This window comes from Lolium perenne, chromosome 5 (genome assembly GCF_019359855.2).
Source record: "Lolium perenne isolate Kyuss_39 chromosome 5, Kyuss_2.0, whole genome shotgun sequence".
NCBI lineage: Eukaryota > Viridiplantae > Streptophyta > Magnoliopsida > Poales > Poaceae > Lolium > Lolium perenne.
Genome location: NC_067248.2, coordinates 65,132,953 through 65,205,041, shown reverse-complemented (window position 1 = coordinate 65,205,041; position 72,089 = coordinate 65,132,953). Strand labels below are relative to the sequence as shown.

Sequence of the window (72,089 nt, the reverse complement as noted above, 5' to 3'; positions counted from 1 at the left end):
TACATAGACATGTCTCGTACTAAATTTTGATAGAAATTACATTGTATTTTGAGATTAAATTTTTTTTTGTGGCTATATGTATAGGTTTGAAAACTCACATTTTTTTTCAGAAATTGGTAATTTTCGTATAGTTCAAAATATAATATATTTTTTTCTAAATTTTCCACCGTGCCCTTAGAAATGAGTATATTATGTACGTATTTAATTTTAGATTTCATTGAATCCTATATATATTTTTCTAGCTTTTTATTCTAAAAATCGAGAGCACTGTTGCTCATGTGCCCAAGGCACTTTGCGTGAAAGGCCAAGCGCAATAAACCATACAATTCGGATCATTAAATGCTCCTGCATGCTTTCAACACCATGGATGATAAATGGTTCACAACGGCATGGGCGCGCTGCGTGGCTTTCCATGTAGTACAATTTACTATACATAAATTACATCCTAATCATGAGAAACTAAGCACCCCTCCTCCCTTGGCTTCGGTATTCTCAGCTTCTTGCCGCATCATCAACCTCTCCATCCAGCGGGCACCGGTTGAGGAGGTGGGACGCCTCTTCTTCGCGGAGGAGCAGCGACAGCTCCTCGAGGATGTGGCGAAACGGCGTGCTCTCGTCACAGCGCTCCGGAGGGAGAGGTGGCACGTTCCACCGCGCCCTTAGAAATGAGTATATTATGTACGTATTTAATTTTAGATTTCTTTGAGTCCTAGATATATGTTTCTAACTTTTTATTCTAAAAACCGAGAGCACTATTACTCATGTGCCCAGGGAATTTTGCGTGAAAGGCCAAGCGCGAATTAACAATACAATTAGGACCATTAATTGCTCCTGCATGCTTTCAACACCATGGATGCTGTGTCCTGATAAACGGATCACCCTAGCATGGGCGCGCTGTGTGGCTTTTCATGTAGTACGATTTACTGTACATACATTACATCCTAATTATGACAAACTAAGCACCCCTCCCCCCTTGGCTTCGGTGTTCTCAGCTTCCTGCCGCGTCGTCGACCTCTCCATCTAGCGGGCACCGGTTGAGGAGGCGGGACGCCTCTTCTTCGCGGAGGAGCGGCGACAACTCCTCGAGGATGCGGCGGAACGGTGTGCTCTCATCATGGCGCTCTGGAGGGAGAGGCGGCAGCGTCGAAAGAGCAGCGGGGGAAGGGAGGCGACGACGGGGCGAAGCCGTCGAACGCACCGCCGGGCGCCCAGTAGCTAGGGTTTAGATGAACCTAGCCATTTTTCTTCAAACTTGTAAAACATAATCAAATTTGAATAAAAAAAATTCCATGCATTTCTATTATTTTGAGCCTCTAAATTGGAAGCGCGAGTTGGCAGAGACGCACCCCAAACGTGGCAGCACTAGAACGCGTCCCCCGAACGCTTGATCCGGCATTTTTTGGTGGCAACCATTGGAGATGCTCTAAGCCAACTGTTTGGCTAATGCTGATACTGCAACATCGTATTGCATATTTTACGAAATTATCCCTGGATCATTAATTGCTCCTGCATGCTTTCAACACCATGGATGCCATGTCCTGATAAACGGATCACTCCAGCATGGGCGCTGTCTGGCTTTTCATGTAGTACGATGTACGTACTGTACATACATTACATCATGATCATGACAAACTAACCACTCTTCCTCCCATGGCTTGGGTACGTATTCTCAGCTTCCTGCTACACAACCTCGGCACTGGCTTCATTTTTTATGGGGGCGCCAGAATGAGCCGAGCAAAGGAGGAAATTGCACAAACCACCACCATTTGCTGTCTTCGTTGCGCAAAACACCACATTTACATGTTTGTTGCAGAGAACACCACCTTTTGATGTAATGTGTTGCACAGAGGTTCAAATCTGATATTGGAGTCAGATTAAGCTAATTAACATGTACAATACAAAATCAATGTCATTAGATACGCCAGGAAATATATTTCTAGATTCTATCTGTATACATAATATTACAGTCATTGGTAGTTTTTCTTAAAAGTTTGGACCAGGTTTACTAAGCTCGACTTTTCAGAAAAATATGAGCCTTATTCATTGAAAAGAATAGAGAGTTGACATATGTTGCAAGAAATATATTGACCGTGACGAAGCACGGGCATTCAACTAGTTTTCATTACATACAAGACACTTTTTTTATTTTTTTTACCCAAGTCACAAAAAATGTTCTTTCATGCCAAAAATTTAGTGGGCCAACATAGAATATTCGAACATACACGTGAATATTTTCTCAATATTTTCTCATATATTTTTGAATTTTTTGAAATTTCATCAAACACTGATCGAATCTAAAAAAAAATTGACACAAATTTCAGACGGCATGTTAGATTCGTTTCAAACTTTCCTACAATTATTCTTTAATATTGTTTTAATTATTGGATTTTCTTTTTTAAAAAAGTTTCAAAACATACTAGATGATATAGTGGACGCCACATCATCTCTGTTTTATGGGGCCAGCTGTCAAATTTGAAGTTAATTAGCTTAATCTGACTTTCATATCAGATTTGGACCTCTGTGCAATACAAAAGGTGGTGATTTCTGCAACAAATATGTAAAGGTGGTGTTTTGCGCAACAAAGACAGCAAAAGGTGGTGATTTGTTCAATTTCCTCCGAGCAAAACCAATCAAACTCGCTCATCAGTTGCCATTTGTCCCTAGGCCAAGGCCTATCGGGCATCGTGGACCTTGGCAGTTGGCACGGCACGGCGTGGTGGGATTGGGAGTTGCCGTCGCTGGCCTGGAACGATGTCATCATTCATCAAGCTACGGACCATAACTACCAAGTGCATACAAAAAAGAAATAACATGTGTGTGAACACGGTGATTGGTAAATCCAAATTTGTGCAATTTTATAAAAGATGCCCCTCGCCACCACCAAACAAAAAAAACAAGCACAAGTTGATAGAATAAACGAGCTATATGCTTGTGATGCAACGACGCAGCAGACGTGTTATCACCCGCCGCTGCATTTGGCACGCCGACGCCATCGACCAGATGGCGGTGTCGAGTCGTCCGCTCAACCCTGGCCGGCGCCATCGTACGCCCAAATTTTTTTTCGATAAAGATCGTACGCCCAAATGCCGTTGCAGTTATGCTAGTTGTCTCGGCATAGCTGGGGTCGGGGGCTCTTAGGAGTCAGGACAAGCATTGGTTCCAACCTTGGTACGTCCAATCCGTGTCCAGCGGTTGCTCGCATTTGAATGTCAGGCATCGGTCGGCCCGAAGACGTGAAGAAGGGACATGCCGCTCCATAGCACACATTGCAAGATCTACATGATGGGAAGAAACGGGATAACAAAATTAGAAGAGGGAAAAAAATTACGAACGAGAGAAACAAATATTCTTGATGAAAACCCCCCGTCATCGATATAAACAACAATTGTTGAAAAGAGATTGTAGAAGGAACAACAATAAGGTGTATTATAAGCTTATGCCATGAGAAAACTTTTGGCGTCCGAATGGGCACCATGCGTGTATGTGAAATTGTAACACGCCTGTCTAACCACGACTGTGTTCAGAAAAGTCATCGTAAAAAAAGTATTAAAATTTTCCAATCGTCTCAGATGCTCCGGTCAAATCTTGGCGCACTGGAGGCTTCTTGCAGAACGGCTCAATTTCATTCATGCCTTGCATCGATGGGCAAGTCATTCTGCTAATCGTGATCATGCAACGTGGCTTGGGTTTCACGTGGTGGTCGGATTGTGACCGAATAGTGGAGATTGGAATGTTATCCCTGACGTCGGAGTTAAATGTCTTGAGACTAAAACTGGCCGCGTCTATGTTTCTATAGACGTTGTTTTTATGAAAATTTCTTCCCTTTTCCCTATGTTTATGCAAACGTTGGTGCCCGTCTTAACCAAGAAATATTACTTCTCCCTTCACATTTGTCTCCAACATCAACACACAATGGGGATGCACAAATTGATGACCATATGACTTTTCCTACAATACCTGTTGTTACTCCTCTTCATGATCATGCTGTGGAAAATAAAGCTAGTGTAGAAAATCCCGTTGAAAAGGGTGTTTAAATGGAGGAGAATGGAGCTGAAATGAGCACAAAAGAAGACCACACAGGCACCAAACCTGAGGATGATACACCTGATGACGCCTCTTACCCCGCTCCTTCAGATCCGGAGGCGGATCCTATCTCTGGCACCCATAACGTTAGGATCTGGTGCACCTAAGGGCATCTGCAGCGGGCCAATTCAAATCGGCAACACATGATGGATTCACTCATCGGGATTACCTCTCCTTGGGAAACAACTGGTCGAGAAGACTACAAACGACTCCGCCGTCGACGGCACATTACAAAACATCTATTGTTCAACCAAATGCAGTATTGACTTTCGAAAGGATGATAAGCAACTAAACGGTCACTGTGTTAACAATACTCATGATGAGCCGTATCGCCCGTGGGAGTGTGTGGCCCGCCATTGACACACTGGAGATCCCTTTTGGTTTTGGCATTCTCATCCGCCTTGCTTCGCATGCAGGTAGCAAGCATGTGAGAGTGTCCTTGGACGCAGTTTTCATGTTTCTATATATATATATACTAGCAATGATCGGCGCGGCGGCACGCCGCACCATCTGGTGGCCGGTTGACGGTAATATTTGGTGGTGGTAAATGTTTGTAAATGGAGATAGTAAAGGCAATACTGGGTCTCTTTGGCAATTGGTTTGAGTAAAAGGCAGGACTGACGGTCTGCATGGTTACTTATGCCTGCACAATTTTTTCCCATTTGAGCAATGTCTTTATTTTCCTAAAAAAAAAAGCAATGTCTCTATTTCTGCAGGTTGTTCGTTTTGTAACACGGTTAAAAGTACACCGGAGTATCTCAGTGAAACGATGAAAAGAAGAAAGAGGAAAGGGAGAACACCGGAGCTCTGATATCAGGGGCAGTCGCGGGAGCAGACGCGGAAGCGAGCAGAGTCGTCTCCCGGGGAGGTGGTCTGCGGTGGCTAATGTGGCTGGCCGGAGCCCTTTCCTGCACCGCGCCATGGCGGTAATTCAGCCGACATCAGTTGTGCTAACGGGAGCAGACGCAAGCGGAGTCCTCTCCTATGGCGGCGGTTGGCGGTGGCTGGTGTGGGCGGCGGAGCCGTCTCCTGCACCAGGGCGTCGTGTTGGTTCAAGGTGGAGTCCTTTCCTACGGCGGCGATTGGCGTTGGCTGATGCAGGCGGCTGGAGCCATCTCCTACGTCGGGGCGTGGTGCCGTGGTGGTGGTTCAGGTCCTGCCACTCGGCCCTTAGCACCGGCAGCGGCGGTGCGAACAGGCGTATTACGAAGGGGCAAGATGGAGGCGCCACCGAGAGAAGGAAGGAAACCGGTCGGTGAAAAGTACTTCCGGCGGACCTTGAGTACCCAGGAGCACATCAAATCCGATATGCAACTAATCGAGTAATTGGTACGTTCTTCTTTCTTGGGTCACTGAAAACGATTTTTCGTATGTGCTACTACTGCTATCAGTTAGTCTAGCTAGCTTCGATTTTGTCCTTTTCAATTAGAGAGAGAAAATCATTGCACTTTGAGTTCTGTCTTCAGTTGATTAAACACAGTTCCGTTCTCTCTCACAATAAGCTAAGGCCAATGTAGATTTAGAGCACAGACCTGGGAGTACAGCTTCCTTGAGGCTTGAGAAAGATGGTAGCTCCGAAAGCGACTGGCTGTTGATTTCTACAGAACAAAACTTGAGCTCAAACTTACGGCGTACTCCTTCAAACTTCAACGACAACACAGCATTTACATTCTCCGGCTTGATCCAGAGCCTAACACCACGCTGTAGAACGTTAGCACCTGAGGAACACTATTTCTGACACTGCAATGAAATGCCATCCCCTGGTCCATAAATCATATGATTAGGTCTGTCCATGAACAATAACAATCAAAGGAAAAAAAAAGTAGACGCGACAGGACATATAATCGATGTATTTTCATCACAAATGAGCATATCCATTGGGTGCAGCACCATACACACGTAGAATTGAATTGAAATACGATGATACATTGGTGATACTAAACATAGTACAGGCGCGTATAACTGAATTGAAATACAATGTTACATTGGTGATATTAAACATGGTACAGGCTGGAAGCAATCCAGATAAGTTGGTCAAGCGTGTGGTGTCCTAACAATAGATCTGCACGACCTAAATAATGAACCAGTATGAATAAATTGAAACTTCATTCTTTTGGCATGCCTGGCGATGGGAATCTGCTGCAAATCAAGATCTAGTTGATATGGTAAGTACTTTGTTCTCTCAAACGAAATGATGAAGACTAATATGTCTTTGGCTTGATGCGGGCACTGACAAAAATGGTAGCAAGCAAGATTTCAAGTCTGTGTGCAAAGTTTGAATTAAATGAACAGAACCTATACCTCAAAATTAAATCTCCTCCTCTATTCCGGCAACTTCCTTTGGGAGCTATTCCATGTCCCAGATGAAATCTAGCAGCCTGGATTTCACCACCAATATGTAGAAAGCTTCTCAAATTCCTAGAGAAGGAATAGCTAGGACTTGGGAATTGATTTATGTTATCATCATAACTGACTCCCACTTCTGATGAATAAAATACAAAAACAGATTCCCTTAATTCATTGCTATAGATACCTACATGATCATTCCTTTGAAAAATGCAGTATTGTATTTCTCTTTCCAATTCTTCCATAAGTAAACTTCAAACATCAGTACATAAGCACCAAGATAAATGCCGCACGGCTCATGAATCTCTCTGCTAGAAAATTCCTATAATTGCAGAACTTCACCCTATAAATTTGTCATGTGTCTGTAAACATGCAGAAAGATGTCTAGCAAACATTGTCGTTATCATGACAAAAAAAAATATGGTGGAAATTCAATCGAACTAATTCAATTTACACAAAAATAAGATCTCCAGGGAACCAAAAAAAAAACAACTACTTCTCTGTCCAAGGTGCTACGGCGTGAAAAACGCTGGCATGAACAAAAAAAACTATCCACATTAAATTTCACCTGAACATTAGAGTAGATAAGAAAATATTTAATCTCCACCAACTCCCCAAAGCCCCAAACAGCAGTTGCAAGTATTGTAAAAAAGAGAGCGCAAAGTCAATCATTGATGGGATCTTATTATCACTTTTGCAAACAACACAAAAGTGGAGCATGCGCTATAAAAGACCTAAACATTACATGTCCATTGTTTTGCTTCAAACCCTTCCTACCAATAATCAACCGAGAAGACCTTTTTTTTAGAGTTTGTGTCAAACTAAATGGAGAAAGATGGAAACAATAAGTATTTATAAATCTTTTTTAGGCTTCATAGACATATGATCGAACAGTTTTGCATGCACAAATTTATGTACATCAGGGAGAGAGGAGCTGCAACACCATCCATGTGTGTGAGAGAGGAACAAACAACAACACATATGCTAGAAGGAGGGAACACCATCTGCAGTTATATGCTGCAGTACATACACAAAAGAGAGAGTAGCTGCCACACAACGCGTGCAAGAAAAAGCAGCAGCACCGCGTGAAGATAGCAATGTAGGACCTTGTTGAAATAGTTTCATGTGTAGTGTCAAGTGGTTCAGCTGATCAGTGGGCTGAAAAAACTTCAGTTTCGTCTAATGAATATATATACTATTCATGTATTCTTGTTCATGTACAAAATGTCACCTTGAGGAGTGGCTCTCTTTCTATAGAGTATCTGGAGCAGGATTACAACCCAATGCTTCATCCAGCGTGTCGATCGTCGAGGTGGCTTTCCAGGAGCACAATCTGCATCCGAACATTATAATAATCTTGTTAGACCAAAGTGATGGACAATTTCAGCATCTAAAAATAAAAACTTGTGCCAGTTCTTTCAAGATTCAGGATCTGATACCTCTTGCATGTGAGCTAAGAACACACAAAATCGGTTCTTGCCTCTTTTCTCAGATTTATGTGCCTCGCTCTTGAGCTGGATTCCCTTATTGGCTTCACCATGTAGTTGAGAGTTTCAGTTTCTACCATTCTGGAACAGACCACATGAAAAAAACGCTCAATACTGAAAGCCAGTGGTATATAGTATAGAAGACAAACAATAAGAACTCACCAACTTCTGCCGATTCAGTGCTTTCTGTGAGAATGCATCCCTGGCATTTTTCTCCTCTAAATCACTTTCATTACACAAGGAATAAAATGGTTCCTAAATATCATTTGTTGGCATCAACATGAAAAGCCAACACAAAAGTTTGCAGGGGAAAGTATCATATTTCAAACCTTTTAGAGTACTTGTGCCTAGCTAGGATGCACAATATAAAACTACACAGATGAAGAAATCTAATGAACCAGAAACAACACCTCAGCGTCATCTTCTTTGCCAGCTGAAAGTGTGAAAGTGAAACAGGCTGAAAGTGGAACGGAGAAGATGACAGACAGAAAGAATAATAAGAAGCCAATTGGGATAGATGTAGATACTGCAAAAATCAGTTGTACTTGCAAATAGTAATTTCAGACCTGCACTACCAACCCTTCTAGAGATGTTGAAGTGCAATGCTAAAAGGAGCTAATTGTGTTGGTTTACTAAAAGCAAATGCATCTCGTACATACCAGCAGATGTGACATTGGTGCCTTCAATCGGCCACAACACCTAAAAAAATGCAGTGACATCATAAGCATGGTTTCAGTACACAAAACAGAGGATCACAGCAGCTGCAGATATAAAACTCGATCCAATCCTTTGTGAACTCTACCTTAAAGAGCAAACTAAAGGGAAAATACCTTGGATTCAGTTTGGAGGATTAGATTCTTGAGGGGATTGGGATTCCTGTGACTTCTCCATGGATATGAGTTGAAATAGAAAGGGGGCGGAAAGAAATTCCCACATGGAACACATGGAGGCGGCCAGGCTCCATCGGAGGTGCTCCTCACGGCGCACATTGACCTCCTCTTGGCTGTCCCCGATCTCCAGCGCCATGCAGAGGTTCTTGATGATGTACCGCACGGCACCTCTAACACGAAGTCGCGGCTGCGCGACCCCGCCACGCCCTTGGAGATCGTGCCTAGGAACTGCCGCACAGAGACTCGCCGAGGCCGACCACCGGGCCGGCGACGACCATCTGGTTGGCAATCTTGCTGCTCTGGCCGCTGCCGGGAGGGCCCATATAGGCCTGCCGAGATGCGAGAAGAGCGGCGCGAGGCAGGCCACCACGGCCTCGTCCCCGCCGGCGAGGATGGCGAGCGTGCCGTCGCGGGCGCCTATGTCCCCGCCGGAAAAACGGGTGCGCCGACGGCGTGACAGTTGGTGGAGGCTCCGCTGCGGCGACCTCGGGAAGGATGGGGAGGAGGAGAGATTTTTTTTAACGTGGAGGGGAGAAAATATTGGCTGAAAGCGGTGAGGCACGAACCGACCGACAAAAATTCTCCAGAAAGGCCCACCACCATCCAGCAAGGTCATAGCAACGATCACACTGGAGAAATACCAAGGCAGCCCACTACTGAAGTCTGGGAACGGCAGGCCAGCAGCACAGGTAATTAAAATTTCCCCAAAATGCTACACAACCCCAAACTGTACACAAGAAACCCATGCAGAAATCAAGCCATCCCACCACAGTAAATTTGAAAGAAGCTCAAAATTCTAAGAAAAAAGGAAGTTGTTCACCTTTAATATAGTAGTTATATGGAGAATGTACTTTTATTTAGGGGCATAATGGAGAATGTACTGTTTATACGTGACATGGCCCACATGGGATCTGGCCTATTTAAGTGACTGACTCTTTGCATCTGCTTCAGCACTTCAGTACTACGTGCGCAGCAGAGTAGATAGATGAATGCATAGCAAAATACGCCAGTCCACACACAAACCAAACAACACTTTGCTAGTTAGGCACGGTAGGCGTCAGTGATCAAGGGTTTATATCACGTTGCTGTAGCTGCATTCCAGGAGAACGTCTTGGTCCGCTTCAGCAATGCACGGGGGATCTTCGTCGATGCATTCCGCTTCACTGATAGCCGACTGGTGTGCATGATGTGTCATGTTACCTCTGCCGACTGAAACGATCAAGAGTTCAAGACCAAGAGAAGAACTGACGAGCGCCAGCGGATCAGGGAGGCCCATCTAGGGCTGAAGCCCAAAACCTAGGTCGGCCCACCTCCAGGAGTGACCAGTCTTGCTACTTAGGTGTAAGGCACGGAGGACACGGCGTCGTTGAACAATCTAGATTACTGTAGGGTTCATCCCTTGTATCTCTTCCTCCCTTTACAATCGCGCGCTTGTCAGCCAGCGAGACGTTGTGCGAATTGTGTCCAGATATTGAGAGATTGTTTTTGTGAATCTGGGAGTGGTGCCTCACATATGGTATTAGAGCCTTAGATCCACACGAAGTTTTTGTTCCCCTTCCAGTTCTGCGAGCTCTGGTGGCGAATCGGGGACAGACGGTTGGGATCTCTCGTCAAGTTCCGCGGTCCTCGTGCACTCTGCTTCGGCGGCGAACGGTGGCGGTAGACTGCTAGCGGTTGCTCGCGGGATTTCTGCGAGGCATCAAATCCCGGCTCGGACTCTGGATCAACTCGCTATCGGTGGCGCATCTCGGAGGCGACGGCTGGCTATTCCTCCTGGGGCGGATGTGTGGTCCAAGTGCGATGTCATCGTCATGGAGAAAGTAGGATGTCTCGAAGTTGCGGAAACATAGCGAGGAGACAATCAGCACCATCAAGTTGTTGAACGAGAACTCCAGGGTCTCACATCGCGTTTGGTTGGAGGTAATAAGGAGGAGGGAATGGGAATTAACTTTGTTAGAGCAGGTCTAACAGACCCCGTAAAAGGGGCAAACCCGTATAATAACCGCCGATTTGAGGGTTTCGCGTCTACCCGGCCGTCTAGCACGCCCCGTAAAAACGGCCCCCGCATCGATTTTTGCTGTTTTGGACTACGGGGCGGGTCGTCGCCCCCTACTTGTGCGGGGTGGGAGCGGGGATAGTGGGTGATACCAGCATCGCCCACTCCACAGCGCGCGAAGCATTTCGCTGAAGCCAACCGCCGCCGCCGCCGACCGATCTCCTCCCCCGCGCCCTTCCCGGCCGGATCCCGCTTCCATGGACCGTGCGCAAGAGCCGCCTGCCGCCGGCGATGCATCTCCTCCGCCCGCGGTGGTCGATGTCGCCGTCGGAGTTGCGCCGAACGCCGGGGCGGTGTCGGCCATGATCTCCGCCACCATCCCGTCGAAGAGGAAGAGGATTCCCAAGGTATTCTTCGAATCACCTGCGCCGGCGGCCGCAGCAGCGCCGGCCGCAGCTTCTCCGGCCCAAGCCCCGCCGGCTGCCAAGAAGGGGGCCAGGCTGAAGACCAAGGCGGCCGGGCCGAGGGGCGTCGCGCCGGCCAAGGTGCGGACAAAGGCCATCAACCGCATCGGCCTCGCGCCTCCACCGTCCTCCAAGGCCACGCCCTCTCCTCCCTCCGTTCCGTCCAGTGCGCCGCTCGCGCCGCCGCCATCCACCATTGACGTAGACAAGGTGTTCGATGTTGAGTCCACAACATCCTACATGGACATGCTCAACGAATCCGCGGTGAATTTGGACGCCGGTATGGATGCATTCGATGCCGAGTGCAACGTCGAAGAGATTGATGAGGAGGAGGAGGATGAGGGTGACGAGGAGGAGGTGGTTGAGGTTGATCCGGCTGCCGCCGGTTCTTCGTCGACGCCGAAGCCACGCACGGCGAACTACAGCGAGATCGAAGACACCATCTTGGTCCGAGCTTGGAGCAAGGTGGGGATGGATGCGTGCACCGGAGTGGACCAAGGCGGCAAGCGCTACTGGCAGCGCATTGAGGATCTGTACCACCAGCTGAAGCCTCGCACGAAGAGCATGGCGGACAGATCCTACCACTCACTTGAAGGCCGATGGAACATCATCAAGCCGGCTTGTTCTCGTTGGAGTGCTGCCATGGATCAAGTGGCCGACAACCCCCCTAGTGGATGCGTGCCGGGGGACTATGTAAGTTTTCCTTGTGTTGATGATGCAAGCTATCCATATTATGTGTTCATGATGTGGAAACATATCCTCATACTATTGTTGAGCAGCCCACGTACGCTAAACAAAGGTACAAGGAAATGGCCGGCTCTAAGAACAAGGACTTTCAATTCCAACATTGCTTTGACATCCTTCAACATCTTCCTAAGTGGAAGTTGAGGGACAACGAGCCAAAGTGCAAGAAGGAGGCACTTCTCACCATGGATGATGAAGCGGAGGACATGAGTGGGAGAAACACCGGCAAGCCCGAGGGCAACAAGAAGGCCAAGGAGAGGGTCAAGGTAGAACAAGAAGCAGCTAGCTTCCGGGAGAAGTTGGATCAACTCATGAAGTCCAAGGAGGCATTGACAATGAAGACGTTGGAGACCAAGCTCCTCATCACCGACAAGAAGAGTGTGGTGAAGCTTGCCAAGGTGCAAGCAAGGAAGGAGCTTGACATAAAGATGATCGCAGCCAAAGAAGCCAAGGCCATGAAGGAGCTCTTGGCCGAGGAGAGGGAAATCATGATGATGCGCACCGACGGCATGGACGAGGATCAGCTGGCGTGGTGGAAGGAGACCAAGGCGGACATCATTGCGAGGAAGAAGGCTGCCCGTCAAGCTCGTGATCAAGGTGCGTCTCCGGCGAGCGGTGGCGCCGGTGGTGATGGATCCGTTGATGGTTGATCAGATTTGGGAATTCCGTGGCTTGAACATTGCCTATGATCGTGTTGTGATGTTAAAACTATGAATTATGCATCACATATTTTGGATGTGCTATGTTTGATCTGAAATTGTTGTGCAAATTGCTGTCTAAAACCCTGTTATGAGGGGCCAAAAACTCGGACGAGCTAGCAGAGCCCGTATCCCCACCCCGTAAAACAGAATATTCTGTTTTACGGGGTGGGGATACGGGCTCTGCTAGCTCGTCCGAGTTTTTGGCCGGCGAAAACTGGATACAGGGCCCTTTACTCGTGTTATACGGGGCGAAAATATACGGGGCCTGTTAGACTTGCTCTTAGGGACCTAAAATCCGTTGTATGGTTCGTGGACATGGGAATTAGAGCATCTCTAAAACGGAGTTCGGTCTTCCTAATTGGTTCATTTTGACGGTTTTAGTCGCAGCGCAGAATAGAAACCGAAAAACGGAAATCAAAAGTCGCGGGAAATCTTGCTGCGATGATCATTGCGAAATGAAAGGATTTCTGGCTCCGATCGAGCTACATTGCAACATAATTTACATTATAAACCAAAATACTTAACTAACCCTAATCCGCCACGCTAATTTGACCCTAAAAACTAGAAATTAGCCCGGGGATTGTCACGGGGCTTTGCTAGCGACGGAGGAGGGTTTTTCGGTCGCCGGCGGCGCCTAGGCGAGGACGAGCACGACCACTTTGACCAACGCCGCTTCCGACGAGGTCCCGCAGGTGAGCGGCGGCCCGTCTCCCTCGTTGTCGTCGTTGTTGTCGCCGCGCGGCGGAAGAGCCGGGAGCGGCGGAAGAGCCGGGAGCGGCGGGCTGCATGCATCGGCTGGTGGCGCCTCGGCTCCCCCCTAGCCCGTCTCCGACCGTGCACTCCGGCGCGCGGCCTGGCGCGGCCACTTGCGTGCCGTCCCCTTCCAAGCGGCGTCGTAGCGCGACCGTTGGCGCGGTCCGCCTCCGACCGGACACCCGGCGGACGCGGTGGCGACTTTCCGCCGCCGATTCGCCCCCCTCCCCTACCGACGCGTCTTAAGCGCCCCATTGCGGTGGGATGGGTGGTGGCGGCGGAGCGGAGAAGTCGACTCCGGCGAAGTAATTCCTCGCCGGAGGTGGAGAGTCGACGCGGCGGAGCGGCGGCGGGGGAGTAGGGTTTTGGAACCCAACTACCCTCTCCGGCATGTATTTATACAGGTCGACGCTCCAGTTTCTCGGACCCCGAACTTCTAATACGGGCCGGCCCACCGATTCAGGTTTTGTTCTGCGCATCTTTCGGCCGAACCCGTAAATCCAATGAAAAAATTCGGTTCCGGCGGAATTTACGGGCTCTGTTAGAGATGCTCTTAACTAGGTAAGGGAAAGGGGAATTGAGGGGGTCAAGTCTCAAGTCTCGCTATCTCTTCCCAGGGGGGACCTGGTAATTAGGCCAGGGAATGGGAATTAGGCCACCGATTTCTCTGCATTCTAGTATTGTTCGTGTGTGTGCTATTCTGGCACTAGTGGAAAACAGGGCTTTCGTTCAAGACTTTTGTCGCGGCCGCGTCTGGAGCCGCGACAAATGGCCTGGCCACGTCGCCTCGAAACCAGCTGGAGGGCTCTGGGCCTTTTCTCGCAGGTCATACCACGACCCGCGAGAAAAGGGGTCTGAGGCTTTATGCGGCCTGCTGGCACCCCTTTTGCCATGGGTCGTGGTACGGCCCGCGACAAAAGGTCCAGGCCTATATATACACAACCAGCCCCGCCCCCACCTCCCTACATTTTTTTCCTTGGTGGTGAAAGGTGGAGGTTTATGCTAGCTCTTTTTTTATTCATGTGCACAAGAGGTGTTTGATGAAATGCTTGTGAGGATGCCCCTTGATTTTATTTGATAAGATTTCTCCTCTTTTTGATCCTAAAAGGTTAGCAACTATTTTCTTGTATACATAGTCCGCACAATACTAATTTTAGCATGGTGATTGCATCTGATACATAATTTTACTTATGATGCAGATGAGTCATCCATGGATGTACGGTAATCGATGTGATCCCGCTTTCAGAGAGGGCGTGAAATCTTTCCTGCTTGTGGTCGAGGACAAAAAGTCGAACCAAGGTTTTATTTGTTGTCCATGTCTGAAATGTAAGAATGAGAAGGATTACTCTTGCTCAAGAGACATTAAGAGCCACCTACTTCAGTTCGGATTCATGTTCGGCTATAATGTTTGGACCAAGCACGGAGAAGAATGGGTTATGATGAAAGACAGCGATGAAGAAGAAGATAACGATGACCAGTACCGATCTATGTTCTCTGAATACGATGATACCGCAATGGAAGACAATGAAGAAGAAGGAGGTGAAGAACGGGCACCAGATGATCCTGGTGATGATGATCTTCGTCGGGCCATTTCTGATGCAAGGAGAGACTGTGGCACAGATAAGAAGAGGTTGTAGTTCGACAAGATGTTAGAGGACCACCAAAAATTGTTGTACCCAGGTTGTGAAGATAGGCAGAGAAAGTTGGGTAGCATATTGGAATTGCTGAAATGGAAGGCAGAGGCCGGTGTGACTGACTCGGGATTTGAAAAACTGCTGATAATATTAAAAAAGCTGCTTCTAAAAAAGAACGAATTGCCCGCCAGTACGTCTAAACCAAAGAAGCTTCTCTGCCCTCTAGGATTAGATGTGCAGAAGATACATGCATGCATTAATGACTGTATCCTCTACCGCGGTGAGAAGTACGAGAATTTGAATAAATGCCCGATATGCGGTGCATTGCGGTATAAGATCAGAAGAGATGACCCTGGTGATGTTGATGGCGAGCCATCCAGGAAGAGGGTTCCTGCGAAGGTGATGTGGTATGCTCCCATAATAGCACGGTTTAAATGTTTGTTCAGAAACAAAGAGCATGCCAAGTTGTTCCGATGGCACATGGAAGAACGTAAGAAAGACGCGATGTTGAGGCACCCCGCTGATGGTCGGCAGTGGAGAAATATCGGGAGAGAGTTCCAGATTTTACAGGTGAGGCAAGGAACTTATGTTTTGGTCTAAGTACAGATTGCATGAATCCTTTTTGGGAGTAGAGCTGCAGTCACAGCACCTCCACCTTGGTTGTGCATGAAGCGGAAGTTCATTATGATGCCAGTGCTTATCCAAGGCCCAAAGCAACACGGCAACGACATTGATGTGTACCTAAGATCATTAGTTGATGAACTTTTGGAGTTGTGCGCCGAACCAGGTGTACGTGTGTGGGATGAGCACACCGAGCAAGAATTTGACCTACGAGCGTTGATATTCGTAACCATCAATGATTGGTCTGCTCTTAGTAACATTTCAGGAGAGACGAACAAGGGATACAATGCATGCATACACTGTTTAGATGAGACTGAAAGTAAATATTTGGGAAAAAGTAGGAAAAATATGTACCCGTACATCGCCGTTTTCTTCCGCGCAGGAATGCCTTAAGGAGAAAAAAAGGAAAGCATTTCAATGGGGAGGCAGAAACCCGTCCGAAGCCTGTCCCCCGTAGTGGTGCTGATGTATTTGACATGGTTAAGGATTTATATGTTATCTTCGGAAAGGGTCCAGGCGGTCGACCTGTTCCGAAAGACGCTGAAGGACACACGCCCATGTGGAAGAAGAAATCTATTTTTGGGAGCTAGAATATTGGAAAGTCCTAGAAGTCCGCTCTGCAATCGACGTGATGCACCTAACCAAGAATCTTTGTATGAATATTCTAGGTTTCCTGGGCATGTATGGGAAGACAAAAGATACAACAGAAGCACGAGAGAACCAGCAACGTCATAAAGGACGAGACGACAATCATCCAGGGCAGTTTGAAGGGCCTGCCAGCTACGCTCTTACCAAACAAGAGAAGGAAAACTTTTTTGAAGCCCTATTCAGTATCAAGGTTCCGTCTGGTTTCTCGTCGAATATAAAGGGAATAGTAAATATGAAGGAGAAAAAATGCCAGAAACTAAAGTCTCATGACTGCCACGTGCTTATGACACAATTGCTTCCGGTTGCATTGAGGGGACTGTTGGAGATATGCCCAAGAGGCAATAATAAATGGTTATTATATATCTTTGTGTTTATGATAATGTTTATATACCATGCTATAATTGTATTAACCGAAACATTGATACATGTGTGATATGTAAACAACAAAGAGTCCCTAGTAAGCCTCTTAACTAGCTTGTTGATTAATAGATGATTAGTTTCATAATCATGAACATTGGATGTTATTAATAACAAGGTTATATCATTATATGAATGATGTAATGGACACACCCAATTAAGCGTAGCATAAGATCACGTCATTAAGTTATTTGCTATAAGCTTTCGATACATAGTTACCTAGTCCTTATGACCATGAGATCATGTAAATCACTTATACCGGAAAGGTACTTTGATTACACCAAACGCCACTGCGTAAATGGGTGGTTATAAAGGTGGGATTAAGTATCCGGAAAGTATGAGTTGAGGCATATGGATCAACAGTGGGATTTGTCCATCCCGATGACGGATAGATATACACACGCCCCTCTCGGTGGAATGTCGTCTAATGTCTTGCAAGCATATGAATAAATTCATAAGAGACCACATACCACGGTACGAGTAAAGAGTACTTGTCAGGAGACGAGGTTGAACAAGGTATAGAGTGATACCGATGATCAAACCTCGGACAAGTAAAATATCGCGTGACAAAGGGAATTGGTATCGTATGTGAATGGTTCATTCGATCACTAAAGTCATCGTTGAATATGTGGGAGCCATTATGGATCTCCAGATCCCGCTATTGGTTATTGGTCGGAGTAAGTACTCAACCATGTCCGCATAGTTCGCGAACCGTAGGGTGACACACTTAAAGTTGGATGTTGAAATGGTAGAACTTGAATATGGAATGGAGTTCGAATATTTGTTCGAAGTCCCGGATGAGATCCCGGACATCACGAGGAGTTCCGGAATGGTCCGAAGAATAAGATTCATATATAGGAAGTCATATTCCAAGTTTGGAAATGATCCGGTGCATTTATGGCAGGTTCTAGAAGGTTCTAGAAAAGTCCGGAAGAAATCACCATGGAAAGTAGAGTCCCGGAGGGACTCCACCTTGCATGGCCAGCCAACCCTAAAGGGGAGGAGTCCAAGGTGGACTCCTCTAGGGTGGCCGGCCAACCCACCTAAAGGAAAGGTGGGAGTCCCACCTTGAGTGGGACTCCCTCCTTGAGTAGGTTTCCCACATATGGGAGGTTTTAGTGTTGGGGTCTTATTCGAAGACTTGGACTAGAACTCTTGGGGCTTCCACCTATATAATGAGGGGCATAGGAGAGGGGGCTGGCCACTTCAAGCCTCAGCCTTGGCCGCACCCCTTAGAGGGCTGGCGCCCAACCCCCCTCTCTCCCCAAACCCTAGCGGTCTCTCTCCTCCACCACATCCCGCACGCTTAAGCGAAGCTCCGCCGGATTTCTCCACCACCATCGACACCACGCCGTCGTGCTGTCGGATTCAAGAGGAGCTACTACTTCCGCTGCCCGCTGGAACGGGGAGGTGGACGTCGTCTTCATCAACAACCGAACGTGTGACCGAGTACGGAGGTGCTGCCCGTTCGTGGCGCCGGAACCGATCGTGATCAAGATCTTCTACGCGCTTTTGCAAGCGGCAAGTGATCGTCTACCGCAGCAATAAGAGCCTACTCTTATATGCTTTGGAACCTCTTCAAGGGTTAGTCTTGATCATCCCCTCGTTGCTACCGTCTTCTAGATTGCATCTTGGCTTGGATTGCGTGTTCGCGATAGGAAAATTTTTGTTTTCTATGCTACGTTTTCCTACAGTGGTATCAGAGCCGTGTCTATGCATAGATGGTTGCAGGAGTAGAACACAATGGTTTTGTGGGCGTTGATGCTTATGTTGTCTTTAGTTTGAGTAATTTGTATCTTTGTGGCATAGTGGGATGAAGCGGCTCGGGCTAACTTTACATGACCGCGTTCATGAGACTTGCTCCACGTTCGACATGCAACTTGTATTGCATAAGTGGCTTTGCGGGTGTCTGTCTCTCCTACTATAGTGAAGATTCAATTTACTCTTCTATTGACAACACTAGTATCACCGTTGTGGTTCATGTTCGTAGGTAGATTAGATCTCACTCGAAAACCCTAAACCACGTAAAATATGCAAACCAAATTAGAGACGTCTAACTTGTTTTTGCAGGGTTTGGTGATGTGATATGGCCATGATGTGATGATGAATATGTATGAGATGATCATTATTGTATTGTGGCAACCGGCAGGAGCCTTATGGTTGTCTTTAAATTTCATGTTGAGTAGTATTTCAAAGTAGTTGTAATAGTTGCTACATGAGGTGAACAACCATGAAGACGGCACCATGGACCTTGACGCTACGCCGACGATGATGGAGATCATGCCCGTTGATGATGGAGATCATGTCCGTGCTTTGGAGATGATGATCGAAGGCGCAAAGACTAAAGGGCCATATCATATCACATATGAATTGCATGTGATGTTAATCCTTTATGCATCTTATTTTGCTTAGATCGCGACGGTAGCATTATAAGATGATCCCTCACATTAATATCAAGATAATAAAGTGTTCTCCCCTCGTATGCACCGTTGTACAGTTCGTCGTTTCGAAGCATCTCGTGATGATCGGATGTGATAGATTCAACGTTCACATACAACGGGTGTAAGCCATGTTGCACACGCGGAATACTTGGGTTTGCTTGACGAGCCTAGCATGTACAGACATGGCCTCGGGACAACGGAAACCGAAAGGTTGAACACGAGTCATATGGATGATATGATCAACATGTTGATGTTCACCATTGAAGCTACATCATCTCACGTGATGATCGGTTTTGATGTAGTGGATTTGGATCGTGTACCACTTAACAACTATGAGGGATGTTGTATTAAGTGGGAGTTCATTAGTAATTAGATTAAAAACATGAACTAATTATCATAAACATAGTCTGAGTAGTATTTTGAATTAATTTTGTAGTATTGGCATCCGTTTTCTACCATGCGCTAGTCTTGTTATTGAGATAGAAATACTGTTAAAATCTGACAAGAAACTTTACGGATTGGTACCGTATTTTTAAAGAATCAAGAATTGATTAAGTCCTATTGCAAACTTTTAGTAAACCTCACATTGTTGATTCAAAGAGCTATGGTTTAAATTAGTACCTACAATTATCTTGTCTCCGTAAAACTTGATGTTCAAATTCGTTTGAAAAGTAAGGAGCTGAAAAGTTTGTTTTCAGAAATAAGCGAGGTATGAGATATATGCGATATCTAAGACCTTACTGCAAGATGATAGAATATAATCTAGTGAGACTACATAAACTCATAAGTTTTATGGGAATGTACGAAGGTTGAAGACGCCCGGCGTCCCAATCCTCCAACTATTGGGGCACTAATGATATTCGCATATCCATGAAGTGATCGTCCTTAGTATGCACCGTTGCTAAGACTCATAGTTTCGAATACTAAGGTATAGATTCTATGTGTGCATACAACGGGTGCAAGCCAGATTTGCACACGCGAATACTGAGGTTAAACTTTACGAGCCTAGCATGTACAGACATGGTCTCGAAAAGTCGTCATGATATGATGGATAAAATTATGAGTGAAATTATTCATCATATTAAAAGGTTACTAATAGTGAAATCCGGAACACTTGTCATACGATGATCAACTTCAAAGAACCTCAAGGTTATTGGTATTTGATCAACAAACCTAGAAGTTATTGATGTTGAAGTGTTTTTCTGAATAATGAGGAAAGCTAAAATAGAAACTACAAAAGATTATTGGCAGAAAGAAAGAAAGAAAGAAAAGACTAGAAAGTCTAGCTCAGGTGTATATAAATGATATACATGTTATGAATGTATTCTTCGTTTGGTCACACAATAAAATTCTTGGGTATTTGTACCACATTGGTTGGTATGAAGTGTCATACAAAACAACGCAATACAAGAATACAATGGCCTAAGTGACTGACAAGGAATATGATAGGTATGCACGTCTGGAACAAAAATAAAGTGTTATTATGTTCATCATTGGCATTCTATCTAGCCCTTAGAATTTATAATAAAGAACTTAATAATTGTTATTTTGCTCTGGTCAAATGAAAACAATGAGTTGTTCAAATTATGACATTACTCCATGTATGATGGATAAGTTATTATAAATCTTAATGGTGAAACACACATACATAACACTGACGCTAAAATGCCATAAGGCAAATGATTTGAATTCCACTTATTTGTGGAACCGCCATTTAGGTCATGTTAGAAAGGAACGCATGAAGGAACTCCATGCAAATGGATTTTTGGAGTCATTTGATTTTTGAATCGTTTGGCATTTGCAAATCTTTTCTAAAGAGAATGACTAAAATACCGTTCATAGGCCAAGAGTTGAAACGGGCAACTAACTTAGTGGAAATATACATGATGATGTATGTAGTTCACTGGGCATAGTTGTGTGCGGGAGATTCTTCTACTTCATGAAAACTTCCAACAATGAATTGAGTATATATGTGGATATATTCAATAAGGAAGAAGTTTGAAACATTTGAATAGATTCAAATAAATTTCAGCATGAAGTGGAAATCATCAAATATCTATGATTGGATCATAGTGGAAATATTTGAATTACGAGTTTTAGCAAACATCTAAGAGAGTTATGAAGTTGTTCTACAACTCACGTTTCTTGGAGTATCATAGTGATGATGGAGTATCCGAGAGATGTATCCAAACCTTGTTGGATCAATGATGAGATAAAATATTGATGCCATTATATTTTGTGGATTATGCTTTAGTGACTACCGCTTTTACACTGAATAGAGCATCATCATGATCCGTTGAAATGACACCATACGAGTTATGGCATGGGTATGAACCCTAATAGTCTTTCTTTAAATTTTGGTCTAAGAGTTTACAACCAAAATCGGATGAATGTCTTTGTTGGTTATCCCAGAGATTGAATTGGGAATTCTTCCCACGAGACAAAGACAAAAGTGTTTGTCAATGTTTCTTATTTCCGAGAAATTGTTTCTAGTGAAGTATTTGAGTGGGAGGACAATATAATTTGATAAGGTTTATGAACCTGAGCATAATGATCAGAGTAGCGTAGCATCGGAATTTGTTTCGGAAGCGGCCACGACGATCATGGCTCCCATGTCTACAAAATGTTATAGTCATGGAGATCAAAGTACTTATTGAACCTTGTAGGTATGATTTACTTTGTGATCAAATAAATGATTTGTGAACAAAGGATTGTTTTTGAACAATGATAAACCAACTACAAACAAAGAAGTTATGATGGGCCCTGACTCTGTTAAAATGGCTATACGCCATGAAATCCAAGATAGATGAATACTTTTTGAAAGTAAATGGATCTATAAAATTGATGAACTTGGATGGAATATCCTTGAATAAGCTCGACTTGTCGAAAAGTTGTTTACGACAAAGTTCAAAGAGTTGACTACGATAAGATTAGATCTTCCGTAGTAATGCTTATAGTCTATGTGGATTATTCTAGTAATCGCTACATATTTCTTTCATGAGATATGATAGTAGGATGGCAAAATACATTACTTAACAGAAGTGTGTATTAAAGGTGTATACAAGATACAACCAATTGTTTTGCTAGTCCGTGGAATACTAGATAGGTATACGAACTTCAATTGGATGAAGTGAGTATCGCGGAGTTGGAATCTTCACCGGATGAAATAGTCAAAGAGTTTTGATTTCATCAGAAACGATGAAGGTGCTTGCATTTGCAAGAAATTAAGTGGGAGCGCTGAGACATATTTGTAATACTTTATGTAGCTGACATATCGTTGATTATAAATAGTGTAATTATATAATTGATTAAAAGGTTTCATTGAGAATTAGCTTCAATGAAAGGATATGGACAGAAACATATTTAGTGTCAAGATCTATGAAGATAGATTAAAACACATAATAAGTTTAAGTCAAAGTACATAAAATGGATATTGAAGTAGTTCAATATAGAAATATTAAGAAGGTGCTCTTTGCATACAAAGGTTTAACAAGACTTGAGTGTATTTGACACTCGATGAGTAAAAACACTTGAGTGATTTTGGATCACAAATAATATGTACAAAATCAGATGTCCTATGCTCTAAAAGGTTAGGAGCATATACCAGAATGATTCATGTGATAATCATTGGACAAACAGTAAGAATATCCCTGTGTGCTTCAGAAGAACCAAGGATATATATATAGTTTTATATGGAGTAATGACAAACAAATCGCTGTAAGGTGTTACACTGATATTTGTTTGGTCACATATAAGAATTAATTTCAAATCTCAATTAGGCTAAATGTTATTAAAAAGGTAGCACAATGCTAGATTTAGAAGAGTTCTAAATATTGTGACGGATTCTACAAATGAAGGCAGAGTATGTCATTGTTTTGACAATGATTAAGGATGTTAAGTCGAAAAGTTCTTTGAGAACTTGGTGTAGTTCCGATAGTGTCAGAACTTTGAAGCTATATTGTGTGTGACAATATTAGTGACATATTTCAGACCGCGGAATTAAGGTTCCACCAGAGGACTAAGCATATATGCCGACTCATTTGGAAAATGAGTGATGTGTTGAGACGCATATGAATTACAAAATACATACGTTTCTGAGCGTGTCAGAACCGTTGACTAAAACCTCTCCCGTGAGCAAAACATGATAAAGCACCAGAATGCCAAGGTGTTATATCTTTACAAATGTAAACTAGATTATTGACTCTAGTGCAAGTGGGAGACTGTTGGAGATATGCCCAAGAGGCAATAATAAATGGTTATTATATATCTTTGTGTTTATGATAATGTTTATATACCATGCTATAATTGTATTAACCGAAACATTGATACATGTGTGATATGTAAACAACAAAGAGTCCCTAGTAAGCCTCTTAACTAGCTTGTTGATTAATAGATGATTAGTTTCATAATCATGAACATTGGATGTTATTAATAACAAGGTTATATCATTATATGAATGATGTAATGGACACACCCAATTAAGCGTAGCATAAGATCACGTCATTAAGTTATTTGCTATAAGCTTTCGATACATAGTTACCTAGTCCTTATGACCATGAGATCATGTAAATCACTTATACCGGAAAGGTACTTTGATTACACCAAACGCCACTGCGTAAATGGGTGGTTATAAAGGTGGGATTAAGTATCCGGAAAGTATGAGTTGAGGCATATGGATCAACAGTGGGATTTGTCCATCCCGATGACGGATAGATATACTCTGGGCCCTCTCGGTGGAATGTCGTCTAATGTCTTGCAAGCATATGAATAAATTCATAAGAGACCACATACCACGGTACGAGTAAAGAGTACTTGTCAGGAGACGAGGTTGAACAAGGTATAGAGTGATACCGATGATCAAACCTCGGACAAGTAAAATATCGCGTGACAAAGGGAATTGGTATCGTATGTGAATGGTTCATTCGATCACTAAAGTCATCGTTGAATATGTGGGAGCCATTATGGATCTCCAGATCCCGCTATTGGTTATTGGTCGGAGTAAGTACTCAACCATGTCCGCATAGTTCGCGAACCGTAGGGTGACACACTTAAAGTTGGATGTTGAAATGGTAGAACTTGAATATGGAATGGAGTTCGAATATTTGTTCGAAGTCCCGGATGAGATCCCGGACATCACGAGGAGTTCCGGAATGGTCCGGAGAATAAGATTCATATATAGGAAGTCATATTCCAAGTTTGGAAATGATCCGGTGCATTTATGGCAGGTTCTAGAAGGTTCTAGAAAAGTCCGGAAGAAATCACCATGGAAAGTAGAGTCCCGGAGGGACTCCACCTTGCATGGCCAGCCAACCCTAAAGGGGAGGAGTCCAAGGTGGACTCCTCTAGGGTGGCCGGCCAACCCACCTCAAGGAAAGGTGGGAGTCCCACCTTGAGTGGGACTCCCTCCTTGAGTAGGTTTCCCACATATGGGAGGTTTTAGTGTTGGGGTCTTATTCGAAGACTTGGACTAGAACTCTTGGGGCTTCCACCTATATAATGAGGGGCATAGGAGAGGGGGCTGGCCACTTCAAGCCTCAGCCTTGGCCGCACCCCTTAGAGGGCTGGCGCCCAACCCCCCTCTCTCCCCAAACCCTAGCGGTCTCTCTCCTCCACCACATCCCGCACGCTTAAGCGAAGCTCCGCCGGATTTCTCCACCACCATCGACACCACGCCGTCGTGCTGTCGGATTCAAGAGGAGCTACTACTTCCGCTGCCCGCTGGAACGGGGAGGTGGACGTCGTCTTCATCAACAACCGAACGTGTGACCGAGTACGGAGGTGCTGCCCGTTCGTGGCGCCGGAACCGATCGTGATCAAGATCTTCTACGCGCTTTTGCAAGCGGCAAGTGATCGTCTACCGCAGCAATAAGAGCCTACTCTTATAGGCTTTGGAACCTCTTCAAGGGTTAGTCTTGATCATCCCCTCGTTGCTACCGTCTTCTAGATTGCATCTTGGCTTGGATTGCGTGTTCGCGATAGGAAAATTTTTGTTTTCTATGCTACGTTTTCCTACAGGGACTTCTACCAGAAAATGTTCGACTAGCCATTGTGAAGATATGTGCATTCCTCAATGCAATTTCTCACAAGGTAATGGATTCAGAAACTTTGTCAGGTTTACAGGTTGATGTGGTCGAATGTCTTGTCAGCTTCGAGTTGTTGTTTCCACTATCCTTCTTCAGTATTATGACGCACCTCCTCGTTCACCTAGTTGAAGAGATTAGAATTCTCGGTCATGTATTTCTACACAATATGTTTCCCTTCGAGAGGTTCATGGGAGTCTTAAAAAAATATGTTCATAACCGCGCTAGGCCAGAAGGAAGTATCTCAAAGGGGTACGGAACAGAGGAGGTCATTGAGTTTTGTGTTGGCTTTCTTTCTGACCTGAAACCGATTGGTGTTCCTGAATCTCGGTATGAGGGGAGGCTGACTGGAAAAGGCACACTAGGAAGGAAAGCAACTGTATGTAGGGACACACTTTTTTTCAATCAAGCACACTACACAGTTCTATACAATTCCAGCTTGGTGGCTCCATACATCGAGAAACACAAGAATGTTGTACGAGAAATAAACCCGGGCCAGCCCGAGTCCTTATTACACGTCAATACAAGAATACCTTCGTTAGTAATGCGGAAATTTGATTTAATTTTACAATGTCCGGTAAAAAAAGAAGTATGATGCATGAACTATTAGACGTGACAATCTATTCTAATTCGAAAATTCATTAACAAAAAGTAACTCCGATTTATGATTTATTTTCATCAATAAATTATTATCGGCGCGACCTATAAACTAGCATCCATGTTGATATATCTTGACAAATTTTTATTAGCTTAATATTAATTAACCCCTTACCCGTTATTTATCAACAGTAAATGTGAAAAGTTATCGACCCGAAAAACTAATTTAACTTAGAATATTATGGGAACATTTTAAGCTCACAATTTATCAACCACTATGCCTATTATTTATCAATGGTAAATGTAAAAAAGTTATCGACCCGAAAAGATAATTTTATTTAGAATACTTTTGAGAATATTTTTAGCTCATAATTTATCAATCCCTATGTTCGTTATTTAGCAATGGGAAATGTAAAGAGTTATCAACCCGAAAAGCTAATTTCATTTATAATATTTTAGAAACATTTTTAGATCTCAAATTTATCAACCCCTCTGCCCGTTATTTATCAACAGTAAATGTGAAAAGTTACTGATCCGAAAATTTAAAGTAATTTAGAATATATTGGGAACTTTTTTGGCTCACAATTTATCAACCGCTCTGCCTATTATTTATCAAAGGTTAAGGTGAAAACTTATCGACCTGAAAATCTAATTTTATTTAGAATATTTTTGGGAACATTTGTAGCTCATAATTTATCAACCCCTCTGTTCATTAGTTAGCAATGGCAAATATGAAGAGTTATCAACAAGAAAAGTTAATTTTGTTTAGAATATTTTATAAACATTTTAGCTCACAATTTATCAACCCCACCGCCCATTATTTATCAACGCTAAATGTGAAAAGTACCTACCCTAAAATCTAATTAAGTTGAAAGTGATATTTATTTGAGTTGCAAGTGTACTTATTTGAGTTGCAAGTGTACTTATTTGAGTTGCAAGTGTTAGTTCACTTGAGTTGCAAGTAATTCTCGCACCTGTTATTCTTTTCGTCTTAAATGTCAAGATAATTACCTGTCATGAGGAATCTTTTCATACCTCCATTTCCAAACTTTCCATAATGGAATCACAAACCAAGATTTGGTCCTGCAGGCTTTCATGAGAGAAGAAGAAGAAATCATGTCAAGGAGATGATCAATGACAGAAAATTAAAATCAATTTCAACACAATCAGAAAAGATGGTAAGAGGAGAGAGAGGCACTCAACACCTTTCTCTTCTCTTCCTGTGGAGGCGCTCGTGGATAGGCCGGCCCTCGCCGCTACAGGTCTCCCCAGAGCCGCCTCCTTCTCCTCTTTCCTCCTCCGCGCACGTCCCAAAACCACTGCTCTCCTTCCCCAACCGATTTGGCGCAGGGCCCTCTTCCCTTACCGAACGGGGCAGCGTTGGGCAGGAGGCGAGGGCATGGGAGACAGGGAGAGGAGAAGGAATACGGAGACAGGCGAGGGGGGATGAGAGGATGAGGGGCTTGGTGGCGGAGAAAAAGTGAGGATGGGGCTCGACGAGGGGAGGGATTGGGTGCTCTCAATCCATGGATATGCTAGGTTTTCACCGCACTTCAACCGCTCAAGCGACGACTGCATGGGACGCCCAGAGTCGCAAACAAGAAGCCCCACATCCACACGGGCCTATTAGTCAATGGGGACAGAGTGCAAAGACAGAAGTCAGAAACAAGGAAGATGAATCCAACGACGGTGAATCAAAGCTTGGGTAAAAACTAGTACGGCCAACTGCATCGGACGGTCAATGAAGAGTTGCCTCTTGGAGTGGCCTAGTTGGCCGGGCAGTCTTGCCACATTTAAGAGTAGAATGCCTGCATGGGCTGAATCGACATGTTGCCAACTTAGGCCACGTCTCATTGACATGTTGCTAGCTTGGGCTATGTCGATGTCTGGTCTACATGGGCGTTTACCGGGATCCGATTTTAAAACTTTAGCAGTTTCATTGTCACATAGCCTTCACGGGCATTTACCGGGTTCTCATTTTGCCAACATGTGCAGATTTAATATGTGGCCTTCATGGGCATTGTCTCATACCGGTGTATAGTCTTCATGCCATTTTATCGGGATAAAATTTTGCCAACTTAGGCTATGTTGGTTTTCTGACCTGATGTTAGATTTTGACCTGAAGTCACATTTTTACCTGATGTCGGATTTTGACATGATGCCGGATTTTGACCTTAGGTCGGATTTTGACCTGAAGTCGAAGTTTGACATGAAGGCAAATTTTGACCTAAAGTAGGATTTTGACGGAAACAATTTATACGAAGGTCAAATTTAGTCAGGGCATATACATATATATCTTAGACATTTATCCTTAGCAGGGTTAGTCAAATTAAAAATAGATCCCGATTCCCCCAAGTTCTAGCCTTAACTTGTAGGGTGAAAACCCAAGGTCTGGCCTTAACTGGTTGTGCCTACCAATGGCTTTGTTGAAGGCACTATTTTGTTAGTGCGTACTTCTCCGTGGTGAAAACCTATGATCATTGATCAGGGCGATGACGCGTGTGTGCAATGTTTCTTCCTTGGAGGTGTCGCTTTTGGTGATGATAGATTTTTGTTGATGTCTTGGTGGTGTTTTGGTCCGTTGTTAGAAGGAATAGATCACTGTAGAGGGATTTTTCTTTTATGCATTTATCTTTTTTTGGTTGTATGCATCTGTATTACTATTAGGGTACTGCACTGTTGTAGAGGCTACGTGTAATTGATATTTCTGCGAGTTTAATATATTATTATCTTTATTGAAAAAATAGATCCAGGTAAAAATCAAACAAGTTGGAGAGTTGTTGTATGAGACCACAAAGACACGATTGTAGCTGCTAGAGCTGGCAAGGTCATTGACGTCGCCGACGCTTACAATGCAGGGCTACACGCGTTGGCTACAGCCGCGTCGACATAGCAGTGTACGACACGGACGACACGGACGACTTCGCGCGCAGGCCGGTGCTCAGCGAGGCGACGGTGCCGCGGGCTCGGCGCACGAGGACTGTGCCGGTTGGCCCGGCGCGCAAGAGTGCCCGGCTCCAGGGTCCAGCGTCGGCTATCCCCATCATGCAGCGCGCCCAGGAGTTCACCGCGGCTAAGAACCTCGACCCGACAGGTACGATCCCACCTCCCCCTTCTGTCTCCGAGTTCGTGGTTTTGCGGGATGTGTTGGATGAGCACCTGGAGACGGTGGCGCACGATGCTGGGCTGGCTTTCTCCGTTGAATCGGGGACGGCTACAGACGTTATCTCGTTTATCCGCGCCAAGGAAGAGGCTCAAGCGGCATTAGCGTTTGCTGCCGCCCGCCGGGCCCATAGTGAGGCCGGTGAGGCTTCCCTGTTGGGGGAGGCTCCTGCTGAGTCGATCGAGACCGCTCAGGCAGAGGCTGTCGTGGTGAGTGGGGAGGCTTCTGCTGATCCTTCACACGACATGGATACTGCCCCCCACGCCAATGCAAGGGGCAGGAGCAAGACCAGGTTGGCCACCCGTCGTGGACGGAGGTGCCCAGGAGCGCCATGAGAGCGGGCTTCTGGAACATTCGTGGCTATCACGCGCCGGGGCGCCAGCCACAGATCCGGGAACTCTTAGCCCGAGAGCATCTCGACATTGTGGATCTGCAGGAGACGATCAAACGCGAATTCTCGCAGACGGACCTGAGATCGATTGACCCACAAGGGAAATTTGCTTGGCACTCCCTCCCGGCGTTGGGGCACTCGGGAGGGATCCTCGTGGGGGTCAACGAGGACACGTTCGACGCAATCGCCTGGACGGAGGGGAGGTTTTTCCTTAGGGTGGATATCCTCCAATTAGCCACTAACACTATGTGGACGGTCTTCGTGGTTTATGGCCCGGCGGACCACCGCTTTTCCGACGAATTCTTGGGGGAATTGTCGACTGCCGTCAACGCCTGCCCCTTTCCGCTGGTGGTTGGCGGCGATTTTAACCTGATTAGGGGATCAGAAGATAAATCCAATGACAACATCCACTGGCCGCGGGTGCACAGGTTCAACGATTGTATCGCTGACCTTGCACTTCGCGAGATCCGCAGGGGCGGAGCCAGATACACCTGGACTAACAAACAGCTGAACCCGGTGAGGAGTGTCCTTGATAGGGTGTTGGTTTCCACCGACTGGGAGATGTTATTTCCCCTATGCTCCCTCACTGGCCTGACGATCATCGGATCGGACCATGCTCCTCTGATCCTGGATTCTGGGCAGGACGCTAGACGCCGTGCCCCACGCTTCTACTTTGAGAAGGGCTGGCTACAACGCGCGGACTTTGGGGATTTGGTCACGGCCAAGTGGCACAACTTGGAGGGACTGGGGGGCCCCTTCTTAGATCCCATTGATGCCTGGCAGCACGTTTCCGGAGGTCTGAGGCAATTCCTCAAGGGCTGGGGAGCCAACATTGGGAAAGCTGACCGGGACCTGAAGGAGGACATCCTCGGGAGGATTCAGGCCCTTGATACACGTGCAGATACCACGGGTCTGGACGACGAGGGCTGGGCGTTGAGGTATCATCTGGAAGGCCAACTCACCCACTTGCTCAAGATGGAGCAGGAGTATTGGAGACAGCGTGGACGCCAGTCCTGGCTCCTCCATGGGGATGCGAATACGGCGTACTTCCACGCGATTGCCAATGGGCGCAGACGCAAATGCACCATCTCCCGTCTGGTGACTGATCAGGGGATCATCACTGAGAGCAGGGACCTGCAGGAGCACATCTATAGCTTCTACCGCAACCTTATGGGGGCGGAAGGGGAGAACAGGCTGTTCTCCTTAACGCAGGATACCTGGGTGGCGGACCGACGGGTTTCGGACGCTGAGAACGAGGACCTTATACTATCCTTCTCAGGGGAGGAGGTGGACGGGGTGCTCAAGAGTATGAAGGTTGACACGGCTCCCGGCCCGGACGGGTTCCCAGTCATTTTCTTCAAGAGATTTTGGGTCTTGGTCAAGCCCTACATCTTGGCCATCCTTAACGGCTTTGCACTGGGACGTGTGGATATCGCGAGACTTAACTTTGGGGTGCTTACGCTCAGCCCCAAGGTTCAGGGGGCGGAGGATATTCGCCAATTCCGCCCGATTGCGCTGATCAACGTTATCTTTAAATTTGTTGCTAAAGCGTTTGCGATCAGGCTTTCCCCCATAGCTAACAGATACATTGGTAGAACCCAGACGGCCTTCATTAAGGGTAGACACATTCATGAGGGGATTATTTCCCTTCAGGAGATCATCCATGAGACAAAATCCAAGAGACTTAGGGGAGTCTTCTTGAAACTGGACTTCGAGAAAGCCTACGATCGAGTCAATTGGTCTTTTCTCCGGGAGGTGCTCCTCCGGAAGGGGTTTAACCCAGGGTGGGTCCACCGGGTGCTCAGTTTGGTCTCGGGGGGCCAAACAGCGATCACCATCAACGGTGAGGTAGGCAACTACTTTAGGAATGGGCGAGGCGTGCGTCAAGGGGACCCGCTATCCCCCCTCCTCTTCGATTTCATGGCCGAGGCCCTCGCCGCGATTTTGGACAGAGCTCTTGCTGCGGGACACATTGAGGGTGTTATCCCACACATCATACCGGGAGGGGTATCACATTTACAGTATGCGGATGACACGATCATCATGATTCAGCCGGAGGACCTGGCTATTGCCAACTTGAAGTTCCTCCTTCTCTGTTTTGAGAACATGTCGGGGCTCCGCATTAACTTCCATAAGAGTGAGGTCATGGTCATGGGGACCTCGGACCTGGAGAAGCAGAGGATTGCCAACATGCTTAACTGCAAGCAAGGGTCCTTTCCCTTCACATATCTTGGCCTTCCTATCTCCGACCATGCCATTACGGCCGCGGATTGGGGTCCGCTAACAGCAAAGGTGGCTAAACGGGCAGACCCGTGGACGGGTAAATTCATGTCCTCGGCGGCACGCCTCATCCTGGTGAACGCTTGCCTGTCTAGCCTGCCCTTACACGCCATGGGGGTGTGCATGCTTGGGGACGGCATACACGACGTCCTTCGCAAACATCGCGCGAAATTCTTTTGGGAAGCTAACGGCCCAAAGAAGAAATATCATTGGGTCAGGTGGGACGCGGTGTGTATGCCCAAGTCCATGGGGGGACTTGGCATCATGGATACCAAACTCATGAACGTTTGTCTCATGGCAAAATGGGTTTGGAAAATCATGACTGGCGCTCAGGGATTGTGGGCGGACATCATTCGCGGCAAATACCTGAACGGTAGAGACATCTGGGTAGACTCACACCCAAGAGGATCACAATTCTGGAACACGCTTCAGAAGATCAAGCGAGTGCTTTGTTTGGGGACAAAGCATCAGGTGGTAAGTGGGACATCGACCCGGTTCTGGCACGATTGGTGGTTAGGACCGAGACCCTTCCGGGAGAGATTCCCAGGCCTCTTCGCCATAACGACAGACCCGGAGGCCTCGGTGGCGCAAGCCGCAGCCGGCGGGTATTGGGACATCCCCTTGCGCAGGGAGCTTGGCAGGCTTGAGCACAGGGAGCTCACTGACATCCGGAGGGATCTCCAGACAGTGGGTCTGAGGGCCGGGCGAGATGTGATCCGGTGGTCTCTCTAACCCTCTGGAGAGTTCTCTGTACGATCCCTATATCTCAGGCTATGCCAGGGCACGACACGGAAGCACTATGGGGTGCTTTGGAGGATCGCTGTCCCTCTCAAGATCAGGATCTTCCTCTGGCAGCTAGTGCGTAAACGCCTTCCCTCCAATGACAATATTCGTAGGAGGAGGGGCCCATCTTCGGGGAGATGTGCCCTTTGTGGAGAGATGGAGGACACAAACCACATCTTCTTCACCTACGTCCTAGCCAGATTCTTGTGGAGTGCGGTTAGAGAATTACTGCATTGTACCTGGAACCCCACGTGCTTGGCGGACGTTTATAGGCTGCTTCAACCGTACAAAGGCCAAACTAAACGGGTCTACTGGATTAGCTGTGCGGCGCTGTGCTGGACCCTATGGAACATTAGAAACAAATTTTCCATTGAGGGGCGCTTCCCTAGTCAACCTGCTGATTGCATATACAAAATGTCTCTTTATCTACAGGTGTGGAAGCAAGTGGCTAGGAGACAGGACCGAGAGGCTGTGGAGCTGACCATTGACAGACTACGCACGCTCCACACTTCCTCCAGGATGCAGACATAGCATTCTTAGCTGTCATTATCATATCTTAGCATGTATCTGGATTATGGCTATGACTGTGTGTTTGTGTTCTCCAAATGTTGGGGCATTTGGATGTGCTAGTTAGTGAACTGTGTTATCTTTCGCGTTTTCGGTGTGAGTTGTATCTTGAACCTTCGGTTGTATGGTGTGGTTTCATTAATTTAAAGCCGGGCTCTGTTCGAGCCTTCAGTCTAAAAAAAACATAGCAGTGTACCTCGGCGCTATAAAATTGGTTTTTGAGACTGATTCCTAAGTGCTTGCTTTGGTCTTGAATAGACATGGTCCGGATTTCTCTCATCTGGCTGCAAATCTTGATGACTTTAAGATCCAACATGTAGACGCGACCCCAATAAAGTGGCCTATTAAATTGCTATTTTGGGTAAATCATGTAGTGCCAATGAGTCTTTTATTTGGGATGATGATGCACCGGTACATGTTGCCAGCGTTGTGATGGGCGATATGGCCCAAATTTCCTAATAAAGCTTCATGCTTTTTCAACAAAAAAAAGGAAAGAAAAGAAAAACTAAGACCACAGCACCAATAAACCATGCAACCCTTAGCTGCCTCACACATCGCCTAGCATCTCCTGTAATCAATGTGGTTCCATTGCGCCAAGCTTTTCTTAGTTAAGTTCAATGTTTGACAGCACTCCGACCGGCCATCAACTCGCCCATCAGTCTCCCAATATCATCGTAAGAAGATCCACCTTTCTCCACCGTGATCCTAGCCTTCACACCGAGCTCCTTAGACTTGTTCCGTATGCTATTGCTCTCCAAACTGTCTCCCATCAATCTTTTGATGGACCCAGCGATCACCTCGCCAGGGATCACCACATGGGTCTCCATGGCAGACGCATAGTCCTTGGCGCCAAGGCTCACACCCACTTTGAGCACTTCCACGACGAGCTTCTCGTTGTGGAACTGGTCGGCATACCGCGGCCATGTGACCATGGGCACACCGGCGCTCACGGCCTCCACCACCGAGTTCCACCCGCAGTGCGTCACGAACCCACCCAGCGCCGGCTGGTTCAGGATGACTGTCTGCGGCGCCCACCCTCGTACAAGGAAGCCGCGGTTGTTATTGCCTGTCAGCTCGGCGAAGCCTTCAGCCGTCCACTCCGGCGGGTCGTCGTCGTCGCTGCCACCGAGGACCCACACGAAGTTCTTCCCGGAGAGGGCAAGGCCACGGGCGATCTCGCGACGCTCAGCAATGGAGAAACTGGTGAGCGTGCCGAAGGAGACGTACACCACCGAGCCGACCGGCTTCGTGTTCAGCCACGGCAAGCAGCCGGAGCTCTCCACCGCGACGGGCATATCAGTGCTGGCTAGGGCGACCGGTCCCACGAGCCACGCGCGACGGCCTAACGTCTTGTGGAAGTGCTCCACGTAATCCGGCTCCAGCTCATGGAAGCTGTTGAACACTTCCCCGAAGCTCCTCTCGTCGGCGGCATTGCTGCTCTGGTAGAAAGCCCACTCCTCCGGCCGCGTCTCGGGGTCCAGCATCTGGCTCCGCCTTAGCTCCACACGGTGCGGCAGCCCCGGCAGCGCAACCAGGGCGTCAGGATCGTCGCGGCCATTCGCCGTCGTCTCCAGCGGGTTGTTGCGCAGCATGCTCTCGCTGCACGACCGCGCGAACACGCTGCTGCCGAGGAACACTAGCCGCGGGACGCCGTGCGCCGCGGCGGCGTCCGCGGACCAGGCGAAGAAGCTGTCGGTCACGACGGCGTCCACGCGGGGGCGGCTGGTGGCCAGGAACAGGTCGAACGGCTCCCGGAGAAGCTGCGCGGCATGGACGAACTTGACAATGTAGGCTACTCCGTGGGATGGTGTGATCGACTTCATGTTCTCCATGCCCGGTGGGAGCCCGACGTCGGGGAACGGCAGGACGGAGATGACGACTTTCTGAGAATCGGCAACGTCGAGATTGGCGTCGTTGGCGCGGTCGACGGCCGGCCGGATAATGTCGGCGTTGACGGGCGTGGTCAGGATGGTGCACGTAGCGCCGCGAGCGGCAAATAGCGCGGCCATGTCGGCGACAGGAAGGAGGTGCCCCGGGGCGAAGTAGGGGAGGAAGAGGATGTGCAGGGGTTGTTGCTGCGGCTCATCTCTCGTAGAAGCCATGGATGCGCCGACGTACGCAGGCAAATCTTCTTGACAACAGAACTACTCCTTCCGTTCCATAATATAAGTGACGCAAGATGGACTGATAGATCAATTTTCTCGTGTATGAAAAAATTTGCTGACCACACACACCTGACCTGGTGCAAATTTATGAGGTCGAAAACTCGAAATGCTTCGGCTATCGTTAGCGGAATTATCTCACGCCACGTCTACCATACATTCCCCTGCTACTAACCAAGTCTGGACCAGCACAGCAACTATGACGGCAACGTCGTTGTATCAAATGCTTGACATCGAATCTACAAACTTTGTCTTGGATCTTTTGGTGTGGACGTGTGGTTGTATACTTGTATTAGGATGAGCCGAACGGTGAAGGAAGACTGGATGGGAATGGGATTTGGAAGCACGTCGACCGATAGATGTAGCAATTCTTCACTTTTTTTTTCTAGTATAGTACTATGAAAGAATGTTGATGACTACCTGTCACGTAGTGATTATGAGGTCGGAATGGTTGGGCTATAGTTAGCAGAGGTGATTAGTTATCTATGCACAACACTAAATAATACGCCATCCCTTTAATAGGCCATGGCATTTCAATTTTTTTAGATTCTCACGGAGCTCCTCCCAGGTTCCATTTATATAATAAACGAAACCAATGTTCAACACAAGGAGAAAAACAAACTCACCCAAAACGCGCCCTCAAAAAGCCACTGCTTTTTTGAACCCAACTGAAACACAAGTCTTAATCCTACTCATCAACCACCCCTCCAGGGCAAACTGAACCAGCTGCACCCCAGCGCCAACAAAAGCACGCCAAGAATTAAAGTTTTCAATAGCTAAAACCCCAAAAACCCACCGCCTCTTCGGCACACCAGCACGAAAGAGCAAAAGCAAAACTAAGGAGTCTAAACCTATTACACACCAGACTGCAGAACTGATGGCATATTACAGCACAACATGCACCGCGGCATCCTCCTCTGGATGTTCCTTCAGGTATGCCAGAGAAGCCCTCCCTCCATGAGCAAGCTTGGAGGCAGGAGCCCAGGAGGAGATCCACTCGAAGTTAGTGCACTTCAGCTCGGTGCCAGTTCCAGTGATGCTTTGATCTTGCTCGACAGGTGCTCCATGAAGGAATCCACTTCCCTCCACGACTGCTCCTTGAAAGGCACTTTCCAATTTCTCAGATAGGAAAGAATCACTCTCCACACCTGCTTCAAATCCAGCCAAGTGAGTCTATTAAACACTAAACTATTCCTAAAATTCCAAATCCCCCACAAAACAGCAGAAGAGATGAAATTGAATTGTAAGAACTTTTTATTACAGAGCCCTCTACTATCTATATCCAAATACTTTCCTACTTTATGCTTAAAAACCCTATCAACCAAAGCCCACATTTTCTTAGCAACAATGCAATCAAAAAAGAGATGATGGACACTTTCAAAATCTTTACAGAAAGAACATTTCATTGGTTTTGGAATACCTCTCCTTCTCAAATTATTCCTAGTCATAATTTTATTTTGTGACAGCAGCCAAAGAAAAATCTGAATCCTAGGAGGTATTTTTAAATCTCAAACAGCAGGTAAAAAAATTGGAGTCACTCCCCTAAAGTTCACTAGAGCATACATAGACTTTCAGGAGTAAACCCCATATGTTTCATAGGCCCAAATAAGTTGGTCCTCATCAGTATTAAAAACTATGGTCTCAGCTATAGCTAACAGTTCCTGCCATTGTGCCATCATATCATCAGTAAAAGTTCTCCTAAAATCACACCTCAAGTTTGTTTCATCCCACACTCACTAACAGTCTTAGTTTGTTGATTAGAGATAAAATACAAGTCCCAAAACTGAGTAGCTAGATTAGTATTACCAAACCAAATATCTTCCCAAAATCTAACACTTCTACCATTTCCTATTTTCCATTTATACCCAAACCTTACTGCTTCTGCAGCACCGATCACCCCTTTCCAAAAGGTTGATGGATGTGCATCATGACAACAAATTATATTGGGATCCTAGTATTATACTTGTTGTCTATCAACTTCCTCCACAGAGTTCCTTCCCCCTGTATATATCTCTTAATTCAAGATCCTAGGAGACATAGATTTAAATCCTGCAAATGAGGGATACCCATGCCACCAAACTCATTTCTCATACACACAGAAGACCAATTAGCTAAATGAATTTTGTTATTCCCTTCTTCATCATTCCACAAATAGCTAGCCAACTATGTATTAATCAGATTTAAAGCCCATTTGGTAAATTTAAAGAAATATAGCAAATAAATTGGAATACTAGCGAAAACTGACCTAACTAATTCCCTTTTAGCTCCGGAGGACAGCAATTTCCCTCTCCAGCCAGCTAACCTACCTAAGAAAGAATCAATCAAAGGCTGTAAATCTTCCCTTTTTAATTTCTCATAATGCAAAGGAATCCCTAGATATTTAATTGGGAAAGATCCTAACACACAACCAAAGGTCTCCAAGAAGGTAGCACACTCTTCCACTTCTACATTAATAGGTATCAACTCACTCTTATGATAGTTAATTCTCATACCAGAGATTTGCTCAAAACAAGTTAGAAACCACTTCATATTAGTTGCAATACTATTACTTTTCTCAAGGAAGAGCAGAGTATCATCAGCATATTGAAGACAAACAACTCCTCCAGGGACAAAATCTGGGCAAAGACCTCTAATTAGAACCTCATTGCCACCTTTGAGAAGCACTTTAGAGAAAACATCCACTACAAAATTAAACAGACCAGGGGACAGAGGATACCCTTGTCTTAATCCTTTGCCAGTATGGAAAAAATCACTCTCTACATCATTAATTTTCACACCAACAGAGCCACCTGCGGTTAACTGTTTTATAAGCCTAATCCAGAAAGGACTGAATCCTCTAAGTTGCAGGACCTCATACATTAAATCTAGATTCACCCTGTCATATGATTTTTCGTAATCAATCTTAAAACAAAACCTTCCATTTTCCTCCTATGCACCTCATGTACAATTTCATGTGCAGTAACCACACTCTCGAGTATATATCTACCCTTAATAAAGGCATATTGATTTTGAGAAATCAATCTCCCTATGATCTTAGCCAATCTATTTGTCAAAATTTAACAGAAAATCTTAAAACTACAATTAAGTAAGCTTATAGGCCTGAACTTTTTCATAATTCTAACATCATTCTCTTTAGGTATCAAAGTAATCATAGCAAAATTTAACCTAAAAATATCCAACTTGTCATCAAACCAGGCATCAAACAGATTCAATAAGTCATGAGCAATAATGTCCCAGTATTTCTGATAGCAGAAAAAGGACAAACCATCTGGTCCAGGTGCTCCATCAGCATATGAACCAAAGACAGCCTCTTTTATTTCCTCTAAAGTAAATCTACTCCCTAACATATCATTTTCTTCTAAATTTACTTTTTCTTCAGGTAGGAAAAAATTATCTAGCAGGCTAATATCAGGTCTCTCTTCAGCCCCAAACAAGTCCTTATAATAGTTTTTAGCTATCTCTAACATTTCCTTCATTTCAGTTACAGGGCCCTCAGGACCATCCAGGACATGGATCATTTTCTTCCTCCTTCTTTGATTAGCTAAAGCATGAAAATATGCAGTATTCCTATCCCCTTCACAAATATCTTTATCTCTAGAACGTTGTTTAGCTTTTATTTCTTCAATAATCCAAAAGGAACTCAGTTCAGCAAGGATTTTCTTAAACCTCTCAGCCTCATCACCTACAAGTTCCTGGCTCTCAGCTTTAATATCTAAAGTATCATATTCTTCCATAAGGGATTTTTTCCTTTTCCTAATGTCAGCATCTATATTTTCACTCCACCCTTTAGCAGAGCTCCTTAAACATCTCACTTTAGCTTGCCAGACATCAAGTGGATTACTACTATGAACCTGGATAGACCAAGCTTTAACTACTACATCTAAAAAATCTACTCTAGTACTCCACCATTTTTAAAATTTAAAACTAAATTTCTTGGGAGTAGTGGCCTCCCCAGAATCCCAGACTATGGGAGTATGATCACTCCCCAACCTGGGTAAAGCCCTTGCATTCCCTAAAGGGAACATAGCTTCAAAACTAGTGTTACAAAAAATCCTATCAATCCTACTCATAATCCGATTACTTTGATTATTACTCCAACTAAAGGATCTACCTGCCAAACAAATCTCCACTAAAGCCCACATATCTATCCAAGCATTGAATTTGTCAGCCCATTTAAAATCTATAACACCATTACTCTTATCACTTTGAGACCTGACCATATTGAAATCACCACCAATCATGGCAGGCCCATCCCAGCTTAAAAACAACTCATGTAATTCTGAAATAAAAGCATCTTTACCCTCCTCATAAGGGGAGCCGTAAACTGTAGTCAGTCTAATATCTACACCAGAACTTTTAATCCTAGCAGTTGTACTAACAGAGAGATATTTAATATTCCAATAAAGAACCTCAAAAATGTCACTATTTATACCTACTAAAATACCCCCAGCAGTACCAACTGTAGGCAAAAAAATCCACTCAAAATTCCTATTCCCTAAAATAGATTTAAGGAAGGATTTAGAGAATTTCTCTTTTTTTGTTTCCTGGAAACCAATGTAATCAACTTTTAAAGGAATAACAGTATCCTCTAGGCACTTTTTCCTTCCTGGAGCAGTTGTCCCTCTAATGTTAAAAAAGGAAACTAACATTGTAATATTTTCCTGGGGTGCTTGCCCCGAGACTTCCTAATAACCTCTATCCACTTCTCTCATTCATCCTCATAATTATCAGCACACTCCCTATTTCTATTCTTTGGAGTAATAGCTAAAACTCCATTACTAGGTAATAATTTTGCATACTGAGATTCAGGAGGTGAACTCTCCCTAGGAATCTCAAAATCTACCAACTTACTCATAGAAGAGAACTCATTACTACTATGCATCCTAGATTGAACAGCAAGATTTTCCTCTGCTCTACCACTAGCACTAATAGAAGATATATCAATACCCACATTTCTAGCCAAAGATTCAAGATAATCAACATCTAGAGACTGAAAAGTATTAGACTGCATTATACCTTTCATCTTCTTGTTAGGTTCCTCTAGATTATTCCTCTTCTTATACTCAATAGCCTTTTTCATCACATTCATGGACCTGTCCACGCTAGAGCTTTGCCTTGTTGCTTGCACAGGCCCCCAAACCTTCTTCTTCCTTGTTTTCCCCTGGTTTTCTGTATTTTCTGTTGGAGATATGCCCAAGAGGCAATAATAAAAGTGGTTATTATATATCTTTATGTTTATGATAAATGTTTATATACCATGCTATAATTGTATTAACCGAAACATTGATACATGTGTGTTATGTAAACAAACAATGAAGTCCCTAGTAAGCCTCTTAACTAGCTTGTTGATTAATAGATGATTAGTTTCATAATCATGAACATTGGATGTTATTAATAACAAGGTTATATCATTATATGAATGATGTAATGGACACACCCAATTAAGCGTAGCATAAGATCACGTCATTAAGTTATTTGCTATAAGCTTTCAATACATAGTTACCTAGTCCTTATGACCATGAGATCATGTAAATCACTTATATTGGAAAGGTACTTTGATTACATCAAATGCCACTGCGTAAATGAGTGGTTATAAAGGTGGGATTAAGTATCCGGAAAGTATGAGTTGAGGCATATGGATCAACAGTGGGATTTGTCCATTCCGATGACGGATAGATATACTCTGGGCCCTCTCGGTGAAATGTCGTCTAATGTCTTGCAAGCATATGAATAAGTTCATAAGAGACCACATACCACGGTACGAGTAAAGAGTACTTGTCAGGAGACGAGGTTGAACAAGGTATAGAGTGATACCGATGATCAAACCTCGGACAAGTAAAATATCGCGTGACAAAGGGAATTGGTATCGTATGTGAATGGTTCATTCGATCACTAAAGTCATCGTTGAATATGTGGGAGCCATTATGGATCTCCAGATCTCGCTATTGGTTATTGGTCGGAGAGAGTTCTCAACCATGTCTACATAGTTCGCGAACCGTAGGGTGACACACTTAAGGTTTGATGTTGTAATAGTAGAACTTGAATATGGAATGGAGTTCGAAGTATTGTTCGAAGTCTCGGATGGGATCCCGGACATCGCGAGGAGTTCCGGAATGGTCCGGAGAATAAGATTCATATATAGGAAGTCATTTTATAAGTTTGAAAATGATCCGGTGCATTTATGGAAGGTTCTAGAAGGTTCTAGAAAAGTCCGGAAGAAATCACTAAGGAAGGAAGAGTCCCGGAGGGACTCCACCTCCCCATGGCCGGCCAACCCTAGAGGGGGGAGTCCAAGGTGGACTCCACCAAGGGGGCCGGCCACCCCCCTTCATGGAAGGGTGGGAATCCCACTTGGGTGGGAGTCCCACCTTGGGTAGGTTTCCCTACTACATGGAAGGTTTTGGGTTGGGGTCTTATTCGAAGACTTGTAGTCCAACACTTGGGGTTCCACCTATATAATGAGGGGCATAGGGGAGGGGGCCGGCCACCACACAAGCCACCAAGCTGGCCGCACCCCATAGAGGCCGGCCACCCCCTCTCCCAAACTCTAGCCGCCCCACCTCCTCCACCTCTCCCGCACGCTTAGCGAAGCTCCGCCGGAGTTCTCCATCGCCACCGCCGCCACGCCGTCGTGCTGCCGGATTCAAGGAGGAGCTACTACTTCCGCTGCCCGCTGGAACGGGGAGAAGGACGTCGTCTTCATCAACACCAAACGTGTGACCGAGTACGGAGGTGCTGCCCGATCGTGGCACCATGATCAAGATCTTCTACGCGCTTTTGCAAGCGGCAATTGATCGTCTACCGCAGCAACAAGAGCCTCATCTTGTAGGCTTTGGAAATCTTCAAGGGTGAGTCTCGATCATCTCCTCGTTGCTCCCGTCTTCTAGATTGCATCTTGGCTTGGATTGCGTTCTCGCGGTAGGAAACTTTGTTTTCTATGCAACGTATCCCTACAGTGGTATCAGAGCCGTGTCTATGCATAGATGGTTGCACGAGTAGAACACAATGGTTTTGTGGGCGTTGATGCTTATGTTGTCTTTAGTTTGAGTACTTTGCATCTTTGTGGCATAGTGGGATGAAGCGGCTCGGGCTAACTTTACATGACCGCGTTCATGAGATTTTCTCCACGCTCGACATGCAACTTGTATTGCATAAGTGGCTTTGCGGGTGTCTGTCTCTCCTACTATAGTGAAGATTCAATTTACTCTTCTATTGACAACACTAGTATCACCGTTGTGGTTCATGTTCGTAGGTAGATTGGATCTCACTCGAAAACCCTAAACCACGTAAAATATGCAAACCAAATTAGAGAACGTCTAACTTGTTTTTGCAGGGTTTGGTGATGTGATATGGCCATAATGTGATGATGAACATGTATGAGATGATCATTATTGTATTGTGGCAACCGGCAGGAGCCTTATGGTTGTCTTTAAATTTCATGTTGAGTAGTATTTCAAAGAAGTTGTAATAGTTTCTACATGGGAGAACAATCATGAAGACGGCGCCATTGACCTTGACGCTACACCGACGATGATGGAGATCATGCCCGTGCTTTGGAGATGAAGATCAAAGGCGCAAAGACAAAAGGGCCATATCATATCACATATGAACTGCATGTGATGTTGATCTTTTTATGCATCTTATTTTGCTTAGATCGCGACGGTAGCATTATAAGATGATCCCTCTCACTAAAATATCAAGATAATAAAGTGTTCATCCTTAGTAGCACCGTTGCCAAGACTTGTCGTTTCGAAGCATCTCGTGATGATCGGGTGTGATAGAATCAACAAGTGCATACAACGTGATGCGGGGTGGCCTTCGGACACCTCCTCACCAAGACCGACAAGTCCCCCAAGTGGACCAATGACAAGGGCTCGAGTTAAAGCTCTACATGATAAGGTGAATTCGCTCCTCTCTACCTATGCCTTTGACACCCCCTTGGATGGCTTGCTACTTCATGCAAATACACTATGCTCGATCAGGTACATCGGTCAAGACACAAGCCATGGAGTCCAAGCCAATGGAGAGAGAGCTGGAAATGATGAAGATGAAGCTCCAGCGCACAGGCCGGAACTTCCGCCCTCCAGGACCGGAACTTCCGGCCAGATTCCTCCCAGATGCTGCCAAGATGCCGTCCAGCGCCCAGAGAAGAGGAGCCGGCCGGAACTTCCGCCCCGAGGGACCGGAACTTCCGCCCACCCGGAACTTCCGCCCAAGTTCCGCCCAAGTTCCGAAAGTCCGTCAAAACGTCCCTGGATGTTACTGCAAGGAAATGGGCTAATTTCGGAACTTGACCGGAACTTGGCCGGAACTTCCGGCAGGGCCGGAACTTCCGCCTTCCAGGACCGGAACTTCCGCCCCTGACCGGAACTTCCGCCCAAGTCGGCCGGAACTTCCGCCACCGCGAACTTCAACACAGCACTACTTTTCAGCGTGTAACTTACCCATTCGCCCCCGACTATAAATAGCCTAGTTGGCTCAGATCTGAGATTAGACTTGTTTAGAACTCAAACCTAACTTTGAGCTTAGTCTCCCTTGGGTATCATCCCTCTGTAATCAAGGCACTCTTGTTGTTGATTTGTGAATTGCTAAGTGAGATTCTAGTGCAAGGCACTCTCTCTCCCTTATCAATCCCCTTCTCTCCAACACCAATCTCTCTCCGGGAATTCTGCCGCGTGCCTCTTCCTTGGAGATTCTATTGGCGTGATCTACCGAGTCACGGGGGTAAGTATCGGGTGTATCGGGTTGGTGTGCGTGCGTGAGTACCGTGTTCTTCGTGTTCTTCGTGTTCCTCACGTTCTCCCACCTTTTCCCCTTGGTCTTTGGGTTGAATCGCGAGATCGGGCCACATCCTCGATCTTAGATCGCATCATATGGTATCAGCAGCCTTTGGTTACCGCGATTTTGACCCTCCACCCACCCGATTTCGTTTCTAGAAAATTTTCCAAAAAATAGCCCAAATTGCCTTTGGACCGATCTGTGATTTGGTTGAGTTTTGAGTGGTTTTGATCCAATAGAAACTTGTCTTTGGTGTTGATCTACAAGTTCCCCACCTTCCCACAGCTTCTAGTGCCAAATTTTCCACGAATTCGAAGATTTTCGGCCCGGATTTCCACCCAAATCGAAGAACAGCCCGCAGATCTGATTGCGACCGGAAGTTCCGGCCGGCAGGACCGGAAGTTCCGCCCCCGGACCGGAAGTTCCGCCCCCCAGGACCGGAACTTCCGCCTGGCCGAATTTTTCACAGGTAACTTCGTTTTTCGTTTTGGCACTAACCCCTTGTGTTTGGACTTCGTAGTGTGTGCCATTTCAGATAACTTCCGCAACATCATCTACGACGACGGCACCCCAAGGATCCAAGCGGTTCATTTGACACCTTCCACCATAGCAAGTTCAAGTTAGTCGGCCACCGTCATCAAGTGGTATAACTTGCACCTAACTTGTAGCCTTAGCTTCCTTTGCGTACCTTTCCTATCGAGAGTGGCTTTCTAGTGTTGCGAAGGATTGCGCAAGCGTCCCGACCGTGAGGGTGTGCGTGTGTTGAGCAAAGCTACGAAGGAAGCTCGTTGTGAAAAGATAGGCAAAAGAAGTGTGACATACTTACATAGATAGTGAGAAAAAGAAAGCTTCTAAGCATACAAAAAAAAAGAGAAAAACAAAAAGAAAAAGAGTGTGAGTGACACCTATACACAAAAGAGTCCAAAGCTTATAAGCAAAAGAGAGAAAAGAGAAGAGAGGCGTCTTGCGCAAATCTTGTTGCTTCTCAATTTTGCAACCAAGCCACGGTCTCTCTTGCGTTAGCGTGACACCGAGCTAGTAGTCTTCGTTAGGACCAATTTTGTTCGTGCTCATTTTCCGTCGCGCTAACCCCATTTTGTCCCACGTGTGTGTTCCACATTGTGTATGCCTTTTGTGATCACCGCTTTTGACTTGTGACTTTTGCATCTTACCCACTTTTAACAACATACTCGATTTTGGATTTCGTCTTTTGGCTTTCCACCATCCACACCTAAAACCATATTTGCTAGCTTTTGCGTGTGCCTTTGTGTGTGTCCCGATACACTTGGTCTTACTTTGGTCTTGGTTGATTACCTCAATACTATCTTACCAAGGTAAGAGTGCGAGGTAGTCTCCTTCCACTAACATCCACAACATAGTTCTTGTCTTTCCATCATGGATAGGAACGGAGATGAGCCAAGGGATGGAGAAGTCCTCCGCAACACCGAGAGGTTGGCCACCCAACACAATCTATGGGTGCAACGCCAAGAGTTCAAGGAGCAACTTACCTTGTTCGAGACTCGCATCGATGAACAATATGAAGAAGTGGCTCACAATTTCACTCAAGTGAACCAAGATATGCATCTTCTTCGTGAAGCTACGGACAACTTACATGGCCAAGTGACGGCCAATGATGCAAACATGGAGAGGCGCATGGATAGCCTCGAGCGCGCCATCACCAACTTGGGACGCCGACATCGACATCGCTCTACTTCCTCATCGTCATCGACCTCGTCACACGGTGACTACTCCCATGATCGCCATTCCTCCTCAAGCTCCGACTCAAGGCATGGAGATCATCATCGACATCGGCGCCCGCATGTTCGTCAAGATGACTCTCGCTCAAACTCAAGGCGCGGAGAGTTCCATCGCCATGCTCGTCCTCATGAACGTCCGCAACAAGAACAAGCTCTTCACCAAGATCGTCATCAAGCGGCTCGCCATGCCCACCATGGGCATGACGACCAACCCCAAGACAACGTCCTCCACAACATGGACCCGGCACCTCATCGTCAAGCCCATGTGGATGCTCAAGACCAAGGTCATCAAGATCCACCAAGGCGTGATCTCCGGAATCATCCTCGCCATGACCAAAGGGGCCGAGGACAACCTCAACATGATCAAGATGAGAGAGCCAACATTGGACAACGTCAACAACCTCGTCAAGATCCGCAACAACATCCTCAACATGAGCCAAGTGAAGCTAGTGTTCACCTACAACGCCAACCCAATGCTATGGTTGGTCGTGGAAGACCTCCTCTACCACCTCAAGTCGCAAGAGATGAAGGCATCCGTCCTCGCCGCCACAACTTGGAAGATGAAGAGAACATGTATGGGAAACTCAAGTTCAACATGCCCAAGTTCAAGGGTGAAGACGACGCCGAGGCCTACCTCTCATGGACACTCAAGGTTGACAAGATCTTCCGCATACACAACTACTCCGGTGCTAAGAAAGTAGCCATGGCCTCCCTCGAGTTTGAAGATTATGCCAACACTTGGTGGGAACAAGTTGTCACTCTTAGGGAAGAAAAGGGTGATCCTCCAATTGATACTTGGGAAGACATGAAGGAGGAAATGCAAGCTCGCTTTGTCCCTAAACACTACAAGACCGATCTCTTCAACAAGCTCCAAAAGTTGAAGCAAGGCACCAAGACCGTTGAGGAATTCTTCAAGGAGATGGAGTTAACCATGATGCGAGCAAACATCCAAGAGTCCGAGAACCAAACCATCGCTAGGTTCTTCAATGGCCTCAACTACCCTATCAAGAGGATTGTGGAGTTCCAACAATACTCCAACATGGTTGAGTTGGTTCACCAAGCTTCCAAGGCCGAGCGTCAAGTGAATGAGGACATCAAGTACTCCAAGTCCAAGCAATACTTCGCCTCCAAGCTTGCTACATCAACTCCTACAACAAGTGTCAAGCCAACCGCATCCTCAACACCTTCCAAGCAACCTTCCATACAAAGTCGCATGAAGCAAACGGTATCCTCCACCGCCTCCTCCAAGGCCTCTACGGGACCCTCCAATGTCATTTGCTTCAAGTGTGGTACTCAAGGCCACAAATCCTTCGAGTGCAAGAACACCAAGGTCATGATCACTATGGAGAATGGTGATATAGAGACGCTAAGTGAAGGTGAATATGAAGCCCTAGTGCAAGCCGCCGTTGCTAATGAGGAAGACTATGATGAAGAAAGTGGAGAAGACCCTCTCTTATGCACACATGATCCAAGCCCTTCTCTTGTGGTCACCCGAGTGCTCACCACTCAACCCCAAGCTATGGAAGACCAAAGATGCAACATCTTCCAAACGCGTGCCGGCATTGGTGGCAAGTCAATCAAGGTCATCATCGATGGTGGGAGTTGCCACAACTTGGCAAGCACCGAGCTATGTGAGAAGCTCAACCTCACGCTTCGCAAACATCCTCATCCATACCATGTCCAATGGTTGAGTGACAAGGGCAATGTCAAGATTCAACACACCGTCACCGTCAACTTCAAGATAGGACCCTATGAAGACACCGTCGAGTGTGACGTGGTGCCTATGACCGTGTGCCACATGTTGCTTGGCCGCCCATGGCAATTCGACAAGAAGGCCATACATGATGGTTTCTCCAATGCATACACCTTCAAGGTCAAGGACAAGAAGTTCGAGCTTCGCCCAATGACTCCTAGCCAAATCATCGCCGACAATGCGAAGGCTTTAGCGAGGGCACAACACCACATCCACCATAGTGAGTTGAGAGGAGAGGGAGCTACCCACCAAAAAGAGAGTGAGCGCCACCACCCACATATGAGTGAGAGAAAGAGTGTCCTCCTAGCCACCAAAAGCGAGTGGAGAGAAGTGAAAGACAACCCATCCACAACCATACACTACGTGCTCATTTGCAAGGGCCTCTCGTCGGAGACTAACGACTTAACCAACATTCCTTCGTCTTTGTTGTCTCTTTTGAAGGAGTTCCAAGACGTCTTCCCCGACGAGCTCCCTCATGGACTACCACCGCTTCGGGGCATCGAGCATCGCATCGACCTCATACCCGGCGCTCCCCTACCAAACCGCGCCGCTTACCGCACCAACCCCGAGGATACCAAGGAGATCCAACGCCAAATTCAAGACCTCCTCGCTAAAGGGTATGTCCGAGAAAGCCTTAGCCCTTGTGCCGTTCCCGTCATTCTTGTGCCTAAACCGGATGAGACGCAACGGATGTGTATGGATTGCCGCCCTATCAATGCCATTACCGTCCGTTATCGACATCCCATTCCGCGTTTAGATGACATGCTTGATGAATTGAGTGGTGCCACCATTTTCTCTAAGATTGATTTGCGTAGTGGCTACCACCAAATTCGCATGGCAATTGGTGATGAATGGAAGACGGCATTCAAGACCAAGCTTGGTCTCTATGAATGGCTCGTCATGCCGTTTGGTCTTTCCAATGCTCCTTCCACTTTCATGCGTCTTATGAATCACATTTTGCGACCTCTCATTGGCAAGAGCGTGGTTGTTTACTTTGATGATATCCTCATCTATAGCAAAAATCTCGAGGACCATGTTCAACATGTGAGAGAAGTCTTATGCATCTTGCGCCACGAGAAGCTCTTTGCCAACCTACCAAAATGCCATTTCGCTCAAAACAAATTGGTTTTTCTTGGTTTTGTGGTTTCCGCCAACGGGATTGAAGTTGATTCTTCCAAAGTTGAGGCCATCCACAATTGGCCCACTCCCACAAATGTTGGTCAAGTTCGAAGCTTCCATGGACTTGCCGGATTTTACCGCCGCTTTGTGAAAGATTTCAGCACCATTGCTTGCCCTTTAAATGAGCTCACAAAAAAGAATGTTCCGTTTGTTTGGGGCAAAGCACAACAAAAAGCTTTTGATGAATTGAAAAAGAGACTCACCGAGGCACCACTACTTGCTCTTCCCGATTTTGCCAAAACATTTGAGATAGAATGCGACGCAAGTGGCCTTGGAATCGGTGGTGTTCTCATGCAAAATGGAAAACCCGTGGCATACTATAGCGAAAAGTTGGACGGCGCACGCCTCAACTATCCTATATATGACAAGGAGCTTTATGCTTTGGTTCGTGTTCTTGAAGTTTGGCAACATTACCTTTGGCCAAAAGAGTTTGTCATCCATTCGGATCATGAGTCCTTAAAGTATTTGAAAAGTCAACACAATTTGAACAAGAGACATGCCAAGTGGGTTGAGTTCATAGAGTCCTTCCCTTATGTTATCAAATACAAAAAGGGCAAGGAAAACGTGGTTGCGGATGCACTTTCCCGCAAGAATACTCTTCTACTCACCCGCATGGAGTTTCACATTTTGGGTCTTGAGGATATCAAAGAACTTTACCCTTCCGACTCTTTCTTTGGACAAATCTTTGCCAAGTGTTCCGTTGACCGCGGCTTTGATGATTTCTATTTGCATGATGGCTACTTGTTTAAAGCTAACAAGATTTGCATTCCCGAGTCTTCTCTTCGTAAGTTGCTTTTGCAAGAGTCACATGGAGGTGGTCTCATGGGTCACTTTGGACGAGAGAAGACATATGCCATGCTCTCAACCCACTACTATTGGCCAAGAATGTACCGCGACGTGGAACGCCTTTGCCGCCGGTGTACAACATGCTTACAAGCTAAGTCTACTTCCAATCCCTATGGTCTTTACATGCCTTTACCCATTCCATATGCACCTTGGTCGGACATAAGCATGGACTTTGTACTTGGCTTGCCACGCACCAAACATGGTCATGACTCAATATTTGTGGTAGTGGATAGGTTCTCTAAAATGGCTCATTTCATACCATGTCATAAGAGCGATGATGCTTCACACATTGCTTCATTGTTTTTCAGGGAAGTGGTTCGCCTACATGGAATACCGGCAAGCATTGTTTCGGATCGAGACGTCAAGTTCATGAGTTACCTATGGAAGTCACTCATGGCGAAGTTTGGAGTGAAGCTCTTGTTCTCATCGTCCTCGCACCCTCAAACCGATGGACAAACCGAAGTGGTCAATCGAAGCCTCTCCACACTCCTCCGCACACTTGTGAAGACAAATTTGAAGTCATGGGAAGATTGTCTACCCCATGCGGAGTTCGCCTACAATCGAGCCAAGCACTCCACAACCTCAAGGAGTCCCTTCATGATCGTCTATGGATTCGAACCTCCAACGTCACTCGACATCCTCCCACTACCTCTTCATGAAAGGACGAACATGGACTTCGATGAGCGCACCACCGCCATGAAGAAACTACATGAAGAGACAAGAGCAACCATACAAGAGCATGTACTTCGCCAAGCTAACCGCCTCAACGCCAAGAAAAAGGAACGCGTGTTTGAAGAAGGAGACCTCGTGTGGATCCACCTAAGGAAAGAAAGGTTCCCGCAAGAACGCAACTCCAAGCTCAAGCCAAGAGGAGATGGACCCTTCAAGGTCCTCAAGCGCATCAACAACAACGCCTACGTCATCGACATACCAACATCAAAGTACTTGGTGAGCAACACTTTCAACATCTCGGATCTCTCACCCTATCATGGAGATGAGGAGGAACAAGAGTCGAGGACGACTCTCTCCCAAGGGGGGGGGGAGATGATGCGGGGTGGCCTTCGGACACCTCCTCACCAAGACCGACAAGTCCCCCAAGTGGACCAATGACAAGGGCTCGAGTTAAAGCTCTACATGATAAGGTGAATTCGCTCCTCTCTACCTATGCCTTTGACACCCCCTTGGATGGCTTGCTACTTCATGCAAATACACTATGCTCGATCAGGTACATCGGTCAAGACACAAGCCATGGAGTCCAAGACAATGGAGAGAGAGCTGGAAATGATGAAGATGAAGCTCCAGCGCACAGGCCAGAACTTCCGCCCTCCAGGACCGGAACTTCCGGCCAGATTCCTCCCAGATGCTGCCAAGATGCCGTCCAGCGCCCAGAGAAGAGGAGCCGGCCGGAACTTCCGCCCCGAGGGACCGGAACTTCCGCCCACCCGGAACTTCCGCCCAAGTTCCGCCCAAGTTCCGAAAGTCCGTCAAAACATCCCTGGATGTTACTGCAAGGAAATGGGCTAATTTCGGAACTTGACCGGAACTTGGCCGGAACTTCCGGCAGGGCCGGAACTTCCGCCTTCCAGGACCGGAACTTCCGCCCCTGACCGGAACTTCCGCCCAAGTCGGCCGGAACTTCCGCCACCGCGAACTTCAACACAGCACTACTTTTCAGCGTGTAACTTACCCATTCGCCCCCCGACTATAAATAGCCTAGTTGGCTCAGATCTGAGATTAGACTTGTTTAGAACTCAAACCTAACTTTGAGCTTAGTCTCCCTTGGGTATCATCCCTCTGTAATCAAGGCACTCTTGTTGTTGATTTGTGAATTGCTAAGTGAGATTCTAGTGCAAGGCACTCTCTCTCCCTTATCAATCCCCTTCTCTCCAACACCAATCTCTCTCCGGGAATTCTGCCGCGTGCCTATTCCTTGGAGATTCTATTGGCGTGATCTACCGAGTCACGGGGGTAAGTATCGGGTGTATCGGGTTGGTGTGCGTGCGTGAGTACCGTGTTCTTCGTGTTCTTCGTGTTCCTCACGTTCTCCCACCTTTTCCCCTTGGTCTTTGGGTTGAATCGCGAGATCGGGCCACATCCTCGATCTTAGATCGCATCACAACGGGTGCAAGCCAGTTTTGCACATGTGGATACTAAGGTGGCCTTGACGATCCTAGCATGTACATACATGGTCTCGGAATACATGATACCGAAAGGTAGAGCATGAATCATATGATTGATATGATGAACACTTTGAGTGTTCGCCATTGAAGTTACATCTTGTCTCGTGATGATCGGACTTGGTGTGGTGGATTTGGTTCGTGTGATCACTAAGACAATTCGAGGGATACTGTTTTGAGTGGGAGTTCACCTAGTTTTTAATTTTGTTGAATTAAAATTTGAACTCAATTTGTCATAAACTTAGTCTAAACTATTGCAAATATATGTTGTAGATATGGCGTCCCCAATCAATTTTAACCAGTTCCTAGAGAAAGAAAAGCTTAAGAGAAACGGTAGCAACTTCACCGACTGGTTCTGTCATGTGAGGATTTTCCTCGCAGGCGGAAATCTGCAATATGTGCTTGACGCACCGCTAGGTGACCCTCCTGCAGAAACTGAAACCGATGAAGTAAAGAATGTTTACGCAACTCGGAAAACTCGGTACTCTCAAGTTCAGTGTGCCATCCTATGCAGTCTGGAAGCCGATCTTCAAAAACGTTTTGAGCACCACGATCCACATGAGTTGGTCAATGAGTTGAAAACTATATTTGAAACTCATGCGGCCGTGGAATGCTATGAAGCATCGAAACACTTCTTCAGTTGCATGATGGAAGAAGGCAGCTCCGTTAGTGAGCACATGCTCGCCATGACCGGGCATGCGAAGAAACTCAGTGACTTGGGAATAGTGATTCCTAACAGACTGGGGATTAATCGTGTCCTTCAATCACTGCCACCTAGTTACAAGAACTTTGTGATGAATTACAATATGCAGACATGAACAAAGAGTTACCTGAACTCTTCGCCATGCTAAAATATGCTGAGATTGAAATTAAGAAAGAGCACCAAGTGTTGATGGTCAACAAGACCACCAGTTTCAAGAAACAGGGAAGTCTAAAGGCAAAAACAAGAAGATGGCAAGAAAGCTGCCATGCCTCCTGTGAAACCTAAGACTGGCCCTAAGCCTGATGCTGAGTGCTATTACTGCAAGGAGAAGGGACACTGGAAGCGTAATTGCTCCAAGTATTTGGCGGATCTGAAGAGCGGCCTTGTCAAGAAGAAGAAAGAAGGTATATCTGATATACATGTTATAGATGTTTATCTTACTGGTTCTCGTACTAGTACCTGTGTATTTGATACTGGTTCGGTTGCTCATATTTGTAACTCGAAACAGGAACTAAAGAATAAACGAAGACTACTAAAGGATGAAGTGACGATGCGCGTTGGAAATGGATCCAAAGTCGACGTGATCGTTGTCGGCACACTTCCTCTACATCTACCTTCGGGATTAGTTTTAAACCTCAATAATTGTTATTTTGTACCCGCGTTGAGCATGAACATTATATCTGGATCTTGTTTAATGCAAGACGGTTATTCATTCAAGTCTGAGAATAATAGTTGTTCTATTTTTATGAATAATATCTTTTATGGTCGAGCACCTGAAAAGAATGGTTTATTTCTGTTAGATCTCGATAGTAGTGATACACATATTCATAACATTGATGCTAAGCGAATTAAATTAAATGATAATTCTACTTATATGTGGCACTGTCGTCTTGGTCATATTGGAGTGAAACGCATGAAGAAACTCCATACCGATGGATTACTTGAATCACTTGACTTTGAGTCACTTGATAGATGCAAAGCATGTCTAATTGGAAAAATGACTAAGACTCCATTCTCTGGTATTATGGAGCGAGCTACAGACTTATTGGAAATCATACATACCGATGTGTGCGGACCAATGAGTGTAGCCTCGCGCGGTGGTTATCGTTATGTTCTAACCTTCACAGATGACTTGAGTAGATATGGGTATATCTATTTCATGAAACATAAATCCGAAACTTTCGAGGAGTTTAAGGAATTCCAAAGTGAAGTAGAAAATCAACGTAACAAGAAGATTAAATTTCTACGATCTGATCGCGGAGGTGAATATCTGAGTTATGAGTTTGGCATGCATTTAAAGAAATGCGGAATACTTTCACAATTGACACCGCCGGGAACACCACAACGTAACGGTGTGTCCGAACGTCGTAATCGAACTCTCTTAGATATGGTTCGTTCTATGATGTCTCTTACTGATTTGTCGTTATCATTTTGGAGTTATGCATTAGAGACAGCCGCATTCACTTTAAATAGAGCACCATCAAAATCCGTTGAAACGACACCGTATGAATTATGGTTTAATAAGAAACCTAAGCTGTCGTTCCTTAAACCTTAAAGTTTGGGGTTGCGAAGCCTATGTAAAAAAGTTACAACCGGACAAGCTAGAACCCAAAGCGGAGAAATGCGTCTTCATAGGATACCCTAAGGAAACTATAGGGTACACTTTCTATCACAGATCCGAAGGCAAGATCTTTGTTGCTAAGAACGGAACCTTTCTTGAGAAAGAATTTCTCACTAAAGAAGTGACTGGAAGAAAAGTAGAACTCGATGAGATTGAAGAATCTTTACTCGTTGATCAGAGTAGCGCAGTACCGGAAGATGTTCCTGTGCTACCTACACCGGCAACAGAGAAAGCTAATGATAATGATCATGAAACTTCAAACGAGATAGCTACTGAGTGATGACCCACAAGTATAGGCGGTGTATCGTAGTATCTTCGATAAGTAAGAATGTCGATCCCAACGAGGAGCAGAAGGTGTTGGCAGCAGTTTCGATGAAGGATTCACTGTAAATGCTCACAAACAGGTATTCAAGGGGTTTTGATGTAACAGATGAATAAAGTACGAGTAAGTAAAATGCGAGAGAAATAATTGCAGCGAGTGGCCCAATCCTTTTTAGCACAAAGGACAAGCCGGTTTGTTTACTTATAATGACCAAACGTTCTTGAGGACACACGGGGATTTTAGTCTAGTACTTTCGCTTCATGTGGCTTAATAATCTTCATTGTTTTGATAAGTGTTGTGTGGGTGAACCTATGCTAATGCACCGCCCTTCCTAGGACTAATACATACTTGTGATTATACCCCTTGCAAGCATCCGCAACTACAAGAAAGTAATTAAGATAAATCTAACCACAGCCTTAAACTCTGAGATCCTGCGATCCCTCTTGCATCGATATACTAACGGGGGCTCAGGTTTCTGTCACTCCGGCAACCCCGCAATTAGCAACCGAATACAAGATGCACTCCCCTAGGCCCATAAATGGTGAAGTGTCGTGTAGTCGACGTTCACACGACACCACTAGAAGAATGACACCACAACTTAAATATCATAACATTGAATATTACTCAACCATAATTCACTACTAGCATTTAGACTTCACCCATGTCCTCAAGAACTAAACGAACTACTCACGAGACATCATATGGAATACAATCAGAGGTGATATGATGATGAATAACAATCTGAACATAAACCTTGGTTCAATGGTTTCACTCAATAGCATCTATAACAAGTAGAGAATAATGCCGGGAGAGTTTCCCCTATCATACAATCAAGATTTAACCCGAATTGTTACAGCGGTGACGAGGTGCAGCGATGGTGATGGCGGTGTAGATGGTGGAGATGATGATGATGATGGTGGAGATGATGTCCCGCTCGATGACGATGGCGATGGCGTCGATTTCCCCCTCCGGGAGGGAATTTCCCCGGCGGATTCCTGCCCGCCGGGGAGCTCTTTTCTCTCTGGTGTTCTCCGACCCGCAGAGGCGGCTGTAACTCTTCGTGAGGTCCTCCCTCTGGCTTAGGTTTTCGGGACGAAGGAGTACGCGAAGAAAAGGAGGCGAAAGGGGCTGTGGGGCCCCCACACCACAGGGTGGCGCAGCCAGGCCATGGGCCGCGCCGGCCTGTGGTCTGGGCCCACCTTGGCCCCCCTCTTCTTCCCCTTCTGGCTCCCTCCGTCATCTGGAAAAATAGGAATTTACGTGAAATTTCCTTCCACAGTTGATCTTCCGAAATATTGCGTTCTGACGGTGCTTTTTCCAGCAGAATCCTGGCTCCTGTGCTTGATCCTCCAATAATGATGAAACATGCAAAATAGATGAAATAACATAAGTATTGTGTCCCAATGTGAAATATATCAATGAATAACAGCAAATTATGATACAAAATAGTGATGCAAATTGGACGTATCAACTCCCCCCAAGCTTAGACCTCGCTTGTCCCCAAGCGAAACTGAGCTCGATAAACAAGACCACATGTTTATGGAGTGAAGAGTCGATAGATAAAATACGGACAAGAAGCATCATATTCATTCACACAAGACATTCTAGTAAACAACTTCCTCATATAACTCATCTTGAAATAAGTAAAGAGAAATCACAAGTAAAGGTGCATGAGAAATCATAGTTGGTGATGGCAAACTTTGTTCTTGGTCAGAGAACTACTAACGGATTGTATTTCTAAGCAAAACTTTCATATTAGATTTTATAGCCGAGCTTTCATATTCAAGCATAACAATCTCCTCATAATCATTGATAACTTCAAAGTCATATTCATTCAGATAAAATTGGTACTAAACAAGAAAGTATAAAAGACATGATTAACTGAATCATAGCATAAATGATTGGTTCACAACAACTCAATTGCTTGCTTGAGGTAGAGGGAAATAGGTTTACTGACTCAACATAAAAGTAAAAGATAGGCCCTTCGCAGAGGGAAGTAGGGATTAAATCATGTGCAAGAACTTTTCAAGTTTTGAAATCATATAAAGAGCATAAAAGTAAGATTTTGAGCGGTGTTTGTTGTTGTCAACGAATGGTAGCGGGCACTCTAACCCCCTTGCCAAACGAACCTTCCAAGAGCGGCTCCCATGAGGGACGGCATCTCTACCAGCAAGGTAGATCATCCCCCTTCTCTTTTGTTTACACATGTATTTTAGTTTTATTAAGGATGACACTCCCCCCAACCTTGACTTTCTCAATCCATGGCTAACCGAATCCTCGGGTGCCTTCCAACATTCACATACCATGGAGGAGTGTCTATTGCAAAATTAAGTTGCTTACTGATAAATCAGAGCAAAACATGTGAAGAGAATTATTAATGAAAGTTATTAATTGGGGCTGGGAACCCCGTTGCCAGCTCTTATTGCAAAATTATTGGATAAGCGGATGTGCCACTAGTCCATTGGTGAAAGTCCGCCCAACAAGATTGAAAGATAAAACACCACATACTTCCTCATGAGCTATAAAACATTGACACAAATAAGGAGTAGTAGTTTGAATTATTTAAAGGTAGCACATGAAGTATTTACTTGGAATGGCAGAAAATACCATGTAGTAGGTAGGTATGGTGGACACAAATGGCATAGGTTTGGTCTAAGGTTATGGATGTATGAGAAGCATTCCCTCTCGATACAGGTCTTTGGCTAGCAAGGTTTGATAGAAAGCATAAAGGTTGAGGGAAACAAACAAATATACATATGATAGAACAATCATGCATCTTTCTCATAAGCACACGCAATTTTAACTTCAGAATACTAAACTCATTAGCATAGAGATAATAGAGTAGTATATCTAAGTGTATTTCTCTCTTTTATTAAACATCAGGGTGTTGTTGCTATTGACCAATGCTAAGTTTGCCAAAACCAAATAGATTTACTTGATGCTCCCAAAGTGATATCAATACTTATGTCAAGAGTAATCATATAATGGAGATTGCAAACTAAAATAAGGTGTGCAAAAAGTAAATGATAAGACTTCTCATTAATATTCCATAACGATAACTCACACCAACGGATACATAGATAACCAACTAAGAGAGATACTTCCACATTGCATACTATTCTATATGATAACTTCCCTACTCATGATATGACACTACTTGATAGTAAAAGATAAAGGTGGTGATGATGTGATACCGCGGCACTCCCCCAAGCTTGGAACAAACCAAGGGGATGCCAATACTGATGATGAATTACTCCTTCGGTGATGGTGGTGATGGATTCCTCTCGACAAGCTTCTTAACCAGCTCCTTTAAATCTTCAATCTCATAGGTGAGGCTGCGAATCAGTTTCGAGTTGTTCTCAACGCGGCTCATAATCATGTCAGGTGGTGAATTCGAACTCCTAGAGTTGTTTCCCCATCCTTCAGCTTCAGATTTCATCTCTCCTGCAATGTCAGAACGATCTATATCCCAATTACTTGGCAACACTACCTTGGGGGTCCTTTCAGTTTGACGATCGTAGATTAGATTGCGGTAAGGGTTGTAATTGTTCGGAGAAGATGTCCTTGGAGCCAAGTAATGACGTGGAACCGCTCCTCCGGTAGCGATTCGTGCACTCCTCTTGATGTTGGATGGATTTGATATCACGCCAATACTTGCAACGGTGGCAAGCTGCTGTGCCTGCGGAGCTTCCTCCACTTCTTCCTCATCCTCTCTTGCGTCTTCTTCCTTCAGTTCCGGGTCTTGAATATCTTCCTTCAAAGGTCCCTTGTCCTTGTTGTTGGAGACCATGGTGCTTCTAGATCAAAACAAATCTGACAGAAAATAGCTCGAAACAAAACGCGACGAGAAAACGATATACGGACCTCCAGGGGTCCGGGGGATTATATAGCAAATATTTTTACGATAAAAGGAAGGTTCCAGGCCGAAAACGAGTGGAAACGGGACGCCGAGGGGCTGTCACCATAGGTCGGCGCGGCCAGGGTGGGGCCCGCGCCGGCTTATGGTGACGGGCCCTCGCGCGTCTTTTCCACTCCGTTTCGATTCCGTAATTTTTCATATTTTCCAAAAACAGCAGAAATAATGTTCGGAAAGGTAAACGCGGACTTTTTATTACCTATACTGTTACCTATTCAAAGTCCGATTAAAGCGACTGTCAATTTGTCCTTTGATGAAAGCCTCCGGTGTTTCCACTTGAATAATATCAACATCAACATTATAAGAATCACCCGAGATATAATGCTTGAGTCTTTGTCCATTCACCACTTGTGTGGCATTGCCTTGGAGAGAGCTAATTTTAATTGCTCCTGAACGATATACCTCCTCAACAACATATGGTCCTTCCCACTTCGAGAGTAATTTCCCTGCAAAGAATCTGAGACGAGACCGATACAATAGGACTTTATCCCCAATATTAAACTCTCTTTTGATAATCCTTCTATCATGCCATTTCTTAACTTTTTCTTTAAAGAGTTTAGCATTTTCATAAGCTTCACTTCTCCATTCATCTAGAGAACTTAATTGCAGCAACCTCTTATTACCGGCTAGTTTTGGATCTTTATTTAGTTCTCTAACAGCCCAATAAGCTTTGTGCTCTAGTTCTAGAGGTAAATGACAAGCTTTTCCATAAACCATTTTATAAGGTGACATTCCCATAGGATTTTTATAAGCAGTTCTATAAGCCCATAGTGCTTCTTTCAATTTGCTAGCCCAATTCTTTCTAGATTTATTAACAGTTTTTCTCAAGATAGCTTTAATCTCTCTATTTGATAATTCTACTTGACCACTAGTTTGAGGGTGATAAGCGGAAGAAATTCTATGATTAATACCATACTTAGCAAGAGTTTTTCTAAAACCTCCATGAATAAAATGAGAACCTCCATCAGTCATAATATATCTAGGTATTCCAAATCTAGGAAATATAACATCTACAAGCATTTTTATAGAAGTCTCACCATCAGCACTTTTTGTAGGTATAGCTTCTACCCATTTAGTAACATAATCAACAGCGACAAGTATATGAGTGTTACCTTCTGAAGAAGGGAAAGGACCCATGAAGTCGAATCCCCAACAATCGAACGGTTCAATAACAAGAGTATAATTCATAGGCATTTCATTGCGTCTAGAGATATTACCAACTCTTTGACATTCATCACAAGATAAAATAAACTTCCTTGCATCTTTGAAGAGTGTTGGCCAATAAAAACCTGATTGCAGCACCTTTTGCGCGGTTCTATCTCCAGCGTGATGTCCTCCATAAACACTACCATGACATTTACTCAATATCTCCTGTTGTTCATATTCAGGAACACATCTTCGCATAATACCATCCACTCCTTCTTTATATAAGTGTGGGTCATCCCAAAAATAATGCCTCAAGTCATAAAAGAATTTCCTCCTTTGCTGAGCTGAAAAGGTTGGAGGCAAATACTTCGAAACAATAAAGTTAGCATAATCTGCATACCAAGGGCTCTCTCGTGAGCTCACCTTTATTACAGCCAATTGTTCATTTGGAAAACTATCATTAACAAGAACAGGATCATAAGCAATATTTTCCAATCTAGATAAATTATCAGCAACAGGATTATCAGCACCTTTCCTATCTATAATATGTAAATCAAATTCTTGCAACAGAAGTACCCATCTAATAAGCCTTGGCTTAGCATCTTTCTTTGTCATAAGGTATCTAATTGCAGCATGATCAGTATGAATCGTGACTTTTGAATCAACAATATAGGGTCTAAACTTGTCACAAGCAAAGACTACAGCTAACAATTCTTTTTCAGTTGTAGCATAATTTCTTTGAGCAGCATCAAGAGTCTTACTAGCATAATGAATAACATTTAATTTTTTATCTACCCGCTGTCCAAGAACAGCGCCTACAGCAAAATCACTAGCATCACACATAATTTCAAAAGGCAAATTTCAATCAGGAGGTTCGACTACAGGAGCAGTTGTTAAGGCTTTCTTTAGAGTTTCAAAAGCTTCCTTACAATCATCATCAAAAACAAAAGGTACATCTTTTTGAAGAAGATTAGTAAGAGGCTTTGAAATTTTAGAGAAATCTTTAATAAATCTCCTATAAAACCCAGCATGACCAAGAACACTACGAATACCTTTAACATCCCTCGGATAGGGCATCTTCTCAATTGCTTCAACTTTAGCTCTATCAACTTCAATACCTCTCTCGGAAATTTTATGTCCCAATACAATTCCTTCATTAACCATAAAGTGGCATTTCTCCCAATTAAGAGCAAGGTTAGTTTCTTCACATCTCTGCAATACTTTATCGAGGTTTCGCAAGAAATTATCAAAAGAATTCCCATAAACAGAAAAATCATCCATGAACATGTTACCCTCCAAAACCCACCGACGGGCAATGGCTAAGCAACACGAAGAGCCGGGAAGCTCCCAGGGCCGCTTAGTGGACCCTGGCACCTCGCGTCGTCCCGCAAATCTTCCAGCCACGTCCTGGCGGTTGCTAGGGCGTGCCACCTGACCTAGACCCGATCAGGAAGGTGTTAGAGTGCTTCGATTGTTCCTGCATGGTAGACACGTAAACATTAAATACGAGCCCTATCGGCTCTCAGTTTTCCCTGTGGATCGGCTCAAGGAGCCGATCGCCCCATGTTTCATGTTGGATTTACAATGGCATGGGGATCCTGCTTGATCAGGACAAAGCTAAAGCGATCCACGACAGTTTAGGGTTTTCACCGCATAACCGGAACGTCCTACGTGTGATCGGGCCTAGCAGCTACGGAAGATGATGCAAACTACCCCTACGAGAGGCCTAAAAACCAACGTAACGTTGATTCCCGGAACATCCCTCGCAGGGACGGTGAACAACACCTAGCGCACTACCGGATCCTCCGACCCCAGCATAAGGCCTAACTATGCAGATATTAAACTAATCCCTGCGGAGCAAGGAGCAACTATAACGGATCGGATCTACTAAGTGACGAACAAGCAAGATGCTGCCCTTACGTCTGGATAGACGTAAGGGCAGCTAGGTGTCGAGGGACGGCATTGCCACGCAGATATGCACGTGAAAGCATCAATGCAAGCCCCTAAACACCTAAGGATAAATAGCACTGCTCGCCATCAACAAGGCTTCAGCACGAGCAGTACAAGGTTGACGAATAAACGTATACTGCCTAGATCGCTAGATGCGATCTAGGCAGCATGGTGCTTACCCGGGAGAAACCCTCGAAGAAAGGGGTGGCGATGCGCCTGATTTGTGTTGGTTGAACGATGATTGTCCTCCTTTTCCGATAACCCTAGATACATATTTATAGTCCAAGGGACTTTCTAATTGAGGCGTGCACCTAACCGTGCACGGGCCAGACTCTATCTTTTAATCTAAATTACAATGCGATCTACTATATTACAGATACACGGGCGGTTTAGCCCAAACTCTTAGCGCAAGGCTGCTTTGAAGATGCTCCACGTGTACGTCCTTCAAAGCCCATCTTCACTTACGGCCCATCTCCTGATTTGGCCAAAATCTGGCGATAACACATGCCCCCCTGGTTTTGATAATGATAATTGCAAAACCATCTGTCTCCTTCGAAGGGTCATGTCATGGCAGAACCGTCGCAGTTTTCTTCATGATGACGTCTTGCCTTCTCGCCTTCTCTGCACGATTTGACGGTTCTGGCACCACGTCCTTGGGAACTGCTTAGGCATTAAACCATATATTCCCCCTTTTTATTTGGCCACATCGAACAGTTCTCCTCTTCCTCCCTCTGCATCAGCACTTCCAAAAACCCTCCTCTGCCGCCATGTCTTCCTCTTCGTCTTCTCCCTCATCGGGTCTTTCCACCCAATCCTCCACCTCCCGCGAGCCGACGCCTGAATGGGACCCACAGGAGGCCCACGCGGCCAACATCCGCCGCGCCATAGCCGACGGGGACGAGTCGACCCACGACTCCTTCGTCTGGTCCGAAGACGACCAGTCCTTAACGGACGGGGAGAGCGACCTTCGCTTCCTTGCCATTGGGCAATCGGAGGAGGAAAGCGACAACGACGGCTTCTCCTGGGACGGTTTCTCCTCCGCCGAGGAGGTGAAGGAAGAGGAAGAGGAGGAGGACAACACCTCCTCCGACGAACCGCCGGCCAAGCGTCTCTGTCCCTGGCCAGGCAACATCAGCGACTTCGACAGCGACTATGGCGACGCTAGCGAAGAAGATGAGGACAATGAAGGTCCCGCCGGTGGTCGCTACAGCAGCGACGACGAGCCGGCCGGGAGCAGCGCCGACAGCGGCGATGGCGACGATGAGGGCAGCAGCGGCCCCTAGATAGGATAGAGCTAGGAGTAGTAGATGATAGGGCAATGTACCCCTAGCAATTCCTTTTGAGAGCAATCAGCTCCTTCTATGTAAGAAATCTGATTATCAATGAAGAAATTTCCCCAATTTGACTTTGTCGATTTCTTTCATATTGATTTAGCCGATTCTCCCCTATCTTGATTTTGCCGATTGTCACCTTGGTCGATGTTCAATGAGCCGATGTCAATGCATCAGCTCTTATAATAAATTGCAAGACAGATCAATCTAACCACCTCCTCAGATGGTAACTTGCAATCCTTGAAATTCAGATCCAAAATCCCAATCGAACACGTCCAGAACACAGCCTTGAGACCCACAGATCTTTGGACTTTAAAATCATCCGATCGTAATGTTTGTCCTAACGGCAAAACTCCTGGATTAATGCTTCCAGGAAAGCTCCTTAGCCCGTTGCTGACAACCTTGATGTTGAAGCTGATACTCCTGTAAAACAGGTGCCATTTGTTCACAGCTTCCCTTGTGATGTTTTGTTTCTTTGCAGCAACGGACTGGTCTAGAGCCTGATCAACGATGATGGCTCCTTTTTCCAACTCCTCCTGTCAACCTGGTGATTTTCCTCTGCAAGAGTCCTCCACCCTTCAACATGGTCATGATGCAGAGATAGCCAATTTCAACACCATCGGCTCTTCAGAATGAGGAATTTTCAGGGCTAGCTGCCCCCCGAGCCTCGGTCAAGGCGAGAATGAAAGTGCACCAGCCGCATTGGGCCACTATCAACTTCTCAACTGTGGTGCAGCATCAGCCGATTCTAACCAAATCGGCTTTTCAAAAGCAGAGAACCTTCAACGTGAACTGCCCCCCGAGCTTCTTCAGTCCAATGAGGCAACCTCTGGTGAGAATGCAGTTCAGTCCAACTGGACGACCGTCGGTCGTTCTCATGATCCTAGCCTGATCTGCACGTCCATGCTGTTCTTGCTGCTGGCCAGGGCTGCGATCCTCAAACTTGCCGGCAAATACCAGCAGCTTAAATGAGAAAAAGGGCCGTCTTGGACGCCCAAACTGATGCTTCTGCTGGTGCTGCCGAGCTTGAAGTCTTGCAGAAGGAGTTGGAAGTCCTTGAAGAGAGGGCCTGAGTCACCAAGCAATCCCAATGAGGGGTTCCTCCAATAAAGCCTCGCCACGTGACTTGGTGACTGCTCCATTAGGCTTCCGCTTGTAACAGTTGGAAGGACTTGAGTCGATGGCCGTGCATCGGCTTTGAATTCTTAAGTCGATGTCTACGCATCGGCTGTGCTCAAAAATTTCTGTATTTGCGATTTTTTGCGGCCGATTTGTTTATGTATCGGCCCCCATCTTTGAGCTGTTCTGCTGGGCGTTTGGCATGCATTCTCAGCTTCGTATCCTCGTGTCTTATCTATCTATGTGCCCCCCGAGCCGATTCTGTCAAGTCATTGATGGTATCGGCTCTTCAGGCATCTGTTGGATCAATGCTGAACACAGACAAAAGGATGTTGATGATAATTTTGGCCGATTGCGGGAATCGGCCTCCTTTTCCGTTGCAATGCTTTGGCGATGGTTTGCAACTTCTTGGATTTCTAATGTAGCTACGTGGCATGCTGGAGATAAGATCCTTTGCTTTCCATTTTTTTGAGGGCCGATCTCAGGGATCGGCCTTGCCACGTACGTCCAATGTCTTGGACCTGCTACTCCGTCCGGATCACGGATACCATGTTTGTATCAGCCGATGCCTCTGCATCGGCATCAGCCGATGCCTGTGCATCGGGTTTCGCCTGCTTTGGGCGCCATACTTTCTTTGGCGGACGCGCCTTCGTCTCCAATGTTTGCTGAATTTTCACGGCCAGATCGGGCCGTGCTCTTCTCAACGTGTACAGGTACTGTGCCTCGGCTTCTTCCAGGTTTCGCAGCCGCTGCACTCTACGCTTCTGAGAATGGCTGAGTCCATCAGGGCACCACCTTGGCCGGTGATACCTATCTTCTTCTCCATCTGACTCCTCGAAGTCCTCTTCTTGAGATGACTCAGCTCGCTTGTTATGAGGTGGGAGAGGTCCTAGACGTTCGAACACTGAAACTTCGTTTGTCCTTCTCCTTTGCTGTTTGCATTCTGGGCAATTCTCGATTGTTGGCAATCGGCTCATTCCTGAGTCCCAGCAATGTTTGAAGAAGGGACAATTCCAATGCTTATCCATGTCGTCTTGCTCCCTTGACCTCCCTCTAGCGCGACGTTCGTACCCGTCGTTGTTCCTGTCATGCTGACGATACCTCCTGTTTTCCGCATCAGACCGATGATATTTTCCATCGTCTTCGTCGTAGCGCCGACGTCGGTCGTACTGCTGCTCATATTTGTTGAGGAGATGCACGGAGAGTGGGCGCTGATACCGTATGCTTCTCACCTCCTCCTCGGTTAGGTACCGTCTATCATCATCTTGGGGCCGGTCGCGTGGAACGGCCTCCTCTTTATCCTTGCCACGAGAGTGGCTGCTCTCGGCTTTATCTTTGCCATGGCGGATCACAAACCCTGCCATATTGACATCAAAAGAGAACCCAGGTTCCCTTATGGAGTGGCTTAGGTCCACCATGTTGACGTCCGGAAACGGACGCATGTCTACCTTCATGGCAAACTGTCCGAAAGTTAATCGGCCTGATTCTATTGCCATCTGAATTTGTGCGCGCAACACTTTGCAGTCGTTGGTGGCGTGCGTGAACGTATGATGCCATTTGCAGTATGGCCTTTTGTTCATCTCTTGCGCCGTAGGGATCTTGTGGCCTTCGGGGAGCTTCAACTGTTTCTCTTTCAGTAGCAGATCGAAGATCTGTTCAGTTTTGCTCACATCAAAGTCCAACCCTCTTGGAGGCCCTGGCGGGTTCACCCATTTGCAGGACACATGTACTGGCGTCCGAGTCCACTCGGCTACCGCAACTTCCTGATCTTCCGCAGAATCTTCCTCCTCATCAGCATTGACCAGGGTTATCGCGCGCTTGAACTTGTCCTGGTACAGATCTGGATGGCGCTGTTCATATAAGGTCAGTCGACTGACCAGGTGCGCCAGCGAGTTGTACTCCACTTGGAACGTCAAATCCTTGAATGACGCTGCAAGGCCTGCCACGGCCAGCTCGACTGCTTCTTTCTCAGTTAAATGAACCGAATAGCATCGGTTCTTGACAGTTCTGAAACGCTGAATGTACTCAGACACTGTCTCTCCTCGCCTCTGCCGAACCTGTGCCAGTTCGGCAATACCAGCTTCAGTAGCTTCTGAATGATATTGGGTGTGAAACTGTTCCTCCAGCTGCTTCCATGATCGTACTGCATTTGGTTGCAACGAGGTGTACCATCCAAAAGCCGGACCGGTGAGGGATTGCGAGAAGAACCTCACCCGTAGCTCATCCGATGCCGAAACCATGCCCAGCTGGGCCAAGTATCGGCTCACGTGCTCGATGGAGCTAGATCCTTCTGACCCACTGAATTTGTTGAAGTCCGGAAGCCGGTACTTAGGTGGTAGTGGGATCAGGTCAAACTCATTGGGGTACGGCTTGGAATAGCCGATTATCTTCTTCTTCGGCAAGATGCCGAACTGATCTCTCAGGACTGCACTGATCTGATCTGCGGTGGAGGTAGTGGCAGCTAAGCTTTCTTGGACTGGTGCAGTGGCATACTTGGCTAGCCACACCTGTTTCTCAGCTTCTGCTCCCAAACCCCCGGCTGTTGCAGTCGTTCCTCCTGCCGGAACAATGGCTCCTGCTCCGGCAATCCCTCCTGTTGGAGCCTGGATCGCCTGCGTCCAGTTGTTGCAGTCCGGCACAAACGTGCACACGTATCCGTGTGGGATCTCCTTGGGCGGCTCATATAAGAACTGGTAGTCGCCCGGATCACCTTCGACCTTGTAGATAACGTATGCCGGTGAACCTTGTTGCTGTGGAGCTGCCATCGAGTACGGCAATGGTGGCCTGGTGTGGAGTTGCACTTCTCCTTGGTGAGTGCCTAGAGCAGGTCCTGAAGGAGAGTACCGACGCTCCATGATCTCTTGGATCACTCGGAACGCAACGCGCTCCAAAGAATTCACCAGGCTCTCAGAATGCCGATGCAGTGAATGGGCCACCACGTAGTTGATTTCCTGTCGCAGGGCTCTGGTACGTTCATCTGAAGGGAGGGATAAATCCAACCCATCGAGAACACCTTGTGGCGTGAATCCTTTGAACCTGATGCCGTGCGAACGAGTCTTCTCAAAGGAGCCGATGAGTTCGGCTTCAACGATGGCCTTCAGCTCATCGTACTTCTTCTTATGATCAGGAGGAAGATCCTCGTATGTGATCTGTTCCTCCGCCATCTCGGATGCCGATGTTGACGTGGATGTTGCAGAAGGTTGTCCCACCGGGCGTGCCAGAATGTGTTACCCTCCAAAACCCACCGACGGGCAATGGCTAAGCAACACGAAGAGCCGGGAAGCTCCCAGGGCCGCTTAGTGGACCCTGGCACCTCGCGTCGTCCCGCAAATCTTCCAGCCACGTCCTGGCGGTTGCTAGGGCGTGCCACCTGACCTAGACCAGATCAGGAAGGTGTTAGAGTGCTTCGATTGTTCCTGCATGGTAGACACGTAAACATTAAATACGAGCCCTATCGGCTCTCAGGTTTCCCCGTGGATCGGCTCAAGGAGCCGATCGCCCCATGTTTCATGTTGGATTTACAATGGCATGGGGATCCTGCTTGATCAGGACAAAGCTAAAGCGATCCACGACAGTTTAGGGTTTTCACCGCATAACCGGAACGTCCTACGTGTGATCGGGCCTAGCAGCTACGGAAGATGATGCAAACTACCCCTACGAGAGGCCTAAAAACCAACGTAACGTTGATTCCCGGAACATCCCTCGCAGGGACGGTGAACAACACCTAGCGCACTACCGGATCCTCCGACCCCAGCATAAGGCCTAACTATGCAGATATTAAACTAATCCCTGCGGAGCAAGGAGCAACTATAACAGATCGGATCTACTAAGTGACGAACAAGCAAGATGCTGCCCTTACGTCTGGATAGACGTAAGGGCAGCTAGGTGTCGAGGGACGACATTGCCACGCAGATATGCACGTGAAAGCATCAATGCAAGCCCCTAAACACCTAAGGATAAATAGCACTGCTCGCCATCAACAAGGCTTCAGCACGAGCAGTACAAGGTTGACGAATAAACGTATACTGCCTAGATCGCTAGATGCGATCTAGGCAGCATGGTGCTTACCCGGGAGAAACCCACGAAGAAAGGGGTGGCGATGCGCTTGATTTGTGTTGGTTGAACGATGATTGTCCTCCTTTTCCGATAACCCTAGATACATATTTATAGTCCAAGGGACTTTCTAATTGAGGCGTGCACCTAACCGTGCACGGGCCAGACTCTATCTTTTAATCTAAATTACAATGCGATCTACTATATTACAGATACACGGGCGGTTTAGCCCAAACTCTTAGCGCAAGGCCGCTTTGAAGATGCTCCACGTGTACGTCCTTCAAAGCCCATCTTCACTTACGGCCCATCTCCTGATTTGGCCAAAATCTGGCGATAACAGAACACCTCTACACTACTTTCGCAAAAACCATGAAAAATAGCAGACATGCATCTTTGAAAAGTAGCAGGAGCATTACATAAACCAAAAGGCATACGCCTATAAGCATAAGTTCCATAAGGACAAGTAAACGTGGTTTTCTCTTGATCTTTAGCTTTAACAGCAATTTGTGAAAACCCAGAATAACCATCAAGAAAGCAAAAATGAGTATTTTTAGATAACCTTTCTAGCATTTGATCAATAAAGGGTAAAGGGTAATGATCTTTCTTAGTAACTTTATTAACTTTTCGAAAATCAATGCACATTCTATACCCTACCACTATTCTTTGAGGAATAAGCTCATCATTATCATTAGGCACAATAGTCATTCCTCCTTTCTTAGGAACACAATGCACAGGACTAACCCATCTACTATCAGCAATAGGATATATAATACCAGCTTCAAGAAGTTTTAATACCTCGTTCCTTACCACCTCTTTCATCTTTGGAATTAGACGACGTTGATGTTCAACAACAGGCTTTGCATCATCTTCCATATTAATAGCGTGTTGGCAAATAGAAGGAGAAATCCCTTTCAAATCATCAAGAGTATAGCCAATAGCTCCTCGGTGTTTCTTCAATATTTCCAATAACCTTTCTTCCTCAATCTCTGAAAGCTTAGAACTAATAATAACATGATATATTTTCTTATCATCAATATGAGCATATTTAAGATTATCAGGTAAAGGCTTTAAATCAAAAACAGGATCTTCCTTTGGTGGCGGTGTTGTACCCAAATCTTCCACCGGTAAATCATGCTTGAGAATAGGTTGGCGAAGAAAAATTTCCTCAAGCTCATCTCTTTCTTTCCTAAAAGCTTCACTCTCACTATTCTCCAAATGTTGCTGCAAAGGATTATTAGGAACAAGAACAATAGATGCACACTGCTCCATTTTAAAATCATTACTAGGCAAGTCAGCTTTATAAGGAGTTTTAGTAAATTTAGAAAAGTTAAATTCATAAGGTTCACCAGCAAATCTAGTCAAAAATTTCTCTTTCTTACAATCTATAATAGCTCCACAAGTATTTAGAAAAGGTCTACCAAAAATGATAGGACAATGATCACTAGCAGCAGAACCAAGTACCAAAAAGTCAGCAGGATATTTAATCTTACCACATAGAACTTCCACATCTCGAACAATACCAATTGGAGAAATAGTTTCTCTATTAGCCAGATGAATAACCACATCAATATCTTCAAGTTCACAAGAACCAATTTCGTGCATAATCTCTGTGTAAAGCTCATAAGGAATAGCACTAACACTTGCACCAATATCACATAAACCATAATAGCAATGATCACCAATTCTAACAGATAGCATAGGAACACTAACTTGTTTGGGTTTATTAGGATGTGAAACAATATTAGAAGCATCTTCACAGAAAATAATATGACCATCCTCCACATTTTCAGTCACAAGATCTTTAACTATTGCAACAGCAGGTTCAATTTTAATTTGTTCTTCAGGTTCTTTAGGTTTCTTTTCACTTTTATTAACCGCACTAGATATGACAGAGTACTCCTTCATTTTAGCAGGGAAAGGAGTTTTTTCAATATAAGCTTCAGGAATAACATTATCAATAGTTTCAATCACTACACATTTGTTTACAGATGAATCAACTTTATCTTTATACGGTTCATGATACTTATCAAAATTCTTCTTAGGCAATTCATAATGAGAGGCAAAAGCTTTATAAAGATTTGCAACAACTTGGGAATCAAGACCATATGTAGCACTCATATTACGAAATTTATCAGTATCCATAAAAGCTTCAATGCATTTATAATCATAAATTATACCTGATTCTCTATCTTTGTCGTTCTCCCATCCTTCAGTATTTTCTTGGATCCGATCAAGAAGGTCCCTTTTAAACTCTTCTTTGTTGCGTGTAAATGATCCAGAACAAGAAGTATCCAGCAAGGTCTTGTCTTGAAAAGAAAGTCTTGCATAGAAATTATCAATAATAACATTACCAGGAAGCTCATGAATGGGGCATTTGAGCATTAAAGACTTCAATCTCCCCCAAGCTTGGGCAATACTCTCTCCATCATGAGGCCAGAAATTATATATGCGGTTCCGATCTTTGTGAATTTCACTTGGAGGATAGAATTTGGAATAAAATAAAGGCACAATGTCCTCCCAATCAATAGAATCACCATTCTTCATCAATTTATACCAATGCGCCGCTTTACCAGACAGCGATATAGTGAATAGTTTCTTCCTAACTTCATTCATAGAAATACCTGCACATTTGAATAACCCGCATAATTCATGCAAAAACAATAAATGATCACCAGGATGGACATTTCCATCCCCTTCATAGCGGTTATCCATAACACGTTCAATAATTTTCATAGGTATTTTATATGGTACTACTTCCTCACCTGGCGCTTCATCCACTACCGTTGCAGTAGTAGTAGATTTCCCAAATAGAAATTGAAGAGAAGATCTCTCCATAATGACTTATAGCAGCAGACAGAAATAAAATCAGCACAAACAGTAAAGGTTTTCCTTACCAATTCCGCTTACCAATAGCGCTTCACTCCCCGGCAACGGCGCCAGAAAATAGTCTTGATGACCCACAAGTATAGGGGGTGTATCGTAGTATCTTTGATAAGTAAGAATGTCGATCCCAACGAGGAGCAGAAGGTGTTGGCAGCAGTTTCGATGAAGGATTCACTGTAAATGCTCACAAACAGGTATTCAAGGGGTTTTGATGTAACAGATGAATAAAGTACGAGTAAGTAAAATGCGAGAGAAATAATTGCAGCGAGTGGCCCAATCCTTTTTAGCACAAAGGACAAGCCGGTTTGTTTACTTATAATGACCAAACGTTCTTGAGGACACACGGGGATTTTAGTCTAGTACTTTCGCTTCATGTGGCTTAATAATCTTCATTGTTTTGATAAGTGTTGTGTGGGTGAACCTATGCTAATGCACCGCGCTTCCTAGGACTAATACATACTTGTGATTATACCCCTTGCAAGCATCCGCAACTACAAGAAAGTAATTAAGATAAATCTAACCACAGCCTTAAACTCTGAGATACTGCGATCCCTCTTGCATCGATATACTAACGGGGGCTCAGGTTTCTGTCACTCCGGCAACCCCGCAATTAGCAACCGAATACAAGATGCACTCCCCTAGGCCCATAAATGGTGAAGTGTCGTGTAGTCGACGTTCACACGACACCACTAGAAGAATGACACCACAACTTAAATATCATAACATTGAATATTACTCAACCATAATTCACTACTAGCATTTAGACTTCACCCATGTCCTCAAGAACTAAACGAACTACTCACGAGACATCATATGGAATACAATCAGAGGTGATATGATGATGAATAACAATCTGAACATAAACCTTGGTTCAATGGTTTCACTCAATAGCATCTATAACAAGTAGAGAATAATGCCGGGAGAGTTTCCCCTATCATACAATCAAGATTTAACCCGAATTGTTACAGCGGTGACGAGGTGTAGCGATGGTGATGGCGGTGTAGATGGTGGAGATGATGATGATGATGGTGGAGATGATGTCCCGCTCGATGACGATGGCGATGGCGTCGATTTCCCCCTCCGGGAGGGAATTTCCCCGGCGGATTCCTGCCCGCCGGAGAGCTCTTTTCTCTCTGGTGTTCTCCGCCCCACAGAGGCGGCTGTAACTCTTCGTGAGGTCCTCCCTCTGGCTTAGGTTTTCGGGACGAAGGAGTACGCGAAGAAAAGGAGGCGAAAGGGGCTGTGGGGCCCCCACACCACAGGGTGGCGTGGCCAGGCCATGGGCCGCGCCGGCCTGTGGTCTGGGC

At 45.6% G+C, this 72,089-nt stretch overlaps 1 protein-coding gene and 1 long non-coding RNA gene across 2 annotated transcripts; both read right to left on the bottom strand.

Annotated features, from left to right (window-relative positions):
• Positions 1–6,383: 6,383 nt before the first annotated feature.
• Positions 6,384–8,352, bottom strand: LOC127304692 (uncharacterized). Its single transcript, XR_007853498.2, has 4 exons — positions 8,079–8,352; positions 7,869–7,997; positions 7,661–7,762; positions 6,384–6,501 (listed from the first exon to the last, which is right to left on the bottom strand). It is a non-coding gene; the product is annotated as an uncharacterized lncRNA (long non-coding RNA).
• Positions 8,353–33,457: 25,105 nt separating this feature from the next.
• LOC127299367 (anthocyanin 3'-O-beta-glucosyltransferase) lies at positions 33,458–35,299 on the bottom strand. Its single transcript, XM_051329321.1, has one exon. It carries the CDS (start codon positions 35,186–35,188, stop codon positions 33,701–33,703), a length of 1,488 nt encoding a protein of 495 aa, XP_051185281.1. The 5' UTR covers positions 35,189–35,299; the 3' UTR covers positions 33,458–33,700.
• Between the last annotated feature and the right edge of the window lie 36,790 nt (positions 35,300–72,089).

Bases quoted from the DNA above. Each gene is read 5' to 3' on its own strand.
- LOC127299367 (XM_051329321.1), bottom strand. From the start codon at position 35,188: ATGGCTTCTACGAGAGATGAGCCGCAGCAACAACCCCTGCACATCCTC.